Here is a 70,961-nt window from a genome sequence, read left to right on the forward strand (position 1 = left end):
AACTAAGATGGCGATGAGACTTGTGTTCTTGAAGAGCGAAGTTGGCCCAGTTGGGTGGGGCTCAGTGTAATGGCTCCGCTCTCCACTAGATGGCGCTGCTAGCCTACTGGCGTGCAGCGTTGTAGCGCTCGTAGGTGCGTATGTGCATGCACAGCAGTGGTGAAAATGGCACCACCCAGCCACCCAGTCTGTTCTCCCAGATCAGCAATCGCGCACCCATCCTCTGTCTTCAGCTTTTGTCCACTCCCCACTTTTTCACTGTCCGTGACCAGGCCCCAGGCAGTACCTCTCTCCTGAATTTTGTCTCAGATGCGGCTGTTTTCCCCAGCCCCTTACTTCTGAAGGACTGCAGCTTTGACCCGTTCCGCCCCTCTGCAGGAGGGTCTTACTGAGCAATGGCCAAATGAGCAATGGCCGAATGCCGGCTGCACCCAGGAATGCTTGCTGGACCCTGCTGCCTCTGGTGCCCCAAGACTGCGGCCAGGTGCCAGCTCGCCCCAGAAAAAGTTCGTGAGATAGTGTGGCAGCAGCTTTTCAGGGATTATGGAAAATCACAACACACATCTGGCACCAGGCTTCACACTTAACGACCTTGTTCCAGCACCAGCGAATGTGGCTGTTTTCTGGGGTCTGCTGGGACCAGGTGGCTTCAATTGTCTCTGCCAAATGTCCTTCCAGCAGTGGAACCACTTTTTCCCATGTGGCCAGAGACCCTCCCAGACCCCACTCTGTTCCTGGGGATTCGCCATTCCCACCAGGCACTGCCAGGTATCGAGCTGCGGAGTTGCAGACTTTGTGCTCCCCTTGTTTACAGTCTTAATGGAATTTAAACCCTCTCCTTTCTCCTTTCTCCCTTTTTAGTTTAGTCCCTGCGGCTGTTTCCAATTTTCCACTTTCTCTCCAGCTGCTTTTGGGGAGGGGTGCTTTTCCCATATCCTACCCCCCCTGCCTCCAGCCTCCATTCTCTCCCGCTTTCAAAAGCACCTCCCTTCCTGCGCCTTCTCGCTCCCCAAGTTCACCTCTCTGTACCACGTACCTACTGAATTCTGTGGTTCAGGTTGTGCAGATTGTTGTGTTAATCCTCCAATCAGTTTCCTAGGTGTGTAGGATGGTTTAGTGTTGGTCTGGCTGTATTTCATGGACGTGACACACACAAAAAACTTCCATGCTGTTCCGCCATCTTCAGTACACTGGAAGGCAGAGTTTATTGATTATTTTTGCTTGAAAGGGCCTTTGGACTTTTCTTCATGCCAGAGAGACAATAGCCTTCTATTCAGAGAACCCACAGACATGTATAACCCAGACTGTAATACAGGCAGCAAGGCCCAGCCTTCTGTGTCTCTTTCCATTGTGAAGTCAATCTGCTGGGTGTTCTCCCCTCTGTCTCTCTGAACCCGACCCCTCAATCTTCTTGGCCTTCTGATCTCAGAAAAGCTGCAGACCTTCAGTTAAGGAATCCCAGTAGTAAAGTCATTGTTTCATAGCAAAGGAATGGGTGATATTTGATCCCGTGGGTTCAGGGGAAATCTTTACCTGTCCACGTCCTCTGATCTCTTCCCACCCAGGACTGTAGCAAAATTTTATAAAAACAGTCCTCAAATTTCAGTTCTTTGGATGTCTCTAGATGAGGCCACAGTATCTCCATCTGTAAAACTATTCTACTGGGCTATATAATTTCCAAGTTCCCTTCAAGCTCTAATATTTAGCAATTGGGTTTAGTGAATTACCTCACGGTCAGATTTAGGAAATGTTTTCTATTACAAATGAGGAGGGATTTTTGTTACTAAAGCATAGGCTGCAAAAGTTCAGTGTTTGCATTTAAGAACTGGGTAGAGAGTACTGCTTATTGGATAGAGATTGTGGCAAATGGGAGGTCAGAATAGACACAATTAATCTGAGTTAGAGGTCCTCCTTAACTGGGCCCTAAGGGAAGACTTGTTCAGGGCAGCTGATGGAGGAAGAGGATGCTTGTTTGCACAGGAATTCTTCCAAGGCAATGTTTTCTGATCTGAGTTACAACTGATCAGTTCTAGTTGGCTTCTCTCGTTCCTACATGAAACTAGGAAAGAGAGAAGCCTAACTAGAGTTTGGTCAAGACAAAGCAAAGGATAGAAATGGGCTACTGGGAGCCCTTGGTCAAAATAGACAACCTCTTGGGCCTCCTGGGTGGCTCAGTGGTTGAGTGTCCAACTTTGGCTCACGTCCTGATCTCGCAGTTCGTGAGTTCAAGCCCTGCTTCGGGCTCTGTGCTGACAGCTCAGAGCCTGGAGCCTGCTTGGGATTCTGTGTCTCCCTCCCTCTGCCCCTTCCCCGCTCATGCTCCGTCTCTCTCTGTCTCTCAAAAATGAATAAACGTTAAAAAAAATTGAAAAAAATAGACAACCTCTTTGCGAGGCTGATTAAAGCAAAGAGAGAAGGAATCAAAATCTACAAGATTAGAAATGAGATAGGAGACACAATGGTGGTACAGAAAATATTAAAATAATTATAAGAGAATACCATATACTAGTCAATGGCAACACACTTGGAGATCTTTCTAGTATTTAGACAAATTATACTTTCCTGTGAGTGATCTCAGTGCCCATCAGACCAGTTCAGTCAAGGCTCATTCCAGGGGCAGGGACTGTGGCAGCCTCAGGCTGACAGCCTACCTGCATTGGCCCCGAGGCATGCTGGGGGAGAAAGGGCACAGGATTCACCCCAGGAAGGCAGGCTGTCTAGAAACCATGGCAGAGCTGTGGCCTGGAATGAAAAGGGCTCATGGAACAAGGCAAGTCTGAGTAGAGAGCTCACAACTCTGAGCCAGGCTTGGTAGGGTTGGTTGTGGGGTTAGGACCTAGGGGGACACCCAGTAGGGTTACCAGAGTGTGGAGGGAATCCACACAATGGGTTCATGGGAGCATAGGCTATGACAAAAGATCTTTCCAGGGAGGGAAGAAAGGGATGGGATTTATTTAGCTCTGATGTGGGAGCCATATTGAGTGAGGAGAAAGCCCTAGAAAGCAATTCTCTTTCTTCTCTGGTGTCTGTGCCCTGGAAGAAGACAGAGGAACTGGGCGTCCATAGAACTGTGGTTGAAGGGTACTGAGTAACCCCGTGTCTTTCCCACAGTGGTGTTCGACAGTGAGTCCAGGGTACAGAGCAGACATAAATATTTCTGAAAAGGGCTACAGGGTGATGTTTATGTACTAGCCAGTGACCTATTCATTGTGAGTGACTAAATGTTTCTAGAAGCACATTGACATGATTAGTCCTGGAGCCAAGGACCCAAACTATGGCCTATTTTCTTCTCTCCATGTATTCAGATTTTATTACCTTTCAAGACCTGCCTCTTCTAGAATGCTTTTCTGGCTCCACCTACCAACTTCTAATTTACCAGCTTCCCCACCTCCCCCCATGCTTCTTCTTTCTTTTGTTCTTACAGTTTCTACCACATTTATACCACTTAGCTATTTTTTTATTTTTCCTTAAAAATTAAAAAAAGGAGCCTATTCATTGCAAAAACACTTAAACATACAGATGGTTTTTCTTTGCATTTAAGATTTTAAAATTGTACAAGTGATACATGTTTATTTCATAAAAATTGGAAAGTGCATATAAACACAGAGCAGAAAATAAAAATCACTCATATTCTCACTACCCACAAGTAGCCACTTTTAACATTTTGATGTACGTTCTTTCAGATTTTTAATAAGCATGTATGTAATTCATGAATGATTATTTTCTTACAAAAGTAGATGATACTGTATTTATTGTATTGAAACTCTACTTTTCATTTCTCAAAAAATGACTGACACCTTTTCAGGCCAATACACCAACTCGAACATTCTTATTGGCTGCACAACTCTCCTTCAGTGGACCTTGATGGGTGTTTTGTGACAGTCTGTTGATGTTTTGTTGTGGGATATTTTATTATGTCTAATTTTTTTACTACGGTTAGACACTGCTGGGAGGAATGGGCATACAATATGAGTATTTAAGGATAAATTTCCAGGAATGAAACTGCAGGTTCTAAGAACATTTACTCTTTTCTTAAAGGTCTTTGATTCCTGTTGCTGAATTGTTCTCTTGATGGTTTTGCCAATTTACGCTCTATCCAGCAATCTGTTAGTGCCTTTTCCCTACATCCTTGCTGAAATGGGTATGATCATTAAACAAAAATGGTCCTGTTTTGATGTCTTTCTCTGAATACTAGAGATGTTGGGCATGGGGCACTTTTTAATGCTTGTTTGGCCATTCATATTGTATGAATTGCTTACGTGTATCATGTATCCATTTCTTATCATGATGGTTATCTTTTACTTATGGATCTGTTCATGAATTTAATGTACTGGAGACATCAGCCCTTGGACAGTCATATGTGACAAGGACAGTGAAAATTCCTGGTACCATGTGGTATTGCTGAAAATTTAGACGCAAAGTGATTGGCTGTTGACTCCCCTGCTGCATCCACCCTCCAAGAAGGTGGATGAAGTTCACATCTTCTGGGCTAAGATGGGGAGGTGTGGCAGGTAGACAGGCAGGGTTGAGGGGCTGTGGTTAGGGAAGGGGTGTTTGGGGAATAGAAGGCTGAGGATCAGTCAGGCAAGAAAAATGGGCTGTGGATTCCTGGAACTATTGCTTTCTTGGAAGCTGGCTGGTTCCAGAATCTTCTCTTGATTTTGGACAAGTAGACAGCTGCCAGTGGGTGGCGCCAAACTGTAGGTAAGACGAGATAGAAATTGGGTAGCCCAAATCTGGAGTCCTTTGGGCTGGCAAGCTGCACAGATTCCCCTTGGTGTTGGAATGGATTTTGACCATGCGTTATTAAGGTTTAAAATGTTTTCTTTCAATTTTGTTTTGCTTCTCACTGTATATTATTTTCTTGATACAGACCTGTCTTTCCTTTCATGCTTTTGTGAAAGCGGAATCCTCTTTGGAATTCTTTCAGTTAGCAAAGTCGGGTACAAACATGCGTCTTTCATAAAAGCGAAGTGGTATAACAATGAATTTTCTTTTTTTTTTTTTTTAAATTTTTTTTTTTTTCAACGTTTATTTATTTTTGGGACAGAGAGAGACAGAGCATGAACGGGGGAGGGGCAGAGAGAGAGGGAGACACAGAATCGGAAACAGGCTCCAGGCTCCGAGCCATCAGCCCAGAGCCTGACGCGGGGCTCGAACTCACGGACCGCGAGATCGTGACCTGGCTGAAGTCGGACGCTTAACCGACTGCGCCACCCAGGCGCCCCACAATGAATTTTCAAAAAGTGGGGGATATTTGTATTCACTTATGATTCTGTTGTTTATTATTCAATCTATTACTATATGCATTTATCAATTATTCAATTTATTCTAATATTTTCTGTTTTTATCATTCTATAATTTATCATCCTCTAATTTATCATTCTATTATTATCTTGTTAGTTTATATTTTACACATAGCAGTAATAAGTCAACTTGTATTGTGCTAGGGTCCCCTCCCTAAGGAGAGAGAAAAAAGGAAGAGAAAACTTCAAGGTAACCTGGCTATGCACCTACGTGACAACATCCCTCATGACCTTGTAAACTGAGACTACTTAACCAGACTGTATGTTTATGTTTGTTACCATATATGGGAGACAAAGAAATAGAAAAGGTATAAAAAAACTATGCCATGTGTTGTTCAGTGCTCAGTTCTTTGGGTATGAACCCAACTGAGCAGTGCTGGCACGAATAAAAGTTGCTTCCTGGATAAAAAGCCTCGGTGCCACAACTCTCTGTTGCGAGAATTCTGCTACCTTATCAGTTATTAACTGCTTCTTGCAAAGACCACCCTGCTAGGTCTTGGGAATGAAATTGACAAATCACAGTCCCTGATCTTAGAGAACTTGTGTATAATTTTTGTTGTATTTTATATGATCACAGCAAGTCTTCTCTTATGTAATTTTCACAAGGTTGAGAACATATCAGAAAAATAATTTACTTTTTTTTTTCCCCACTGAAAAACAATAGAGATTATTTGCTGTCCCAGTGTTTGACCTAGTTGTAGACTCTTGGTTGCTGGTGGCTGATGTATCATCGTTCATTGAATGCAAATAGCTGCCCTACTTAGAAACCCAGTCTCTATGTAGCTGAGTCCTACAAGCTCACTTGTCCCCTTACTATGCACTTCATACCATCTTCTGTCATAGACGTGTAACCATATTGTGCTACCCAGTGACAGTAACCGATTCTCTCGCAGTTTTGCTGCCGAAGTTCTTTGCTGTAGCCCCGCTGCCAAAATCAAGACCCCATCTGTCATTTGCTTCCAGAGACCTGTGCCACCTCCATAAGGCCCCATCTCCCAATTTCCTTTTCACCACTGACTGTTAGGACTGATGTAGGAGATGCTGGAGAGGAGAACATCCATGTTCCTCCTGTTGGGGCTTTATGCTGTCCTCCAGTGCTAATGTCATAGGTGGGTATCTGTTCTCTACTAAATTCAACAAACATTTATTGAGTGCTTATTCTTTGACAGATACTACAGAATTTCAGCTCAGCTACATGTGGTTAAAATGGGCTGTGGTGGAACTTTATAATTATTTATAACATTGTTTCTGAAGGAAGATGTATTCAAGTTTCAAAAGGTCGGAATGGCATGCCTAAAGAATCTTGGAGCCACAGTTTTGTACTTCCAGCTCCCCATTTATTACCTGGCTATTTACCAGCTGTGTGGCATTGAGGAAGTTACTTAACATCTTTGTACACTGGTTTTCCCATTTATAAAGTGAAGACAACAGTTCCTACCCCATAGAGTTACCATGAGGATTGAACAAGGTATCATTATAGAGAACTAAGAGTAAGTATACTCTTGGCATACAGCAAGTATGAAATGTGTTAGCTAAGTAGAAAGATTTATTTAAAAAACCCTCTTGGTATACAACCTCCCCCTTCTCTCTCTTTCTTTCTTTCTTTCTTTCTTTCTTTCTTTCTTTCTTTCTTTCTTTCTTTTTTCTTTTCTTTTCTTTTTTTAGAGAGAGAGAGCACATGTAAGTAGGAGAAGAGAGAGAGAGAGAGAGAGAGAGAGAGAAAATCCCAAGCATGCTTCACATGCAGCACAAAGCCCAACATGGAACTTGATCCCATGACCCTCAGATCATGACCTGAGCCAAAATCAAGAGTTCAACACTTAACTGACTGAGCCACCCAGGCGCCCCTACAACCCCCTTTGAACAGAAGATTGCTTTTGCTTTTAACGACAAATTGATGGATTCAATAACCATTATGTCTTTACTCATTTAAAAAAACTTCTGAGATTTTAATCCCTAGAACCAGTTACCTAAAAAAATCAGAAAGCAATATTATGTATATGTTGCAATGCACTATTTTTTAATTTTAAAAATCCTACAAAACTATTACCTAGAAGAAAGGTTGAGGAGTGGTAGGTTTCTTGCTTGACTCCTCCATTCTATAATTACTGGATAATATTTGCTCTTCTCTGGCTGGACCAAATCTCTATTTATTTCAGTTTTCAAATCAGTGGCTTGTTTATGCTCTATCCTGGGAACTGAGGTTCCAGATGGTATGCTTTTCACGTGGGAAAAGCCTACCATTGTAACCTCCAGTCTTTACTTCATGACACTGCCTTGACTGTAGGTGTGTTTATCACCATGGAAACCTATACTTACACCTACACCACTATCCTTAATCTGCATTAAGTCTATCATTTTTCACAAGTTTGTTCTCATGATTCATCAGATTCAAGGCTTATTGCTCCTTTAAATAAGACATCATTGTCTTGTCTGATCTCTTCTGCTATTCATACTTGCATTTCTACATCATTTTTGCTGTTTTCAACCACACTTGTACATATCAACGTAATCAAATAATTATTAGAGTTGTGACAGGCAGTCAGGACATTTCACAGAGAAGGAAACTGAAGATCTAAAATTATGTTTTCCCAAAACAAATGAGCAAAGGTAAAAGAGAGAGAGAGAGAGAGAGAGAGAGAGAGAGAGAGAGAGAGAGAGAGAAACCCAGAAACAGACTCCTAACTGTAGAGAACAAACTAGTGGTCACCAGATGGGAGGGAAGTGGGTGAAATAGGTGAAGGGGATTAAGGATGCACCTGTCGTGACGAGCACCAGGTGATCTATGGAAGTGTTGAACTGCTATATTGTACACCTGAAACTGATATAACACTATGTTAACTACACTGGAATTAAAATTAAAAACTTCATAAAACTAAAAAAAAAAGCTGTTTTCCTTTATATAATACAATTTGTTGGTGCAAAAACTAGGGTTGGAACCAGGGTCTCTGGAGTCCATGCAACACTCATTTCACTACATCAAATGCTGACTGCTGATGTGCTCTCTTCGTGGTGACCCTTCACTGAGAGTCTCTAAGTGGATGTCCCCAACTACCCATGTACCTTGAAGAGAGCCTAGCCTGAAAGGGATCAATTCTGAAACAAATGAAGTTTATGAGTAAAAACCATGGATCTCCTTGTTTCTAGGATCGCTTACACATGAAATTCAGTGTTCCCACCTTAAATTCTGTCCCTTTGCAGCAGTTTAAAAATGATCATTAGATATTTTATGTTTTGTAATATTTCCTTGCTTTGGGAAAGAAAGAACCTCTGTGTGTGTGTGTGTGTGTGTGTGTGTGTGTGTGTGTGTGTGTGTGAGAGAGAGAGAGAGAGAGAGAGAGAGAGAGAGAGAGAGATAGGTGTTAAAGCAGCTTTTTGAAATTAAAATTTTGATCTTTTTAGTGAGTGATACTTTCTTATTGTGAATTCTGATTCCGCTAGCTTTGCTTTGAGATGCTCACTATGAAACAAGCTTGGTGAAAGTTACAATTAAGCAAAAACTCCCATGAAATCTACCAATTTTCCTATGACTCTTGGACAGTGACACTTTACAAGCATTCAGTCTTTGCCTTAGTAAATTCTTCTTAATGAAATGAATATAATTTACTCTTTGGTCATTTCATGTTGATTGGTGGCATAAAACATTTTAGGTCCATGTTGAAGAAAAGAAGTGTATATCTATTTGTTTCTTTTATTACTTATTTTTATTTTATTTTAATTTTTAAATTTTTATTTATTTTTGAGAGAGAGAGAGAGAACACAAGCAGGAAGGGACAGAGAGAGAGGGAGACACAGAATCTGAAGCAGGCTCCAGGCTCTGAGCTGTCAGCACAGCACATGGGGCTCAAACCCACAAACTGTGAGATCATGATCTGAGCCGAAGTCGGTCACCCAACTGACCAAGCCACCCAGGTGCCCCATCTATCTATTAGTTTCTATGTCTTTCCACATGTTTTAAAACATTTTATGTAAAATAACCTTTCGTGGAATAAAGTTCAAGGCATTGAGGTTTTTGAAATCCTTGTCAAATTCCTAAGGTAGTGCGTTGGGTGGGGAAAGCATTGGATTGGCAGTTTGGAGACCTGAGTCCGAGTCCCATACTGTCGCTTAATTGCCGTGAGACCAAGGACAAGACAGGTACCATCTCTGAGTCTGACTCTTGATCTGTAAATGGTCATCACACTTATCTTCTAGGGTTTCGTGAAGATCGATGTTTTGTTATGTATCTGTATATTCAAATTCGAAAGTGATCTATAAACCTGATGTATAATCACCATTCAATTAATTGTGATGCCAGTGTGTGTTTCCTTGAGTTCTTATCTTCAGACTTTAAGAAAAATCGATATTGAAGGTGAGGAAGAAGGGAGGAATGAGTTTTATGTCTGGAAGATGAATTTTTATGTTAGATTTAAGTAAGTATCCAGTCGTATTTTCTCTCTCCTCGGGTTTTCAGGCCTGGAAAGTTAATTGTGGCAATAGGTTAGAAAATACTATTTTCTGATATGTCTGAAACATGTCTGTTTGTACTGATTGACCTTCCGTTTTTGGTTTAATTGCCTGGAAAATGGTTCCAAGGAATGTAAATTCTTAGTAAGCTTGACTTGATTCAAGTATTCTTCACACACGTGCGCACGCACACACACACACACACACACACACACACACACACACCTATCTCTCTTATACAGTAAAAGCTTCCAAACACTATTAAATCCCTCTGATCCTGAGTGGAGATTTAGGTACATTCAGTGGTAATTGTTTCCATCTTCTATTTTATGTGGGAACTGAGGGGCTTTCTGTGAAACAATCTCAATTTTCTTTGTGGCTGGGTTTTGAAAATATGCCAGTGCAGATCAGCAGGACCTGGCAGGTGCTAAATAATAAAAGAGGTCTCTAAGATAGAATTCACGTTAAGGAAAGATAGACTCTCCATGAATTACACTTGATTACAGAGCCTGGATATCCAAGGAGCGTTGAAGTCTTGAGTGTGGACTGTTCATCCATCCTGGCAGTTCAGGAGTGAGTTGTAGGGAATAATTGCTTCGATCTGGATTCTGTACTGTCGTGGGGCTCTGCCATGAGATCCCACATGCAGTGTAGGGTTAATTCAGCAGGCTTAGGATGCCCAAACCTTGCACATTCCAAAGAGAAGTCTGGCCCTTACCCAGCTCTTGAGAGATTACCTCTAAGCCTTGGAATATCTTGCCTGATTAGAGTGCCTTTGTAGATGCCAGATAGTTTATGTAACAATAGGATTTATGGTGGGGCCCTTGGGCTACCGTATATCAGTGTGGTCTCTGAAGGGGCTGGAGATTGAGTGAGTAACTAAGGTGTGTCAGATGGATCCCCCCTGGCAACATGACTGACCCCCAATAAAAACCCTGGATACCAAGGTTTTGTGAGCTTCTCTTGTTGGACACACTATAGATGTGTTGTCACATGTCAATTCTGGGAGAAATAAGTCCCATTTCTATGATTCCACTGTGTCTAGTCTCTTCTATACCTGGCCCTCTGTGCCTTTTGCCTGTCAAAAAGCACACAGCACGAAAAGAGGTAGAAATTATTTTGAATCGAGGCAGTTCAGGGCCTGACCCTTTAAGCATACTTTCAGTGCTGGCTTCTCTAATAAGTAAGTTAGAGAATATATTTCTCTTTAGTTTGATATGTTAGTTTGATTCATTAATGAGATGAATTAGAGGAGAAGGTCTAAGCCGTGCTGCCCTGACCTGCCAGCTGGGGCCAGGACCACTTGGATCCAGTCTGCATTATCACAGAGCTCTTGGTCTGGTTGCTGTTTTGTGCCCTGGAAACTGACCACAACAATTGTGAAATATGACTTTACATCATATACCAGACCATTCCTGAACCCATACAAATGGCTCCTTAAGGCTTTTCGAAGGATGTGTACAAGAAAACAAAGGAAAAGGGATAAAATCCCTTTTAAAATGTTTAGCAATCAAAGTGAAGTAAGTCAATCAGAGAAAGACAGATATCATGTTTTCACTCATATGTGGAACTTGAGAAACTTAACAGAAGACCATGGGGGAAGGGAAGGGGAAAAAATAGTTTCAAACAGAGAGGGAGGGGACAAACCATAAGAGACTCTTAAATACAGAGAACAAACTGAGGGTTGATGGGGGTAGGGGGAAGAGGGGAAAATGGGTCATGGGAATTGAGGAGGGCACTTGTTGGGATGAGCACTGGGTGCTTTATGTAAGTGATGAATCATGGGAATCTACCCCCAAAACCAAGAGCACACTGTATACACTGTATGTTAGCTAACTTGACACTAAATTATATTAAAAAATAAAACAATAAATAAATAAAATAGCAATCTTATGGCACAGGCACTGATGAATCAGAATGAACACTGGCAGCTGGCAAGTCTGGAGTGGGGTCCTAGAGTCCTCTGCTCTGCATCAGGTGTTTAGTTACTGGGTGGTGGGGAAGGACTCATGGAGAAAGGCCTGGGGCCATAGTTGGGGGCATTTACAGGGTCTCTGGGCAGTGGCTACTTAACAGTCCTGTGAAATATTCTGGTATTTTAACGACGTGTCCCAGTACTGCTATATTCCTTCCTGTAAGTTTGTACAGAAGGAAAAATGGTGCCTTCTTTCTTGGATACTCTGCCTGGGGAGAGGAACGTGGGTTGGGTACCCAAGTGCAGGGCATGACCTGCCAAAGCCCTACTGGCAACCTTTTGTGATAACAATCTCGGCTGAGAATGGGGGAGGAGAGTGAATATCAGAATTTCTGTGTGGCTGGCATGCTGTTTTCAGGTTTACCCCAAAGGGGAGTGAACATACACTGAGCGCAGTTAAGAATCACTGCTTTATTACATTACCTGGGCAATCACCACTCTGTGCAGTTTGGTTGCATTACTATAGTTACTATAGTGCTGCAACTTTCTTGTGTGTTTTTCTAAAGATATCCTTGTGGGGCGCCTGGATGGCTCAGTCAGTTAAGCAGCTGACTCTTGATTTCAGCTCAAGTCATGATCTCATGGTTCTTGGGATTGAGTCCTGCACTGGGCTCCATGCTAACAGCGTGGAGCCTGCTTGGGATTCTCTCTCTCTCCCTCTCTCTCTGCTCCTCCCACCCTCACGCTCTGTCTCTCTCTCCTCCAAAAATAAATAAAAACATTAAAAAAATTTTTTTAAACGTTCATGTCTGTGGTACACATGTATGAACTTGCACGTTCTCTCTCTCTTCAAAAAATAAACATTAAAGAAAATAAACAAGATAATTTTGTATGGTGATGAGTGTTCTAATATAGTAGCAACTTTTGCTAGAGTGGTCAGACACAGCTCTTCTGATGGGAATGATACAAAGGAACCAGCCATAAGGAGGTCCAGGGGAAGTGCACGTCAAAGGGAACAGTTAGCACAAAGGCTCGGAGGCAGGATGAACTTGTATTCAAGGAATAACACAAAGGGCGATACGGTTAGAACTGAGGGTGGGGTCAGAGAAGAAGTTATGAGTGGAAGGATAAGCAAGGCCAGGTCATGCAGGTCACATACTGAAACATTAAACATTGTGGGTTTTTTTAAGTCTTTTCTTGAGGCACCTGGATGGCTCAGTTGGCTGAGGTCCAACTTTGGCTCAGGTCGTGATCTCGTGGTTCATGAGTTTGAGCTCTGCATCAAACTTCAGATCCTCTGTCTTCCTTTCTCTGCCCTTCCCCCACTTGCACTCTCCCCAAAATAAAATAAATATTTCAAAAGAAATAAATGAAGTCATTTTTCTTGAGGTGCAATCAGTGATATACTGGTAAATGCTTAATAACCAACTCTCAGGGAGGAATGAGTCCTGATTTTCAGTGCTAGCCAATTTCTGTGGTGTAAATACCTTCTCTGTGGCTGATTTCAAGCTAGGTGACATCACTAAATGGAGAGGTGGGAAGAGATGTACAGAATTGGTTCTTGTGAGATAGAGAAACAGCTCCTGGACGCCACTAGGTATAATTGACAGAAATATTAATTTGCCCTTTTGATGTGTACAGGGCTATAAATTTTGACAAATAAGAATTTACATTTGGGGGCACCTGGGTGGCTCTGTCGGTTGAGTATCCGACTGTGGCTCAGGTCACGATCTCGTGGTTCATGAGTTCCAGCCCCGCATCAGACTCTGTGCTGACAGCTCAGAGCCTGGAGCCTGTTTTGGAAGCTGTGTCTCTGTCTCTTTCTGTTCCACCCCTGCTCATGCTCTGTCTCCTTCAAAAATAAATAAACATTTAAAAAAAATTGTTTTAAAGAATTTGCATTTGGCAGCATCACTATAATGAGGGAGGATTTGATGATAGGTGGGAAGGGTGGTGTAAGTTCCTTCCGCATTTAGATAATTGTGCAAGATCTTTCTTTTCTAAGTGGAGTTTTCTCTGAGATTATAATATTTTGTTTCATATAATCCGATGTAGGATCTTGTTAGGCATTTTGACTGTAGTGGCCTCTGGCTAAGATTCATTAGAAGAAGACAATAAAAGTAACTCAAGGATAATTCTAGTGTCCTTAAAGGATCCCAGCATCTTCTCTGCTTAACATTTTCAGATGAAGCCTGAAATCAAATTTTCATGGATGGGTTACAACATGGATAGCCCATCCATAGAAGACTGAGAGTCACCAAAGTATCTAGGGGTAATATTTGACCTGAGGAAATTATGTTTTCAGTTCATCTGATTTATTTCCCTTTACTGGAAATGGATCCATTGGTCAAGAGAGTTATAAGCATCAAGCATACTTTGTAATACAAGTGAATGACTCCATTAATAAATAGAACTTGGATTCTAAACCAGGATGTTTGCTTTAACCTCCCTATATTTGGGATATTGTTTAAATACATATTCAAAAAGAAAATGAGATTTGAAAATTCATCATTATAAATATCAAGTATTAAAAAATGAGTTAGCATTCATTGAGCACTCGCTCCATAAGTGCATGATCCCGTAGTTCATTTGTTTAATCTTTACAATAACCCCTTGAGAGAAGTAGTGTTATTATTTTATAGATGAACCTGAAATGTATGCATCATAGCTATTATGAAAGAGAAAAAGCTTGTTATTGTATCACCAGTATGGCAGATTGGGGATTTAAGTGGAAGTATTTTTATTCCTCCTGAATTTGTCTTATTTGAATTATTGGGAAAGCCTCATGAAAATCTAGGGGGAAACCTGTCAATTATTTTTAAAATTTTTCTTTTTTTAATAATTAAAAAAAATGTTTATTTAGTTTTGAGAGAGAGAAAGAGAGAGACAGAGTGTGAGCTGGAGAGTGTCAGAGAGAGATGGAGACACAGAATCCGAAGCAGACTCCAGGGTCTGATCTGTCAGCACAGAGCCTGACGCGGGGCTTGAACCCATGAGCCGCAAGATCATGACCTGAGCTGAAGCCAGATACCTGACTGAGCCACCCAGGTGTCCCTAAAATTTTCGTATATCCAAAGCTGTTAGGGGCGCCTGGGTGGCTCAGTCGGTTAAGCGTCCGACTTCAGCTCAGGTCATGATCTCGTGGTTTGTGAGTTTGAGCCCCATGTTGGGCTCTGTGGTGACAGCTCAGAGCCTAGAGCCTGCTTCGGATTCTGTGTCTTCCTCTCTCTACCCCTTCCCCGCTCATGCTCTGTGTCTCTCTGTCTCTCAAAAAAATAAATCAAATGTAAAAAAAATAATAAAAGCTGTTAGATGTTCATACATGTGTACCACAGACATGAACGTTTTAAAGATAAGACAATACCACCAGTGGTAACTTGCTGAAGGAAGAAGGTTTATTGAATACAAAGAACTGACATTTTCTGTAGGACAATCAAGTCATCATATTTGTATGTGACATTCTTCCAGATGAGTGGGGAGATACCACTATTGATTGCCCAGACGGTGCTCATATTTCAGTAACAGAAAGAAAACAGGACAGGCATTTTTCTTAGGCTTGCTCATTTTTCCAGACACAATGCTCTCTCTTCTTAGAGAGTATTTGGCAAATTCTCTCTCTTGTGTCTCGAATCAATTGCTTTGAGATTTCTCTTCCAGGGAGTGCAGCCTGGTGGTAAGTATTTTGCTTCGTTGGTCTACCTCCTCAAGAACTTTCTTAACCACTATGGCTTTGGCCAGATCTAAAAATTAAAATTTAAAAGGAGATTTTAGAGAGTTGATAAAAGATGAATAAGATCACGATAGCTAAAATGTGGAGGCAGCCCAAGTGTCCACCAATGGATGAATAAATAGGTAAATAAAATATGGTATATCCATACAATGGAGTGTTATTCAGCCTTCAAAAAGAAGGAAATTCTGACACATGCTACAACATAGATGAATCTTGAAGATACTATGCTAAGTGAAAGAAGTCAATCACAAAAAGACAAATATTGTATGATTTCCCTTGTATGAGGGACCTAGGGTAGTCAAATGTATACAGAAGGAAAGTAGCAGGCTGGTTGCCTGGGGCTGGAGGAGGGGGTAATGGGAAGCTATTGTTCAATAGTTGTAGAACAGGATGAAAAGAGTTCTACAGATGGATGGTGTTGATGGTTGTACCACAATATAAATTGTACTTAATGCCACTGCACTGTACCCTTTAAATCATTAAGATGGTAACGCTTATGTTCTGTGTATTTTACCACAATGAAAAAACTGAAAGAAAAGATGAATAAGAAATTATATCATTTAAAGGACTAATAGGCTTTTGAATAGCATGGACTATGTAGGAAGCACAAGTAGATAAACTTTTGGTGAATTTTGATTTCTTGGTTCACTAAAAACATGGTGACATATTCCACTGCTTAAAATTAGCACATACCACTAAAGTTAGACACCCAGCACATGTAAGCCCTGGGAATATAAAAACAACCAAGCTGGACATTGCAAGTGAAATACGACAGCATAAAAACACAATTCCATTTTGGGGTGCCTGGTGGCTCAATCGGCTGAGCATCTGACTCTTGATTCTGGCTTGGGTTGTGGTCTCACGGTTGGTGAGTTTGAGCCCTGCATGGGGCTCTGTGCTGGCAGTGCAAAGCCTGCTTGAGATTCTTGGTTTCCCTGTCCCTCTGTCCCTCCCCTCCCAATAAATAAACAAACTTAAAAAAAAAAACACAGAATTTCATTTTAATTACCTCTGACTTGATTTCCCATGTTTCCAGATCCATAATCTTTAGACTTGTAACCTCCAGACTTGCAAGCCCTGTGAACACATATCGTTGGAAACATCACCAAAGAGTGATTCAGAGGGAACCCCTTTAATTCTAGATTCACTCTTGCATTTTCTTTAGCTATTTGGTGAGAACAGTTGCCGTGGGTTACACAGTTGGAACGACTCTGCCTTAGTATCTAGAGGTGATATATTTGTCATACCTTTAATACAGGCTTGTCATCTTTTGGTTTTGTCAGATGTTGCTAATTTGTATGTTGGCAGGCCCGTATTCTGTTTAATCTTTAGCATTTGTGACAATAAATACAGTCATGTCAGTTTACATTCACTTTCCAGGGATCTAAGTTTCAAGTGGACTTCAGTACAGGACATGGTCCCTATAAATTTGTTTTACCCACCCATCATCTCCACCGATGAGGAGGCAGTAGGTCTCAATTTCCTTTTCCAGGTGGACCTTGATGTCGAGCAGCTGCTCATACTCCAGTTTCTGGCCCTCTGTTTCGGTTCGGACCTGGTGCAGCTGTTCCTCCAGGGCCCCGATCTGAGCCTGGATCTGGGCGAGCTGTGTGCAGTAGTTTCCTTCGGTCTCGGTCAGGGAGCACTCCAGGGAGTGTTTCTATCAGGGAACAAGAAAGAACCTGAGGCAGATACAGATAGGCAGAAATTTGCTCTGATAGATGATTTTCTTCTCTTGTGAACTTTGTCTACAATTGTGTTCAATTTCACACTGACACATGGTTAAGACTGTGAAATTCTTAAAAAGGAGCACATGTCTGGTTGAATAAACTGGAGACATGAATGTGGTTGTTTTGGCTGTTCTATGTCAAATCCTATTCTTTTCTAATGTTCTAAGTTAGTTACATAAATGTGTATGTGGATATGTTTCCACAAGGGTTAGGGGTCTTGAAACCAGTAAGTGCATATTTTAAAAACAAATTTTTTTTTAACATTTATTTATTTTTGAAAGAGAGAGAGCATGAGCAGGGGAGCAGGGGCAGGGAGAGAGGGAGACACAGAATCTGAAACAGGCTCCAGGCTCTGAGCTGTCAGCACAAGAAACACGCCTGGAATCCAGGAGCAACAAGCAAGGAGATCATGACCTGAGCCTAAGTCAGAACTTAACTCGGCTTAAGGAACTGATCCACTCAGGCGCCCCCCCAACTGGCGCATATTTACAAGGATACCCCAGGAGACGGTGGGAATTCATCCTTTGCCTACCGTGGCTAGGAGAGACTGAAGTTCAATTTCCAGTGTTTGGAGATTGCGTTTCATTTCAGTCAGTTCATTCCGGGCTGAGGTGGTGGCCCCGACGTCCTCGGAGATCTGCTGTTGCAGCGAAGCGCTCTGAAAAGGTATAAACCAGGGAGCAAATCTTAGTTTTGTGACTGTCACTAAGATGCGGAGGGATTGTTCTCTGGACAAGACTCACCTTCTCGTTGAACCAGGCCTCCGCGTCCCTGCGGTTCTGCTCGGCCAGGTCTTCGTACTCGGCCCGCATGTTGTTCAGCAGGACCGTGAGGTCCACACCGGGCGCCGCGTTCATCTCCACGTTCACGTTCCCGCCCGCCGCGCACTGCAGGGCCTGCATTTCCTGGAGGCCAAAAAGTGTGCTGCTCAGGTATGCAGGGATCTCACAGACAGTCCAGAGGCATAGCTTTGGAAGGATGCTTAGAGTACATTTGGCTGTACATCCCCACCCACCCCGCCCCTCGCCACCCCCCCCCCCCGCCCCCAGCTAAGCAACGACCCTTCTCTACTTTTTATATTCCCGTCGCACGAAGCAGCCTGTTTCCTTATGGGAGAATTTTTTAAATTGTTCCAGAGCTCTTCCATATGGTGAACCAAAGTCCTGCTTTTATAACTCCGTTGGTTTTAGTTCTGTTGCACAGAAAGTCTTAATTCCTTAAGATCTTTAAAATGAATTATCTGTCATCTCTTATTCTATTCATTTACAACTGAAATGTCTCCACATTGGTAGACTGGTCTTCCTTCCACTTAGAGAGCAGCTTCCGTGTGTTCTTGACTCAGCTACATCCTGAACACAGCATGGACAGGGTTGAGGGGCTGAGTCTGAATAATTCTGAACAATTGAAATAATTATAAGTATTTATGTTTATTTATATTTATTTATATTTATAAATGTTTGTCTATAATTAATAGGGGTGCCTGGGTGGCTCAGTCGGTTAAGCATCTGACTTTGGCTCAGGTCATGATCTCAGGTCTGTGAGTTCGGGCCCCTCATCGGGCTCTGTGCTGACAGCTTGGAGTCTAGAGCCTGCTTCGGATTCTGTGTCTCCCCCTCTCTCTGCCCTTCCTATACCTGTGCACTCTCTCTCTCTCTCTTAAAAATAAATAAACATTAAAAAAAAGATGCATGTGGGTTTGTCTGTGAGTGAAGCATTGTATTTAATTTATCAATTGTATTTAATTTATCAAAAATGTATTCAGTAACAACCATGGGCTATGCCCACAGTTGAACCCATATATCCATATAAATGTTGTTTTTTAAGTAGTTATTTTTATAAGACAGCCTCATGACTAATCAAGTAGCATTTTTAGCTTGATCTCCTGTGTTAAGTAGTAGGCTCGACTGTAGAAGCCTTTTGGCTGTTTAAAAATATCAAATTCATTTTCAAAGAATAAAGATTTTTTTTTCCCAGAAAACAGTGGTTCTGAAAGCAATCCCAAAGCTGTGTCTTAGGAACAGTGGCAGTATGATCTGATTTCGAAGTAGCTTCCAACAATGACCACTTTGAGGTATACTCTTCATTTGGAAGAAAAATTTTTGATATAACAATTTATTTTCAGTCTCACTATTTTTATAGATACACCTATTAAGAATATACATCAAGGGGTGCCTGGGTGGCTCAGTCAGTTAAGCAGCCGACTTCAGCTCAGGTCATGATCTCACAGTTAGTGAGTTTGAGCCCCGTGTCAGGCTCTGTGCTGACAGCTCAGAGCCTGGAGCCTGCTTTAGATTCTGTGTCTTCCTCTTTCTCTGCTCCTTCCCCGCTTGCACTCTGTCTCTCTATCTGTCTAAAAAATAAATAAACACTAAAAAAAAATTTTTTTTAAAGAATATACATCAATATTAAATGTATATATTTACTGCATGTATAAAGTAAATGCTTATGTGTTTTGAATCTTTCACTATTACATAGAAATTTAGATCTAGTTTTCTTAGGATATGCTTATAGTATATTTATGTAATTAGATGTAATCTCTTAACTGTATCATTTTAACTTAGCTATAATTACCTAGCCAAACACTACTCTTGTAACCCTGATTGATCTGGAAAACAGGATTCTTCCCCCCTCCCCACCCCTCCATGGGAAACTTGATGAGAGAGCAAGCAAGGGTGAATCTAGACAAATATCAGGCCATTCCTCAAGACAACTCAGGCCTCATGCTTGTCTGACAATGGGTCTTTAGTACCAATTTCTTATTTAAGAAGTCAAGCGCATTATTTTCTGTCAGATGGAAGGTATCTGCAGAGGGGCAGCAAAATGTGCGCAGACAGCTCTTACCTCTTTATGGTTCTTTTTCAGGTAAGTCATCTCCTCACTGAGAGTTTCATACTGAATCTCCAGATCTGTTCTGCACAAGGTGATTTCATCCAGAACTCTGCGTAGCCCATTGACATCACTCTCTACACTCTGATGAAGAGCCAGCTCATTTTCATACCTTAGAGAATATTAATGATTTTCCAGGATGTCATATGGTGGGAGAAATAGTCACCAATCAGTGATCAAACACTAGAAGTCTGGACTTTTGAAGTGGGAGGTTTGGCCACAGAGACATTTTCAAAGTATATTGTATATATAAGAGCTATTATTTTCTTTAATTTGAGGCATTTCTTTGGCAGAAAAGAAACTAGGGGATGGGATGCTGCTTTTATAGCAGTTCATACTTTATATTTCATAGCCAAGTATAAAGAAGTAATAACATTCTGTTTATTTTTTTTATATTCTGCTTCAATCCAAGTGTTTTACCAGTATTAGAATAAGAGTTGGTAATATTTAATGGAGGGATCAAAAAATAAATTAAATTTAATGCTTTGCATCAATCACCATGTATCCATTTCACTCTCTGAGCCTACTTACTTGAGTCTGAAATCATCCGCTGTCAGCCTGGCATTATCAATCTGCAGAACAGCATTAGCATTGCTGGTGGTGGAAGCAATGATCTGGAAAATGGGGGTTTGACTTTTAAAAGGCAATTTATTACAGCCAATAAGATACAAGCATTTTTTTTTAGAGTAGGGAATTGAAATAATAAAAATTAATATAGTTACTAGTCAGTGACATTTTTATCATGAGTTTCACCAACTGAATCTACTCAATGCTTATTTCCAATGCTAAATTGAAATTTCCTTTAAGAAATTACACATAAGGATGATAAGTGTTTTCAGTATTCAGTGAAGAAAGGAAAAGAACGTTTAGAAATAAACATGATTGTGAAGTGTAATTTCTTACCTGATTTTTAAGATCGTCGACTATTGGGAAGTATCTACTATAGTCGTGATCAAGACCACGGCAGGAACCAGGCCCAAATTTCTCATACCAGCCCTTGATCTTCTGCTCCAGGTCGGCGTTGGCCTCCTCCAGGGCGCGCACATTCTCCAGGTAGGAGGCCAGCCGGTCGTTGAGGTTCTGCATGGTCACCTTCTCGTTGCCCGACAGGAGGCCGCCCTCATTCAGCGTAAAGCCAGCACAGAGATTGCTTCCCACTGCGTTGCCTCCTGATGAACTGCCCCCAAAGGCACAGGAGAAACTGCTTCCAATTCCAGGCATGCTGCAAGCATTTCCAACTCCAAAGCCCGCTCCCCCGCCAGAGAGCCTGAGGGACCCTGCGGTAGGACGGGAGCAGGCCCTCCTGGACCCGCTGGAAAGTCGCAGAGACATGGTGTCAGGACAAGCGCGTTGCACAGCTGTCTCGGAGGAAGTCAGAATGGAGTGCCTCGTCTCCTCAACTCTTCTGTTTGCCTTTTTATAGACAATTCCCAAGTGTGCTCTGGACGAAATTCTGCCTACATAGAGTAAAACATGGCTTGCCAGCCTCAGCAAGTTAGCATAATTGGATGATTTTTCCTAATTAGTAACTAACTTAGCTGGGCTCCTTTCTGTAGGAGGGCAGTTGCCCTCAGGTTGGTGGTTATCTGAGAAATTGGTCTGGGTGGAGTAATGTCAGTTTCCTTATTACATCTTTAAATGGTGAGTGAGTCACTCTTCACTTCCATCCTTAGAAGATAAAACTCGTCCGTCCATCACACAGTAAAAATCTGGCGTCATGGTTTTGGGCTATTATGCTAATAGATATTGATGCTTCTGAGACCTTTCCTACTTTTATTTTCACAGTTCTTTCCACGTAAGTAGAGCACAGACTCGTGTTATTCCCCTCAAATGGTCCTTCCATTCTTAGTTTTCCCTCCCTCTTGGCACTGTTTCTAATGGGAACCTCCATTTTGGCTGATGTGCGTCATCTCCTGTTGACACTTATGTTTGGGGATAGTTGTCTTCTCTTATCCATTTTGGCAATTAGGAACACACCCCTAATTGCTGTTATGTGTTGCAGGAGTTTGGAAGGACATTAACGTATTTCCTGACCCTGCAAAAATCTAAAGCAAACCTAGAAGGAAATGTTTCGTCTGTTTTTATTTCACTGTGGTTTAGCTTAGGTGAAAGTCATCAGTAGACTAATTATTTACTGGGTGTGGATTCCCATATATTTATTGAAAACCCTGAATATTTTGGAAAATTTTGAAACATCTGGAAATTGACTTGTGGACACAATTTCTATGAATATTTATTATGTGAGGCTGTTACAGATTCATTCATTCGTTTATTTAATAAATATGTAGTAAACATCTGTTATGTGCCAGTCACTGTCTTGGGCACTTTGGATAAGTAGAATCATACATTATTTGTCTTTTGGTGATGGGCTTATTTCCTTTAGCATAATGTCCTCAAGTTTCAACCATATTGTAGCATGTATCAGAATTTCTTTTCTTTTTAAGGCTGAATAATATTCCATTGCATGTATATACTATATTTTGTTTATCCATTCATCAGTTGATGGACATTAGAGTTGCGTTTACCTTTTGGCTATTGTGATTAAAGCTATTATAAACATGGGTATACAAATATCTGTTCAGGTCCCTGCTTTTATTTCCCATGGGAATTCTACTTCTCGAAAGTAGAATTACTAGATCTTATGGTAATTCTATTTTTAATTTTTTGAGGAAATGCCATACTGCTTTCCATAGTAGCTGCATTATTTCACATTCCCATCCATAGTGCACAAGGGTTCCAATTTCTGCACATCATCGCCAACATTTGTTATTTTCTTTTTTTTCTTTTCTTTATTGGGGCCATCCTAATGCACATCAGGTGGTGTCTTCTTGTGGTTTTGATTTGCATTTCCTTAATGATTAGTGATGTTGAGCATCTTTTCATGTGCTTGTTGGCCATTTGAATATCTTCTCTGGAGAAATGTCTATTCAAGGTCTTTGCCCATTTTTAGAGTCATACTGTTTTTTTGTTGTTGAGTTGTAGGAGTGTGCTATATATTCTGGATATTAATCCATTATCATTTCATTGTTAAACAGGTTGAATTTATCACTCTTTATTTTTGGATTGTGATTCTATTATCTTATTTAAGAAATGATTAATTCTCCAAGCTCATACAAATATTTTCTTATTTTGTTTTCTAAACATTGAATCATTTTGCCTTTCACATTTAAGGCTTTGGTAGTTTGGAATAATTTTTTAGTATTCTTTTTTTTTTGAATCTTTGATACAGAATCAAATTTCATTTTTAAAAATGTGGATCATGGGGGCACCTGGGTGGCTCAGTCGGTAGGGCATTGGATTTGAGTTCAGGTCATGATCTCCCCATGAGTTTGAGACCCATGTCGGGCTCTGTGCTATCTGCTTTGGATCCTCTGTACCACCCTCCCCCCCCCGCCCCTCTGCCACTTGTTCTCTCCCTCTCTCTCTTTCTCTCAAAAATAAGTAAATATTTAAAAAATGTGGATAATGATACTTTGAGCATATTTACTGAATGGTGCCATCCTTTCCCTGTAGTGCCATATTGTCAATAAAGAAAGTGTTCACTGCCTCCTCTGTCCTTAAGAAAATCTTCATATAGGTGAGGGTTCATTTGGTACCAGTTTTCTGTCTGTGCCAGAACCATATCATTTTTGTCACAATTGCTCCATAATATAACATGATATTTGGTAAGGCAAGAACTCCACCAACTCCTTGCCATCAAGTCAATTTTTATTTCTCCATTCCTCTTTTTTTTTCATTCTTTTTAAAAATATAATTTATTGTTGGGGCGCCTGGGTGGCTCAGTCGGTTGAGCTTCCGACTTCGGCTCAGGTCATGATCTCACGGTCTGAGTTCGAGCCCCGCATCGGGCTCTGTGCTGACAGCTCAGAGCCTGGACCCTGCTTCAGATTCTGTGTCTCCCTCTCTCTCTGACCCTCCCCTGTTCATGCTCTGTCTCTCTCTGTCTCAAAAATAAATAAACATTAAAAAATAAATTTAAAATATAATTTATTGTCAAATTGGTTTCCATACAACACCCAGTGCTCATCCCAATTCCTCTTATATAAATTTTAAAATCAGCTTTTTAAATACAATAAGATCTTAAGATGTGCCTTAAATCTTTAAAACTATTTGAGAAAATTTGACATCCCTATGATATTGTGTATATCCAGAAAATTGAATATCCTTTCCATTCACTGAGGTCTTCCTCAATGTCCATTAGTAAAAAGTTATTTTTCCATATGTGCTTTCATATCATTTTTTAGAACAACTTCCAGATATTTATCTAATATTGTTGAGGATATCTTTTATTTTTATTTTTAAAATGTTTATTTATTTATTTTGAGAGACAGCATGGGAAGGGCAGGGAGGAGAGGGAGAGAAAGAATCCCAAGCAGACTCTGCACTGTCAGCACAGAGCCCAGTATGGGACTTGAACTCATGAACCTTGAGCTCATGACCTGAGCTGAAATTAAGAGCTGAACATTCAACTAACTGAGCCCCAAAGACATCTTTTAGAAATCACATTTTCTAGATAAATTTTACTATGTAAAGAAATGCAATTGATATTTGCCTAGTGATTTTGATCAACTTTGTACATTCTATTCTTTTCACCCCAGTTTTTATTTATTTTTTCCAGCTTTATTGAGATATAATTGACAAAGAAAATTGTAATATATTTAAACTGTACAATGTCATGATTTGATACATGGATACACCGTGAAATGATTCTCACAGTCAAGTTAATTACCATATCCACTGCTTCACAAGTTACCTTTGTGTGTGTGAGAGGGAAAACTCCTAAGATCTACTCTCAGCAAATTTCAAGTATGCAATACAATATAATTAACTGTAGTCACCATGCTACATGTTAAGTCCTCAGAACTTATTCATCTTCTAACTGGAAGTTTGGACCCTTTTACCAACCTATCCCATATTCCCCCCTCTCAAGGCCCCGGCAACCACCATTTTGTTCTGCATGAAAATGTTCTTGATGTAAACAAATGTAGCAGTGTGTAATGATATCGAGTAAAATATCAAAGTCCCTCCTCGTTTTTGTCCTCCCTACTCTCCCAGTGTACCCTTCCAGCTGTTTGTACCCTCCAACTGGTTTTCTATTCATTTGCACACATGCATAGTATGTAAATACACAAGTGCCACACGTGAATCATCTGTTCTCTAACTTGCTTTGTTCACTGTACATAATATGCCTTAGAGCATGAGTAGGTGCCTAATGTGGTAGAAACTGTCGGTTGACCCCCAAATTTTTAACTGGGCAATGTCTGCCCACAATAAAGACTGCTTTTTCAGGCATTCTCTGCAGCTAATTGTGACAACGTGATTAAGCTAGCCAATGTGACACAAGCAGGAGTATACGTGGCACGTTCTGGAAACTTTAAGAAGAAACTGAGGGGCGCCTGGGTAGCTCAGTCGGTTAAGCGTTCAACTTCTGCTCAGGTCATGATCTCATGGTCCGTGGGTTTGACACCCACATCGGGCTCTGTGCTGACACCTCAGAGTCTGGATCCTATTTCGGATTCTGTGTCTCCCTCTATCTCTGCCCCTCCCCCGTTTGCACTCTGTCTGTCTGTCTCTCTCTCTCTCAAAAATAAATAAACATTAAAAAAATTAAGAGGAAGCTGACAGAAGTCTTTGTCCCATCTTCTCGTTTTCCTTCATCCTGCTGGCATGGGTGTGATGGCTGGATCTGATGGTTGGTGCTTCCCCTTGGACCATGAGCCAAGGCCACATTCTGGCTCTGGTAGAGTGGAAAGCTGAAAACAACCTGGGTTTCTGTTGGTGTTCTGGTGCAAAGCTGTCATCATAGCCCTGAATGCTCTACTTCTGCAGTTTTATGCGTGAAAGAAAGAAACTTCTAATTGTGTAAAGTCCTGTTATTCTCTTACTGTTACTCGGAGCCAAACCTAATTTTAAGTAATTTGTTCAACCACTCTCTTACTAAGGGATCTTCAGATTGTTTCCAGCTTATTGCTATTATTGATAATGCTGAACATGTTCACATTTTTCTTTAGGATGGATTCCTTAAGATTTTTTTTTTTTTTGCCAGTTCTTCTTAATCAGATTTATTGAGGTTTCATATATCCATAATACAATTAGCCTTTTTCAGCCTACAGTTCTATAGATTTTGCCAAAAACATGGTCATGTAGCCACTACCATAACCAAGATATAGAACAGTCCCCTGACCCCCCCCACCCCCAATTCCTCTGTATCCCTTTGTACTCCGTCTTTGCCCACAGCCCCAGCTCCAGGCAAACACTGATCGCTTTTCTAGGTCTGTAGTTTTGCCCCACAATGTGATATACATGGAATTAGACAGTGAATTCTTTGAGTCTGACTTTTTCAGTTGGCATAATGCAGTTGACATGCATTCATGCTGTTGAGTGTATTTATTAAACATTTGTTAATTTTTTTTGGACTGTTTTCCACTTTTTTTGATGTACTGCAGTTTGTTTATCCACTCACTAGTTGCTTCCAGTTTTTGATAAATATGAATAAAGCCACTATAAATATTCACATACAGGTTTTTATGTGAATGTAAGTTTGATTTTATTTAATATGAAGGAGTGGGATTGCTGGGCCATATATATAGATGGATGTTTAATATTATAAGAAACTGATAGGGCGCCTGGCTAGCTCAATCCGTTAAGCTTCTGACTCTTGATCTCGGCTCAGGTCATGATCTCGCGCTTGGGGAGATCGAGCACCATGTCAGTCTCTGCACTGACAGTGCGGAGCCTGCTTGGGATTCTCTCTTTCCCACCTCCCCCCTCACCAAAATAAAAAATAAAACTTAAAAAAGTTGTTGTACTATTTTGCATTTTCATCAACAATGAATAAGAGTCCTAGTTGCTCCTTATCCTTTCCATCCCTTGCTATTGCCAGTTTTAAAAATATGTTTTATGTATTGTAATAGATGTGTGGTGGTATCTCATTGTGGCCTAAATTTTCATTTCCTTAATGACTCATAATGTTGAACATCTTTTCATGTGCTCACTTCCCATCCATATCTCTTCTTAAACAATTTTTTGTTGGGGCGCCTGGGTGGCGCAGTTGGTTAAGCGTCCGACTTCAGCCAGGTCATGATCTCACGGTCCGGGAGTTCGAGCCCCGCGTCGGGCTCTGGGCTGACGGCTCAGAGCCTGGAGCCTGTTTCCGACTCTGTGTCTCCCTCTCTCTCTGCCCCTCCCCCGTTCATGCTCTGTCTCTCTCTGTCTCAAAAATAAATAAACGTTGAAAAAAAAATTAAAAAAAAAAAACAAAACAATTTTTTGTTTTACATTTATTTAGTTTTGAGAGACAGAGATAGAGTGGGAGTGGGGGAGGGGAAGTGGGAAGGAGACAGAGAGTCCGAAGCAGGCTCCAGGCTCTGAGCAAGCATCAGCACAGAGCCTGATGTGGCTGGCACTCGAACCCACGAGCTGTGAGATCATGACCTGAGCCGAAGTCGGACGCTCAACCGACTGAGCCACCCAGGCACCCCCATATCTCTTCTTTGGTGAGACATCAGTTCAATTCTTTTGCCCATTTATGTATCGGATTATTTTGCATCCTTACTATTGAGTTATGCGGATTCTTTACGTATAAGAATCTGGATACAAGTACTTTATCAGATAAGTGATTTGCAGGCATTTTCTCATAATCCATGTCTTTAAATTTTTTTTAAGTTTTATTTACTTAAGTAATCTCTACATCCGATATGGGGCTCACATTCACGACCCCAAGATCAAGAGTTGCACACTCCTCGGACTGAGACAGACAGGCACCCCTTGTCTTTCCATTTTCTTAAATAGTACACATTTTTCACATTGATGAAGTCCAAATGAACATATATATATGTATTTTTTTTTTCAAATTATGCTTTGGGTGTCATATGTAGTGAATTTATGTCTAAACCAAAGTTATAAAGATTTTTCTCCTATGGTTTCTTCTAAAATTAAAAAAAAAGTTATTTTGAAATAATTATAGGTTTACAGAAAAGCGCAAAAAATGTGCAAAGAAATGTTCAGGGAGGTCCTGGGCAGCCTTCACCCAGGCCCCCAGTGCTAACACCTTATATAACTGTAGTACTTTTAAAACCAGGAAATTGACATTCATATAATCCATAGCATTTATTCAGATTCTGCCAGTTGTACACACATTTATTTGTGTGTGTGCATGAATGTGCACGCATGTGCAGCTCTATGCAATTTTATCACATGTGCAGCCTCATGAAATCACCACCGCAATCAAGATACCTAATTGTACCACGTTCACAAGACCCTTGCATGCTAACCCCTTTATAGTCACACCTACCCCCTCCCTCCCAATCTCTAACCCCTGGCAACCATGAATCTGTTCTCCATCTCTATAATTATTTTATGTCCCAAATGTGCTATAAACGCAATAATGCAAAATGTGTTCTTATGGATTTGTCTATTGCTTCTTTCTATTCTATTAGTTTTTCTTCATGTGTTTTGAAGTTTTCTTGTTTAATATATTTAGGATTGCTTTTTCTGATAGTAATACAACCACTCGTGATTTATTAAAAGTAAATTAAAATTTATTTTTAAAAATTAAGATATATAATTCATATATACCATTGTATTAAGTTTCAGATATATGACATAATGGTTCCATATATGTATATATTACAAAATGATCACCAGAGAGTAAGTCAAGAACATCCATCACCCCACATATTCACAAATTTGAAAACAACTTTTTGGATTAATGTTTATATGATGTGTCTTTTTCCATCCTTTCACTTTCAGTCTACCCGTATTTGTTATATTTGAAGTGAATCTTTTGTAGACAGTATATATGTGAGTTGCTCTGTAGAGAAACTCGTGCACACGTCATAGGTACCATGTACAGAATGTTTATAGTAGTATTGTTCATACTAATCCCCAACTGGAAACAATTCAACAGAAGATAGCACAAGTTGCGCCAAATATTTTAAAAGTTTTGCCAAGCGGGTGGTTGTGTAATGGCGTCTCATGTGGTTTCCGCTTCCATTTCTCTGATTGCTGGTGAGGTTGAACACTTTTCATACATTTACTGGCCATTTAGGATTTCTCCTGGCACACTGGAAGATATCATTCTACTCTCTTTTGGATTCCAACTGTTGAGAAGTTGGCATTCATTCTTGCTGCCACTCATTTGAAGGTAATCATTTCCCCCCATTTGCCTGACTTTAAAGATATTCTATTTGCAAGATGAACAATGGCGATTTCATCAGAGACGTGACCATAGCTTGTCAGCTAAGAGTGGCGGCCCTGGAATTGTAGCCCTGGGTGCAGATCACACCACCGGGTGAATTTGAACACATGGTTTAAACCCTTTAAATCCCAGTTTCCTTATTGGTAAGATTGTGGCTTTCTTTTTATCTTGTCTTTAGCTTTACTTTGATCTGATCCATGTGCATTTCATTTTATTTCGATGTGTAGGACTTTTAATCTGTGAACTGGTGTCTTTCATCAGTTCTGGAGAAATTTCAGCTCCTACCTCTTCAACTGTTGTCCTACCCCAGTTGTCTCTGTTTTATCCTTCAGGAAGCCAGAAAAGGTTTACTTTCTCTATTCTGACTTTAAACCAATTGCTAGAGGTAGATCTAGGGCCTGAAGCTTATCCAATTTTTGGTCTCCGACGGTAGTGCTGCAGAGGTACTATAGGAATTAAAAGGCAAACCTATATTTGAATGAAGTGTTACTTCCGTTAAGGAAAATTTGCTGTTCCCTCCAGGGTAAAGGAATCCAGTAGTATCCTAATAAGCATGTGGTTAGTTTTCTTTCTTAAAAAATGGTACCATCTCAAGGACTCCATTTTTATGTCTGCTGATGACAGGTCAGTAGCTTGACCAGCCTGAGAGAGAGGGATGTCATGCACATGTACTGAAGTACAGCCTCCATAATGGCCACTTTGACAGTGAGCTTATTGTGCAAGCTCATTGTGAAGAGGGAGCCTGGCTGACCTCCATGAATCAGCTTGTCCACGTAGTTATGGAGCTCTTTCTCTGGGGTGGATGTTCTGTAGAGGGCGTTAAAATGAGTCACAAAGAGCCATATGTCTTGTGCTCACTCCCAGAGGAATGCAATTTTCATAACTTATGGACCTGTCATATGCGAACATTTCTTATAGGAATTGTGCAAAAATAAAATTTATAAAAATTCTAGTGTATAAGGAGCATAAAGCAGTACTGAAAATAACAAATATGTTGCATTACCCATTATATTCCTGACAGGAGGAGATGTTTGTCTTTAGCAGGCATTGGTGAAAATGAATTCTCTACAGTTTTACACATCTGATGAGTTAAAAGATTTTCCATAGACTAGCTTCTGGCTCCATGCACTTCATACCTTGTATCTTCTTCTGTTATCTACATATTTCTGGTGCTATGTGCTATAAGATACGTTCATATTACAACTTGCAGCCCTGTGTCTTTATGAAATGACACTACATGGGCATGGTGGGCAGTGGGAATAGTCCTAGAAGCCTCCCATGGAAATGATGAGAACCTCATTAATATATTCCACGATGTTCAATTCAACTGTCTTTGGCTTAAGTTGACTTTATGTCCATATGCTTACAATAAGTCAGTTCATGTCTGCTAATATGCCTGGCTAATTGCATCCTTTACTTTCCCTCAAATGTTACATTTATATAATAAATTGTATGGTCACCCATCTTAGACATGATAGGTCACCCCCAGACATGAGGGAAAGTGATAGAGGAGAAATTGGAGTAGAGATAGCAGACTTAACCAATGGTGCTAAAATTATCTTAGTTTTGCACAAATTTTACAAAAATGGCTATACAGATATAATTCTAGGGCCCTTCCTGTGCTAATGAGGGACGCTGAGGCTTATGCATCATCACTGTCATGGTAAATTCACCTGTCAATATCCCTGCCCTCAGCCTGGTCCACCATCCTACTTGGTTCTTCCAAGTCCTGAATCTTTCCTGGATTCTATGGGGTCAGTTAGTTCCTTGAACATGTTTTTGTTGTTGTTGTTGTTGTTGAGGCTTCTTCTACCATTCTGAAACAATAGGCTTTCTCCACTGTGGTAGGAGCAGACAGATGAAGGTGCTGCAAAATGGAAAAACAGCTATCCAGATTCAGATTCAACAAACTAACATTAACTGATCGCCCATGCAGGCTAGCCATTAAAAGGTGAGCAAATCCCAGGGATCAATGGGGACACTCTTCTTCCCATCCATGGAAACCCAAGGACATCTACTCACTCACGTAGCGGATCAGGGACAGATTTGGGACCAGAGATTAGGGCTAGTGCTCTTTCCAACTTACCTTGTCATGAACTGAAGTAAATGTGACTGTGTGAGGCACTTTATTTTACCAGAGAATCCTTAGATCTGTCACATTAGGATCAACCGTAGAAATTCAAAAGCACCAGACTCATCAGAAAAAATTGCAACAGAAAACATTTTTAATGAATGGAAAAAAAAAAAAAAAAAAAAAAAAGTCCCCTGTGCTAGAAACAAAACATTGAGATGGAGCGAGATTTCTCCTACTTCTCAGAAAGATTACATGGAAAGAACATGAGAAAAAGAAGAGTAGAGAAGGAAACCAAATTCTAGCCCTTGCATTTTTTAAGAACAGAAATAAATTATTTCCTTGGGTTATTTAGTCAATGGGATTCTGCAGAGGCAGGCTTTTTTTTTTCTTTATAACTTGTTTTCTCACTTTGGTGCTTTAGAAGGTACTCTTTGCTCCATTGTAATGTTGCTTATTTTGGAGGATTTTTCTTCAACTGAGTGGACCCTCAGGGAAAGGACATTGCCAAGTTGATCTAGTTCCTCAACCACTGTTTTGACGACAATTTCTTCTTTTGAGTCTAAAATAAAATAAATGCAAATCTAGTACTCATTCTTAATGGGTTGAAAGATACTTAGTCATTAATGGTAGGCTTTTATCTTTTTTTTTTTTTCAACATTTATTTATTTTTGGGACAGAGAGAGACAGAGCATGAACGGGGGAGGGGCAAAGAGAGAGGGAGACACAGAATCGGAAACAGGCTCCAGGCTCTGAGCCATCAGCCCAGAGCCTGACGCGGGGCTCGAACTCACGGACCGCGAGATCATGACCTGGCTGAAGTCGGACGCTTAACCGACTGCGCCACCCAGGCGCCCCTATGGTAGGCTTTTAAAAGTTGTATTTGTTGGGCACCTGGGTGGCTCAGTTTGTTAAGCGTCCAACTTCGGTTCAGGCAATGATCTCATGGTTCGTGGGTTTGAGCCCCCCCATGGGGCTCTGTGCTGACAACTCAGAGCCTGGAGCCTTCTTTGGATTCTGTGTCTCCCTCCCTCTCTGCCCCTCCCCTGCTTGCACTCCATCGCCCGCTCTCTCTCTGTCAAATACAAACATTAAAAAATTTTAAAAATAAAAATAGTGTTTGTAAGTTTGCAGTAAATTGAGATATAATACTGTGTTTGAAGCCTATGCAAGGCCCAGAACTGCCTTATACTTGCCACTGTTTTTAGAACAATGAGTGTTTAAGAGTGTGAACAACCTAAGTGTCAGGCAGGTACTGGCCTGGAGCAAGTAATGTCTTCTTTTTAATACCAACCTGCCCTATTTTTTGTGGTTTAAAATAAAGTAGCTCTTCCACCAAAGCACTGAAACTGGGAAAATAATAGGTCCTAGGTAAGAAAAATGGAGATTGAGTCCCCATTTCAGTAAGTTTATAATTTGACCACATCTGTTCTACGAGAATATAAAATACAAACATTAAGAACTTCCATAACGACCCCTGATTCCTTCATTGGCTACAAGTAACCTTAGAAACAATTTTTTATATTTTTATTAAAATTTTGTTTAATGTTTATTTATTTTTGAGAGACAGAGCATGAGCAGGGGAGGGGCAGAGAGAAAGGAAGACCTAGAATCTGAAGCAGGCTCCAGGCTCTGAACTGTCAGCACAGAGCCTGACGCAGAGCTCGAACTCAGGAGCTGCAAGATTGTGACCTGAGCCAAAGTCGGAGGCTTAACCGACTGAGCCACCAAGGCACCCCAATTTAGAAACAATTTGATTTAGTGTACAAATAAGTGACTTATTAAAACTGCTGCTTTTGAAAAGATTTATACCAAGTAAAAAAAAAAACCTTCTGTACCTTTGACTTGATTTTCAGAGTGTATTGGCCCACGTCCTTTTGATTTGTAACATATGGACTTGCTTTTTCTGTGAAGAGAAGAGTAAATTGTTGCTTTTTTTTTTTCTTTCACAAGGAAGCTCATAAATACCTATGAATTGGGAATAAAAGTTTTGGTGTTCTAGTTTCCACAAAATTAAATTCCTCTTATGCTTAAGAGACATATAAGTAAGCCTCTCATGACCTCAATGTACTGAAGGAGGAAATTAAATGAATGTTTATGATAAGAAATTCCCTTGTGACCAGCTATTTTCTCTTTTGTCTCCCTATCCGGGGACTACAAGTTTTCAGTCTGACTTTTCAGTCAATCACCTGGCCAATGAACATGTTTGGGGTGCCACAATGCAGAAGGCGCTGGGCTAGCTGCTATAGAAAATGTAGAGTGATGACACAAGCAGTTTATACCATTGAAAATAAAGTACATGCATGTGAGTTGTCTGGAAAACAGCATGAAAGATGTAGTAAAAGAAGTGAATAATGAACAGTGTAATGAGCCCTTAGTTTGAAGGAGGGAGCATCACTGTTGAGTTCCTATGAGAATAAATTGTAGAGGACTGACACTGGCCTTGGAAGATGCATGAGATAGAACTGACTCCCGGTGTGACCACAGGCAAGCATTTAGCAATAGCCACTGATTACCAAGTCCCCTTCTGTGTGCAAGCCACTCTCGTGAGCACTTCACCTACATAGTGAAGCGCTATGGTCAAGAGTAAAGAGTGTGGTTTTGGTGTTCTCACAATCTTACCAATAAGGAAACTGGGATTTAAAGAGTTTAAGCTATGTGTTCAAATTCACCCAGTGGTGTGATGTGTGCCCAGGGCTACGATTCCAGGGCTATTGCTCTTGGCTAACAAGCTATGATCACTTCTCCAATGAAATCGTCATTGTTCCTCTTTCAAATGAAAATGTAATAACCCACTTAAGACAGGGTGCACGTGTGGTAACTAGTGAATTAACAATAAAATAGAGTGTGTTGTTATGGGACATGTGCTTCCCCAGTAAATCATAGAAGGCAATTTTCCACTTGGAGTATAGGAATTGTTTAACCTTCGGTATTTAGATGTCCTGTTATTATAGATACACACCCTTTATGTACTTAGATATTTGATTTGGCTTACACATGGCTGCTTGTTTTCATTTCACTTGGATGCAGTAATAAATTCCCAAGACCACAGTGAGTATGATCCTTAGGGTAGGAAATTCTAGAATATGATACTGGTACACATGTGATACCGAGCAAACCCAGTGGACGTGAGATTAATTTTTTTCACAAGTTAGTATTTACCTTTCTTCTCCATCTAGTAATTTGCAATACGTTTCTATTTCTTTTTCTAAAAATATTTTGATATCTAGAAGCTGTTGGTACTCCAGCTTCTGGCCTTCTGTTTCTGTGCGAATCTGTTGCAACTCTTCCTCCATTGCCCCAATCTGGTCCTGGATCTGCTGGAGCTGGAGGCAGTAATTACCTTCAGTTTCAGCCAGGGAGCATTCATACGAATGTTTCTGGAAGAAGAATAAAGCCAGGCTTGCATGGACAGTAGATAAACAGTGCATTCATATTTAAAACATTCTCAAGGTGGAAAGAAGCATTTATATGAGGTCTAAATCCTTTCAGTTGAAAATCTGCATTAGCCAGGGGTTTTTTGTTTGTTTGTTTGTTTTTCAAACAAACATTTTTCTCTCCATTGAGAAAGTTTAACTTTTAAACTTTGGGATTGGTGAGTCAGAAGTCTATGGGGGGCGCCTGGGTGGCTCAGTTGGTTAAGCGTCTGACTCTGCATTTTGGCTCAGGTCATGATCTCGTGGTTCGTGAGATGGAGCCCCACATTGGGCTCTGTGCTGACAGTGTGGAGCCTGCTCAGGATTCTCTGTCTCTCCATCTCACTCTGCCCCTCCCCTGCTTGTGCACATGTGCTCTCTCTCAAAATAAATAAATAAACTTAAAAAAGGAGTAATGTTTTATGGACAACATTCTTATTATTTACTACATTTACCACATTTTATACTTTTGGTTATATGTAATTAGTTATATATAGTTAGTTAGATGTGTGTTTGTTCATACATATACACACTCATTCAAATCAATGGTGACTCTTACGAACCATGGCCACGAGGGACTGAAGTTCTATTTCCAAGGTTTGCAGATTGCGTTTCAGCTCCATCAGCTCATTTCTGGCTGTGGTGGCTGCTCCTGAATCATCAGAAATCTGTTGTTGCAGTGAGGCACTCTGTAGCATAATCATCAGAAGGGTTAGTGAGCAGCTCGATGGTCTACTGACCAAGCCCTTGGTCTGTGATTGGCCACAGATGTACCTTTTCATTAAACCAGGCCTCCGTGTCTTTGCGGTTCTGCTCAGACAAGTCCTCATACTCGGCCCTCATGTTGTTCAACAGGACAGTTAGGTCCACGCCTGGCGCTGCGTTCACCTCCACGTTCACATCCCCCCCAGCCGCGTACTGTAGGACATTCATTTCCTGGAAAAAGGATCAGTCTTAACACTCAAGGAAGAATTTTGATTGATAGTCCAACTCTGCTCTGAAGTGGACAGAGGACTGAAATCAGGTCATATCTGAAGCTACCCTTGCAGGGTCCCTTACCTCCTCGTGATTTTTTTTAAGGTATGCCAATTCCTCACTGAGCGTTTCAAACTGTATCTCGAGGTCGGTTGTACAAAGGGTCAGCTCATCCATAACCCTGTGAAGACCATTGATGTCGGCCTCTACACTCTGGTGTAGAGCAAGTTCATTTTCATACCTGAAAGGTTATTAAAGCGCTTGAGAATTGTAACCGTAGGCAGGTACAAAGCATAACTGTTTCCAACATGTTGTATAATGAAGGATAGGATGTTCTATGCATGCTCCTGAGGCTTATTGCATAGGCAGATTGGAATCCCTACTGATTTATAATGAATATTTTGGAAGAGTTCTTTATTCAGAGTTTTTATCATCCAAAGTGCTTAATCATTGAATTAAAATGTTGTTTAAAATTTATGATCGCTCTTTTTATAAGGGTGCATTTAATTTCTTCAGGGATTTAGTCTGATGTCATAAAAACATGTTGGCTTTTAAAGCAAAAGGTCTGTTTTTTACTCCAACGGTTGTATTTGCCTTTATTACAATTAATTACGTTATTTCACCTACTTCAGCCTGAAGTCATCAGCAGTCAGTCTGGCATTGTCATTTTGCAGAATAATGCTGGCATTACAGGTGGCCATGGAAATAACCTGAATAGGGTAGATTGTGCAAAATGTTAAGTGCTGAAAGTCGAGGGAGAGTCCAGAATTTAAATGTGATTCTTAATCTTCTCAACCCATCAAGTATCTATTTTAGTATCATTTTTTCCATATTAAAAGAATCTGGCTTTATCTTCAGATAATGAATGTCTAGAGCTTAAGAGCCAAAGTGTAAGCTTTTACAATCACAGATACTTTTATTTCTCTTGATCAAAAAATATGAGCCAAATATAAGATCAATAAAGCAATCATACCCATTTTGAAACTATTTGTCTATGATTTTTTTTTAATACTACAATTTTTTTTTCCACTTACTGCTTTAAGCACTGGGAATGGAGAGTGAGCAAATTCTACATCATGCAAAAATTTTAAGCACATTTTATATATATATTTTTTTTTAGTGAATATACACCTAGAGTCTCATAAAAGTATGCACATCTATATTTCTTACCTGTCTCTTAAGATCTTCAATGACTGAGAAATATCTCGTGTGGTCATGATCTAGACCCCTGCAAGAACCGGGTCCGTATTTCTCGTACCAGGCCTTGATTTTCTGCTCCAGGTCTACGTTTGCCTCCTCGAGGGCTCGGACGTGGTCCAGGTAGCATGCCAGGCGGTCGTTGAGGTTTTGCATGGTCATCTTTTCATTCCCGGAAAGGAGGCCATGCTCATTTCCAAGAAAACCAGCAGAGAAGCCCCCACCACCATTACAGAAACCTCCACCAGAAGAAATGCTCCCAAGAGTAAAAGAAACGCTGCTTCCGGCTCCAGACCCACGGCATGCGTTCCCAGCCCCGAAACCTGGACCTCCACCAGACAGCCGCCCTGGGCCAGTTCGTGAGCAGACTCGCCTGGATCCACCAGAAAGTTGAAAAGACATGGCAATAATATAGCGTAGCGACCCTTTCTCAGCGAGGAGCGAAGCAAAAGTACACCATCCATAGCCGGGATCTCCATTGGCCTTTTATAGGAGTCTGTAGGTCATTTCAGTCTTGACTGTTTCAAGCTGTAATAAAATATTACTTGCTCCCTAATTGTTGTTTTTCATAATTGGGTGATTTTTAATAGGGTCCAGTCTGTAGGTAGAAAAGTGCCCCCAGGATATCTTGGTCTATGAAAAAGGTACCAGGTCGAGTAATACTAAATCATAGTTTCAAAGGTCAAAATTAAATATGAGTACCCATATCTCTTTTTTTTTTGACTTCTGGAAGAGAGTCTAGTGTTTTTTTTTCCCCCCTAGACAATAAAGAATTAATAATTCACATGAGAAATGTCTACGGCTTTTGTCCTGAGAATGTTTATGGAGTATTTCTATTATTCATGCTTTACTGGACATTTCCTTTCTTATTAATAGGAGGTACTCGCAGTATACAGTGATCTGTTGATAGTCGGGTTTTTTTAATTGATTTTTTAAGTTGAAAACTGAAATAATAGAAATCCTGCCATACTTTTTGAGCCTCCGACTTTGGTTCAGGTCATGATCTCACGGTCTGTGGGTTCGAGCTCCGTGTCGGGCTCTGTGCTGACAGCTCAGAGCCTGGAGCCTGCTTCAGATTCTGTATCTCCCTCTCTCTCTGACCCTCCCCCGTTCATGCTCTGTCTCTCTCTCTCTCTCAAAAATAAATAAACGTTAAAAAAAAAAGAATTATTTTGAGAACTGAACTTCCTATTGATGAATACAGAGTAAAATATTTGAAGGAGAGGTGTGTTTTCATCCCTACCTAGAAAACCAATGATTATCGTACTCGAGATGGAAAATTAGTTGTGATAGGTAAGGAGCCTCTTCATTCTCTTCCTTTGACGCCCATGGGAAGTTATCCCATGTGGTTGTGCTTCATTTCCCCGCAAGGCAAATGAAAATACTAACACTGAATGTTGAGCAGTTCTGATAATTAATGACTATAAAGCAGTCTGAAGGGCACAAACATTTTGTAGATGTTAATTATTTAAATTATTATAATAAAACGAACATGTCAGACAGGGTCAGGTGTCTATAACTTATAATGCTACAAATTGGCTACTGATTATGGGTTTAGATCGTTTAGAAACAGTAATTTTTTCTGAATGAGATTTTTTTTAATGTTTATTTTTGAGAGAGAGAGAGCATGCATACGAGCATGAGTGGGGGAGGGGCAGAGAGAAAGGGAGAGAGAGAATTCCAAGCAGGGTCCCTGCCAGCAACTAGAGCCCAACACAGGCTTTGGGTTCATGAACTGTGAGATCATTATGTGAGCCGAAATCAAGAGTTAGATGTTTGACCAACCCAGGAGCCCCCGGATGAGATTTTTCAATGCTGTGCATATCAGATACTTTGAAAAACACCCAAGGTTATTGCTCCTAAAAGATACAGAATATCTGGCAGGCCAGAACACATGGATTTTTTTGACCAAAATATTTTAAGATAATATAAAACTGTAACTCAGCCCATTGCTACAGGTTTAGAACAATGTGTGATAGGAGGTGCAGCTGGTATTCAGAGACTTGTTTTTAATTTTTTTGTGACCTGGTAACCATTTTAATCTTTTGCCCAAATGTCCCATGAATAAAACAAGAGAAACAGAGTATGGGGTCTGTGTAATAGTTTATAAGTCTTTAGTGTCTTGGATAAGAGGTATTGTGAGTCCACAAAGTATTATTAACATAATCTACTTATCTCTAGATATCTTATAAATATGAATTAACTTGTAATCTTTTGTAGAACAAGTTAGGCATATATTATTAGAACCATTTTGGGGATGAGTTGGCTGTGAAGCTAAGTGCCAACACAGATCACAAAGCAGGACTGGAATGTATGATGCTTAACTCCTGAAAACACTGTCATCTGTTTGCTCATCAGGGAAAATCTCTTGACTTACTTTTTTTTTTTTTAATGTTTATTCATTTTTGAGAGAGAGAGAGAGAGACAGAGCATGAGCAGGGAAGGGGAAGAAAGAGAGGAAGACACAGAATCCAAAGCAGGCTCCAGGCTCTGAGCTGTCAGCACAGAGCCCGACATGGGACTCGAACCCACAAACCGTGAGATCATGACCTGAGCCGAAGTTGGATGTTTAACCGACTGAGTACCCAGGTGCCCCTTGACTTTTCTTAATCATAGATTTCCTCTACACGAATACTTGCTACAAAAGTTTAGGTATGCTTTAGTCCTTTCCAGAAGTGGGGGGTAGACTTAACAAATTCTCTAGGCCATTTCTATCCATACATTTCTTCCTCAAGAGTGTTATTGTATTCATGGCAAGAAACACATACCATTACCCTTTCTTGAGATTCTGTTAGGCCTTAGAACGTTCATTATATAGTGTGCATATTCTAGGTACTCGAAAATAATTGCATTAAATTAAACTTTAAGTTATGCAGTATAGATGTCTGCTTACCTCAAGATAAAGACGTTCATCACATTATCTTACTCTAATGATCCTATGCTAATTTTGCCCCTGATAAATTTAGTGTTTAGTTTCAAACATGCTTCAATGTCTTTTGATGTGGTTCAAAATTTACATTCTACATTTCTGTTATCCAAGTTGGAACAGTATTTTTCTCGAACATGAATGACGTTTGTTTTATAGTGATAATAGTTTTTTGGAGAATCAGTTTCTTTTTAAAATTTTTTAAATTTTCTATTTTTTAGAGGGAGAGAAAGTGGGGGAGGGGCAGAGAGAGAGAGAGAGAGAGAGAGAGAGAGAACCACAAGCAGGCTCCATGCACAGCACAGAGTCCAGCTCCCAACGTGGGGCTTGATCCCACGATGACCCTGGGATCATCACCTGAGCCGAAATTAAGAGTCCGATGCTCAACCCTACTGTGCCACCCAGGTATCCCAAGAATCAGATTCTGGTGTGTTAATTCTTCCCACAGAATGGCTTCCCTGGTTTTGATAGTCCCACTCTGCTCTGAGGTGAACATTGGACCTGAGGAATGAGATCAGACACTATCTGAAGCCACTCTGCAGGGTCCCTTACCTCCTTGTAAAGGACTCTGATGACGGCTTAGTCTTTGTTTGGAGTTAGAATGCATTTAGATTTTTCCTCCCTTCCCTCAGTAGAAGGAAGGATTCCTTGTGGAATCCTGAGGTTCTCAATACTATGGTATTATGTTAGAGTGAAGCACACAGACTCTGAGCCAGACTGCTTGGATTAGCATTCCAGCAATTCCAGTTATTAGCTGTGTGACCTTGAGAAAGCCAGTCACTCTCTGCCTTAGTTTCCTTATGTATAAAAAGAGCATAATTAACAGTACCTATCTTATAGGGTTGTTTTGAGAATAAAATGAGGCTTAGAATAGAGTTTAAAGTGCTGGGTATCACTATTACTGATTCTTTCCTGGAAGTTATGTAAAAAAGTCCTGCTTATACTTTGGTTTTGTTACCTTTTATTTTGGTATCACTTTTAAGAAATCATTTCCAAGACCAATGTCAAGGAACTTTCTCCTATGTCTATGGCCATATCACCGTGAACACGCCCAATCTCGTCTCCTATGTTTTGTTTGAGGACTTTGATGGTTTTAGGTCTTAAGTTTAGGTCTTTAATCCATTCCGAGTTGATTTTTGTGTATAGTATGGGATAGGGGCCACTTTCACATGGGCCTCTTTTTACATGTGATATTCAGTTTTCCCAACACCATTTTTTTAACATGTTTTTAAAGCTTTATTTTATTTTTGAGAGAGACAGAAACAGCATGAGTAGGGGAGGAGCAGAGAGAGAGGGAGACAGAGAATCCTAAGCAGGCTCCGCACTGCCAGCATGGAGCCTGATGCGGGGCTTAAACTCACAAACTGTGAGATCATGACCTGAACCGAAACAAAGAGTTGGACACTTAAGCGACTGAGCCACCCAGGCGCCCCCCAACACCATTTGTTGAAGAGTCTACCCTTTCCCCATTATGTATCCTTGTCCCCTTTGTCAAAGATAAGTTGACCATATATATGTGGATATATTTCTGGGATCTCTACTCTCTTTATTGTGGTAAAATACACAGAACATAAAATTATCACCTTACCCATTTTTAAGCATACAATTCAGTGGTATTGAATACATTCATAATATTGTGCAACTGCCATCCATCTTTATAACTGTTTTCATTTTGTAAAACTTAAATATACCCATTAAACAATAACTCCCCATTCCCTTCTCCCCCAGCCCCTAGCAATCACCATTCTATTTTTTTCTCCCTATGAATTCCACTACTCTAGTACCTTATATAAGTGGAATCATACAGTATTTGTCTTTTTGTGACTGAATTATTTTACTTAACATAAAGACTTCCAAATTTCATCCATATAGAAGCATGTGTCAGGACTGCCTTCCTTTCAAAGGCTGAATATATTCCATTGTATGTTTATACCACATTTTGCTTATTCATTCATCATTGATGATTACTTGGGTTGCTTCTACATTTTTAGTTATTATGAATGATGCTGCTCTTAACATGGATGTACAAATATCTCTTCAAGATCCTGCAATCAATTCTTTTGGGTATTTACCCAGAAGTGGAATTGTTGGATCGTATAGTAATTCTATTTTTAACTTTTTGAGAAAATGTCATACTGTTTTCCATAGTGGCTATACCAGTTTGCATTCCTATGAATAGTGCTCAAGGATTCTAATTTCTCCACATTTTTATGTCTGCCATACTGTTTTATTTATTGTAGCTTTGTAATATGTTTTGAAATCAGGAAGTGTGATTGTCTTCTCTCAAAATTGCTTTAGCTATTAAGGTTCTTTTGTGTATCTATATGAATTTTAGGATTGCTTTTTCTGTTTATGATAAAAAATGCCATTGGGATTTTGATAGGGATTGCATTAAATCTGTAGATTGCTTTGGTAGTATGGCCATTTAAACATTATTAATTCTTCCAGTTCATGAGCATGGGATGTCTTTCAATTATTTGTGGGTGCTTTAATTTCTTTAATCAATGTTTTGTAGTTTTCTGTGTATAAGTCTCTCATCTCCAGAGTTAAGTTTTTTTCTAAGTATTTTATTCTTTTTGATGCTACTATAAATGGAATTATCTTCTTAATTTTCTTTTTTTTTTTTAAGTTTTATTCATTTTTGAGAGGCAGAGAGAGACAGAGCATGAGCAGGGAAGGGGCAGAGAGAGGGAGACACAGAATCTGAAATGGGCTCCAGGCTCTGAGCTGTCAGCACAGAGCCCGATGCGGGGCTCGAACTCATGAACTGTGAGATCATGACCTGAGCTGAAGTTGGACACTCAACCGACTGAGCCACCCAGGAGCCCCTTAATTTTCTTTTTTGAAAAATTTATTATTAAGTGTATAAAAATGTAACTGATTTTTTATGTTGATTTTGTATCCTGCCACTTTGCTGAATTTATTCGTTAGTTATAACAGTTTTTTGGTGAAGTCTTTAGGGTTTTCTATATATAAGAGCATGTCATCTGCAAACAGAGACAATTTTACTTCTTCTCTTCCAATTTAGGTACCTTTTATTTCTTTTTCTTGCCTAATTGCTCTGGCTAGGAATTCCAGTATTGAATAAAAGTGGCAAGAATGAATATTATTGTTTTATTCCTGACATGGAGGAGAAGCTTTCAGTTTATTTTTACCATTGACTATGTTATTACCTGTGGTATTGTCAAATATGGCCTTTTTATTATGTTGACTTACATTCCTTCTGTACCTAATTTGTTGAGCATTTTTATCACGAAAAGGTGTTGAGTTTTGTCAAATTCTTTTTCTGTATCTTTTGAGATGATCACATGATTTTTACCCTTCCTTCTGTTAATGTGGTGTATCACATTCATTAATTTGTTTATGCTGAACCATTCTTGCATCCCAGGGATAAATCCCATTTGATCATGGTGTATGATTCTTTTAATGTGCTGTTGAATTTGTTTTGCTAGAATTTTGTTGAAGATTTTTGCATCTAAGTTCATCAGGGATATTGGCCTATAATTTTCTTTTCTTGTAGCATCTTTGTCTGGTTTTGGTATAAGAGTAATGCTGGCCTTTTGTAAAGTGAGTTTGGAAGTGTTTTCTCCTTCTCAGTTTCTCTCTCTCTCTCTCTCTCTCTCTCTCTCTCTCCGGTTGGTCTAGTAAAGATTTGTCCATTTTAGGGGCGCCTGGGTGGCGCAGTCGGTTAAGCGTCCGACTTCAGCCAGGTCACGATCTCGCGGTCCGTGAGTTCGAGCCCCGCGTCAGGCTCTGGGCTGATGGCTCAGAGCCTGGAGCCTGTTTCCGATTCTGAGTCTCCCTCTCTCTCTGCCCCTCCCCCGTTCATGCTCTGTCTCTCTCTGTCCCAAAAATAAATAAACGTTGAAAAAAAATTAAAAAAAAAAAAAAAAGATTTGTCCATTTTATTTTTTCAGAAAACCAACTCTCAGTCTTCTTGATCTTATCCGTTTCTTTTCTAGTCTCCATTTCATTTATTTCTGTTCTAATTTTTATTATTTCCTTCCTTCTGCTAACTTTAGGCTTAATTTCTCCTTCTTTTTCTAGTTCTTTGATGTGTAAAGTTAGATTGTTTATTTGTGAACTTTCTTCTTTCTTGATATGGGTGGTTATCCCAGAAAGTTCCCTCTAAGTACTGCTTCTGCTGCATCCCATAGGTTTTGGTATATTATATTTTCATGTCCATTTGTCTCAAGATTTTTTTTTTAATTTTCCTTTCAATTTCTTCTTTAACCCATTGGTTGTTCAGAAATGTCTTAGTTAGTTTCTAAATATTTCTGAATTTTCCAATTGTCCTTCTGTTATTGATTTCTAGTTTCATACTCTGTGTCCAGAAAAGACACCTGATACAGTTTCAGTCTTCTTCAGTTTGTTAAGACGTGTTTTGTGGCCAAACATTGTGTTGCAGAATTCCACTCTTGCCCTGTCTAGTTCCTGCATCTCTCTCTTTTCCATTCTACCTTCAAATATCACCATTTACAGTTTGTTGTTGTTGTTGTTATTTTAAGGATGTATTTGGCTCTTCAATTTCTTATTTCCACTCTATGAGCAAGTTGCACTCAGGGATTAGATTTTATACACTTTTATTCTCATTGCCAGCACTTAGCAAGTGTGCATAACAAGTGTTTATAGATGGAAGGGGAAAGATTTAAAATTTTACAGAGATGTGAAAAAGACTCCAACCAGTTTGCCTGTTAAACTTACTCCTAACTTGTGAAGGCCACTGAATTAAACAGAAGAAATTAAAAATAAGATTCAGCTCCCATCTGGGGTATGCTTAAAATGCAAAGATTGGCCACAACCAGTGGAGATGTCTTGCAACAAGAAGAGTTTTTATTGAAACACCACCAGAGAGAAATCCAAAGAAATGCTACAATTCTAAAAATAGGTTCATAAGTCACTGGAAGAAAAGCAGAAAAATAAGAGGGCTTTCACTTAGGAACCTAGCTTCAGGTTGGTATTTTAATTTAGGGGCTCTTCTTTGGGGGTTCAGGAAGGCACCCTCTGTTCACTCTTTATGTTGTTGGCTTTGGTGGATTTCTCTTCCACAGTGTGAACTCTGGATGAGAGAACTTTGCCACGAGGATCTATTTCTTCAACAATCGTTTTAACCATGGTGGTTTTAGATGAGTCTAAAATGACACATAAGAATTGTTAGAATTTATCAAATTCATAAAGGGGAAATAATTAACTCACAATTTGAAACATACAAGTAAATACCGGATGCTTAACACAGCTTTTGTTTACCTTTTGTTTGATTTCCTGGTCCTCCATAGCCTTTTGATTTAACACAAGAGCTGTAAAAATAAGAGAGCTTGTATTAATTATTTCACTCTGTTTTGCTGAGGAAATTGTAAAACAAGGATTTAAGATGGGAGATCTCTGGGGACGCCTGGGGGGCTCAGTCTGTTAAGTGTGATTCTTGATTTCAGCTCAGGTCATGATTTCAGTGTTCATGAGTTTGAGCCCTTCATGGGGCGCCACACTGGCAGTGTAGAGTGTGCTTGAATTCTCTCTCTGACCCTTCCCTGCTTGTGCTCTCTCTCTGCCTTCCTCTCTCTAAAATAAATAAACTTTAAAAAAAAAAGATGGGAGATATCTGGATTCTAAATAACACTAGAAGGAGTTTATGTACACATGATATGGGTCATAAATACTTTATCCCTGATTTCAAAAAAAATTCAATAACCTTAAGATAAAATGTTTTCTCAATGGAAGTGGTACTTACCCATCCTCTCCATCTATCAGGCGGCAGTAGGTCTCAATTTCCTTTTCTAGGTGGACCTTGATGTCGAGCAGCTGCTCGTACTCCAGTTTCTGGCCCTCCGTCTCCGTTCGGACCTGGTGCAGCTGTTCCTCCAGGGCCCCGATCTGAGCCTGGATCTGGGCGAGCTGCGTGCAGTAGTTCCCTTCGGTCTCGGTCAGGGAGCACTCCAGGGAGTGTTTCTGAGGATCAGTAAGACACAGTGCAGTAGAAAATGTCACAATGTTGTTTTAGAATCAGGCAGAGCACTTAAGAGACATTTAAAAGAGTTATCCTTACATAATGCAAATGACCATATTTACCCCAAAGAGTCCCCCTTGTTCAATATTAATCGTCATACTGTTGTTGTGTTTGAGAATGACACAGTTGGTGGTGAATGTCACTCATGTCCAGGAGTGTTAGCAAAGATGAACTTGTTTCTTCATAGGGCACAGTGTAAAGATCCCTCTACCCCATCAATATAGCCTATGCTTGTGGAGTCTGGCACAATTTGCCACATTCCCCAGGAAAAAAGTTCTCAGACAATTAGCTGCCTTGTTTCTAATCATGTAACAGCTTCCTCTCAGGGAGATTGTAGCTCTTCTATTAAAAGACAATCCCCTAGTGAAATGCATAAACTTTCCAGAAGTAAAATGACCCAAAGGAAAGAACGACCTTTTAAATCTTTGAATGGTTTGACTCATCGGCTTGTGAATCCAAATGGGTTTATATAGGGTCTCTCCTAAAGAGGGATGCCTGCTATAGTTCTACATGGGATGAAGATAAGAGTGTCTTACTCTTGCATCTGCAAGAATTTTTTGCAAAGTCCCAATTTCATATACATTCATACCCTCCTTTGTGGATCAACTCTAAAGGTTTGTTTACTCGCCATAGTGGAAAAAGTATAGAGGTGGGAGCTAGGAAATCTGGAGAGAAAGTTCTGGTTCCTTCATATTCAACCGTGGGACTCTGGGAAGACTCTTTGAATCTTAGATTGTTCTTTTGGAAATAATGACATGAATTATAAAGTCTGCCCTGCCCAAGCCCTAGGGTTATGGTGGATTCATATGGGGGAAAGTGCTGGGCCTTAATGAAAAGGTTACTATTATTATCATGACTGTTGAGCTTTATAGGCAACCTTCCCGCCTCTGCTTTGTTTCTTGTTTATGCCACCTAAGATGGAACTTGTAAGTACTCTTAATTAAGTGGCCCAAAGGAATGCTAGATGAGGAAGCTAGGAGAGGTGAAAAGGTATTTTTGCACTCCATGGAGAATGCTTTTTGATCTTTTGCCTTAGGAGGGAAGACTCAGGGTAAAAACGCTTTTCTTTTACAGGCACCTCAAAAGAATTGTACTTGCTAATTTCTAATGTTTCATAATTATGAGCATCTAGGTATACTTTCCAGGCAAAGAGGGGTTCTGCTGGGCAAAATGCAAAGGTGTCTTATTTCAAAGCACGGTCATTAACGGATAAAAACAAAACTAAGTAATATCACGTGGAAGAAGCACTCTTCTGATTTTTACCTCAATTTCTGAAACAAATCTTTTTTGTACTTTTTACTGACCATTGCTAAGAGGGACTGAAGTTCAATCTCCAGAGTCTGAAGAGTACGTTTCATTTCCGTAAGCTCATTCCGAGCTGAGGTGGTGGCACCAGCATCGTCGGAAATCTGCTGCTGCAGCGAAGCGCTCTGCAAGGTTGGAGAGCATGTTAGGGTACAGCTTGCCTTGCATCAGCGCTCAGGGCCCGGCAAGCGCGCCCCCACGGGGTTTCACCTTCTCATTGAACCAGGCCTCCGCGTCCCTGCGGTTCTGCTCGGCCAGGTCTTCGTACTCGGCCCGCATGTTGTTCAGCAGGACCGTGAGGTCCACCCCGGGCGCCGCGTTCATCTCCACGTTCACGTTCCCGCCCGCAGCGCACTGCAGGGCCTTCATTTCCTAAAAGAAAGGTAACCATGTTAGGAGCTGAGTATTTTCAAAGGAACTAGACAAGCCAGGATGCAGAAGATTGGAAGTGTTTTGTTTTGCTTTGTTTAAAAAAGTTTGTTTCTTTGGGGGCGGATGAATAGGAACATTTCAAACAGTCTAAACCATAGGGAGAAATTGACAAATTCCTTTTGGAATATTGACGTCAGACATCAGACTCGTCATCTGAAATATATTTTTCAATTTTGGGAGCGAGGAGGATTGTGGAATCGGGGGAGACAGAGCACCTACCTCCTCGTGATTCTTCTTGAGGTAAGCCAGCTCCTCGCTCAGAGTTTCCAGCTGGATCTCTAGGTCCGTTCTGCACAGAGTCAGCTCATCCAGGACCCTGCGCAAACCGCTGACGTCCGCGTCAACGCTCTGGTGAAGGGCCTGTTCGTTTTCAAACCTTAGGAAATAGTAGACACCTGCATTACCTTAGTCCCATCACTTTTTAGGTCATCATAAAACTCCAACCGTGCTTTGAGGTCGAACTGTTAAAATCTACTCAAAACTTCCGTTAGACCGCCCATAATGCAATGAACAAATCTTTGAAGCAAGAGAATAGGAACACTCGAAAATCTTTCATATGATCTTAACATTCATTTGTGTCAGTTCCTAAATTTCCCATTCAGCTGGCCATTCTTACACGCATTTGGTTTAAAACAAAGAAGCAAAATCAAACAAGTTAGGTGACCTCCAATAGCCTAAATTAAAGGGGTGGGGGGAATGTTGAGCTAACCTTCTTTGGTTTCTCTTCAGCTCTACTTACTTTAGCCTGAAGTCATCAGCCGTTAGTCTTGCGTTATCGTTTTGCAGGATAATATTGGCATTACTGGTAGTTACAGAAATTATCTGATAAATGGAGAGTTAGTTAAGAGTGAGGAAATAATCTAAAAATGTCACATTCCCTTGAAATAAAGTCACCTATGAAATTATGGTAATCTTTCTGGCATTCTGTCTCTAATAATAAGATGATTCTTTTGGAAACGGGAAATTAAGTCTGGCCTCTTTTACCACTTCACCCCACCCGTTAAAAAAAATCCTTTCTATGAAAAAACTTATAAATAAATAGCAGGAAACATTGGGCAGTTTTTGATATTTTCATATCACAAAAAGCATAAACGTGCATACCTCATACCAGGTATGGGTGAGCCATGTTCGAAGATTAGAATTTTAATATAAATTATTTTTAATATTGGGGTGCCTAGGTGGCTCAGTCGGTTGGACTTCCAACTTCAGTTCAGGTCATGATCTCATGGCTCGTGAGTCAAGCCCCGTGTTGGGCTCTGTGCTGACAGCTCAGAGCCTGGAGCCTGGTTCAGATTCTGTGTCACCCTCTCTTTCTGCCCCTCTCCTGCTCACACTGTGACTCTCTCTCTCTCTCAAAAATAAACATTAACAAATTTTTTAATAAATTATTTTTAATATTAATAATGAACTTCTGAAAATTAGAAGCTGAGAGCAAAGCCCTGCTGTGTGTAACAGCATACACGTTTGTGGGTGCTTGTGTGGCTAAATACTCTCTGGGTATTAACTAACCCTCACAACATTGTGTTTCTTACCTGGTTCCTGAGGTCATCAATTATTGGGAAGTATCTGCTGTAATCATGATCAAGACCACGGCAGGAACCAGGCCCAAATTTCTCATACCAGCCCTTGATCTTCTGCTCCAGGTCGGCGTTGGCCTCCTCCAGGGCGCGCACATTCTCCAGGTAGGAGGCCAGCCGGTCGTTGAGGTTCTGCATGGTCACCTTCTCGTTGCCCGACAGGAGGCCGTGTTCGTTCCCCATGAAGGCAGTACAAGAGGCCGTCCCCGCTCCGAGCCCTCCGCCATAGCCTCCTGCAGGTGAGCTGCCCCCAAAAGCGCAAGAGAAGCCACTTCCAATGCCTGGCACACCACACGCATTTCCAGCCCCAAAGCCCACTCCCCCGCTAGAGCCAAGCCGTCTGGATGTAGAAGAAAAGCGCACAGACATGATGTCCAGGCTGGAGCGCTTGTTCCTGGGGTGAAGCTTCGATGGCAAATGTTCTGCTCAAACAGTTGAGCTTGTCTTTATATACACATTATCAGGGTGTTTCTTGATGAACTTTGCTACTCATAGCAAAATGGTGTTTGCCAGCTCATCCTGAATTATTCATAATTGGACGATTTTTTTTTTTTTTAATGAACGCCTTTACCCTACTGTGTCCATTTCTGTAGGTGGATAGTTACCTTGGGGTTATTTGTTATCTCCAAAATGGGACAGGGAGGAGTATTATCAAGATTATTATAGTGATGCATTTCAAATTTAGTATGAGCAATCCTTCCTGTCTGCCAGGTTTCAGGACTATACAACTCCTTTAAGAATAAAAAAGTGTGATAGACAAATTTCTCTTTCCCCTGCTCAAACCAACAACATCATATATTTTTCCAGCATGCGAGGCATCACAGTCATGGTTTTCAGTGGATAAGATGATCTTTCTTTCAGATGTATTGAAAATAATTTCAAGATCATGAGCTCATGGTACTAGAGGAAGGAGGCCAGGTCTTAAATGAAAACTGGGGAATTAAATGGACTCTTATTTGGCAACAGAAAGTCTTCCTTGATCCTTATCCCTCCTGAGTTACCATTTCATTTTTACTCGTTTTCTGTCTAAGCTCTTTTGCCACCCAAGTTAAATAAAGGTGTTAGCTAACGTCTCTGGGCCTAGTTTCCTTATCTTTAAAATGAAAAGACTAAAACTATGGTCTGTATGTGGCCTTTCTATTTCTAGATTTCTTGCATTTTTACATTTCTTCATTTCATTCATTCTTTTTTTTTTTTTAATGTTATTTATTTTTGAGAGAGAGAGAAACAGAGTGTGAGCAGGGGAGGGGCAAAGAGAGAAGGAGACAGAATCTGAAGCAGGCTCCAGGCTCTGAGCTGTCAGCACAGAGCCCAACACAGGGCTCAAACCCATGAACCGTGAGATCATGACCAGAACCAAAGTTGGACACTTAACTGACTGAGCCACCCAGGCACCCATCTTCCTTTCATTATTTCTAGAAAATTTTTCTGCATTCACTTCCTCCACTCTTCTCCTCCTACTCACTCCTGAATTTTGGTCCCAGCACTTTATTGAAATTAACTCTTAAAGATTGCTAATTATCCCACATCTCCAATTCAGTCAGTGTTTCTTGTGTTTATTCTCCTACACTATCTTAGGCACATTTGATACTGACCACCCCAGGTTTACTGAGCTCTGAACAATTGCCTTCTGGGAATACTTCTATTAGAATATTTCTGTTTGCTCCTATTCTTTCTTCCATTCAGTGTGTCTGTGCCCTAAATTTTGTCATTCCTTACAGTTTTGTGCTTGGGCTTCTTGTTTCCTACACATTCTCCTTTGGTGCTGTTATCCCTTCTTGTTGCTTTGGCTCTAGGTGAATGGTTTCTAAATATACATCTTTAGCGCTGGCCTCTGCCCCGTTCTAGACCCACCGGGCCTCACTATGCCCAGCAGACATTTCTACTGAGAGGAGGCTCTGTCATGACTTCTAGTTCAACACTCACACTTTGTCATATCAAAGTTTGTCATCAGACTTTGTCTTTTGTACCTTTTTTCATTACTTATTAGTGGAATTACTCTGACTCATGCTCAAGATTGCTAAGAAATCTTTAATTTTTGTCATCTTCTAACAGTTCACAACCAACAAATTACTAGGTCCAACTGAACGTACTTCTGCAGTGTCTCTTGAAGCATTTATCTCTTCTATTTTCTTTTCACTATCATTTTTTTTTCAGTTCAATTATTGGATTTTGGTTCAAGTCTTTTTCCTCTCTGTCCTGGTCAGTAGGCAGATCAGTAAGTCAAGGCACCATTCCTAAAGCACACCACCATTCATGTAATTGAAAGAATGTGGGCTCTTGGATTCAGATATATCAGCATCCATATCCCAGTTCTGCGACTTCCTGGCTGTGTGATCAATGCAAAGTTCATTCTCGCTGAGCTGCCATTTCTAAGATGGAGACATGACTTGTGCTTCTGTGAGTTTAAAAACGTGGTTTAAAATCCATGGACTATAAACTAGATAAAGCTCCTTTGCCTGACATGTGTTTCTTCTTGAGGTAGGTTGTACTTACCTGACCTGTTAATTCTTTTATTTTACTGCTCTTCTCCTTTCCTTCCTTTTGGTATTTGCTCCTATTGTTGTCTCCATTTGAGATTATTTGAGATCTTGCATTTGCCAAGGACAATGGACATCACTTTGAATTATAGAGGTTGAAAATGAAGTTGGTAAAAATATAAATTTTCATGACCTAATAAGTGAATTTGCAGAAAAGCAAGCCAGAAAAATCTGCTGATTGATCAAGAAATCATATTAATAAAGCAGCATAGCCTATTGTATTACATAAAATTATGACATCAAATATGTTATTTCTTTGTAATTTGTAAGATTATATGACATCTGTATTACTAAACCTCTATTATATAAGTAATACAATGTTTTTAAAGAAAAATATTCATGTTTTAGTATCTCTCACTGAACTTTTTCCTGACTTTTGAACAAGGGACCTGGCATTTTCATTTTGCATTAGCCCCTGCAAATTAGGGAGACATTTCTAGTTGTCAGATTCTTCCCCAGGATACCTGAAGAGTTCTAGAGAAAAGACCTGCAGATAGTTGAATATACCAAAGAATGCTTACTGCACAACCACTCTGGAGTGATGATACACACACACACACACACACACAGCCTCCAAATATTTAGGGCTTTACTCTTAAAGATGAGCAGAATTTCAGAAATCACCATACAATGGAAAACACTTCAACATGAAAGACAAAGATTTAAAGAAAGAAACAGAAAAATGGCACTTGGGGAAACATAATAAAGGAAGCTGAAAGAAAACTTAAAAAACAAAATAAAACTACCTATCATTAATGTCCTTAGGAGTAACAAAAATATTGCATATTTGAAACATGAATACAGTACCATTAAAATTGAACAGCACAAGAAAAAGGCTTTCAGAATTAAAAAATAACTTCCAAAACAACCTCAATGGAAGAGTTGGAAGATAAGCTTAAAAAAAATCTCCCTAACTGTTGACAAAAGACAAAAAGATGGATAAAAGAAAAGATTAGAAAATTAGAGGCTTAGTCCAAGAAGAACAACCTTAAATAAATCTTTTAGAAAGAGAGAAAGAAGACATGATGAAGAAATTATATTATAAACATATTCTATAATACTACTCATATCTAAAGGACCTAGCTGCTGAGTTGAAAGAGGCCACCAAGAACTATGAGTAATAAGTGAAAAAGAACTGCCTCACAGCATGTGCTCAGTTTATTTCAGAGAACCATGGAGAGAAAGAGAACACTTAAAATACCAGAAGAAAAGAGAACACAACCAATGATGTGGAAATCAGCATGGCTCTGAAATTGTCAACAGCCCTGGAAGTCATGACTCCAAGGAAGAATGCCTTCAAAATTCTACTTGAAAATGATATCCGGGGTGTCTGGGTAGCTCAGTTGGTTAAGCGTCCCACCTCGGCTCAGGTCACGATCTCATGGTTCATGAGTTCTAACTCCATGTCAGGCTCTGTGCTGACAGCTCAGAGCCTAGAACCTGCTTCAGATTCTGTGTCTCTCTGTCTCTCTGCCTCTCCCCTACTTGTGCTCTGTTTCTCCCTCTCTCAAAAATAAATAAACATTAAAAAAAAAGAGAAAGTGATATCCAACCTAAAATCCTCTACGTTGACAATTAATCATGAATGAGGGTGGAATAAAAATATTTTCAGACATGAAATTTCTCAAAAAATTTACCTCCCTTGCACACTTTGTCAGAAAACCACTAGAAGGGAAAATGAACAAGATAAGGGAAAGCTTAGAATCCAAGAAATGGGGTCCCAGTACAAGGTGCACTGAGTGCACATCCCTGATGATGGCTGGGTACTAGGTTGAAAGAACAAATACAAGATGGGAAGACTCTGAGTGTGAGATCTGCCGGGGATACATGAAAATGATGGGTGGTTTTGTTTATGTAAGAAAGAGTATGAGAGATTAAGATGTATAGGAAACTTGGCTAGTAAAAATGTTAGAAAAATATTGCTTGCATGAAGAGCAAAAAGTTGTCCAAGAAAACATGGTGTATACTGTTCAACACAATAACGAACAGTATTTACTTAGTCATAATGATGAAGATACTGAACATTGATTTAACCAAAATATTATGGTATAACTATATTAGGAGAAGAAGAAAGGTAGTAAAGGCAAAACTCTCAACCTTCCTTTAAGAGCACAATATATAATATCTACAACCGATAAATCAAGAAATATTGAATAATGCATATTATTTTAAAATATAGAGATAAAGATGACAAGGAGCAGCTAAACGAGTTTTAAGTGGTTGCCTGTGGAAATCAGGGCTTGAGGTAAAAGAAGGGAGAGAAAGACACTACTGTCTTTTGTTTTTACTTTTAGCATGATTTGACTGTTAAAACAAAGTACACTCATTACTTTGGTAAAAAGTAAAAATTCATTTAAAACTAACCAAGAAAAAAAGAATCCCAAGTTTCATTGTAAGGTACAAAGGTTTTATTGTAAAATTTACAAACAAAGTTGATACAGAATCTAGTTTAAAATATAGACACTGTGGGGAGCACCTGGGTGGCTCAGTTGGTTAAGTGTCCAATTCTTCATGTTGGTTCATGTCATGATCTCATGGTTTGTGAGATCCAGCCCCATGTTGGGCTCTGTGCTGACAGCTCGGAGCCTGCTTGAGATTCTCTGTCCCTCTCTTTCTGCCCCTCTCCCTGGCTCATGTTCTCTCTCTCTCAAGATAAATAAATAAACTTAAAAAAAAATAGACACCATAGTATCTCCATGTCTAGCAGTTAAATAAGACTAGATGAAATATCCTAATGCTGAATAAATTATTGTAAAATGTCTTTTAAATTCATATCTAAGCTCAAAAGAAAAGAAAAGAAGTCATTTAAAAAAAGAAAACACATATAGCTGAAATATGAGTGGTGAGCAAACACAAAAGCTCGAGTCATCCTAGAAATATACCCAGAGCAGAAACAGATTTTCTGCTTAAGAGTTCCATTGAGGAATACTATTTGGACCTGACCAAGTGTCATAGCTGAACTTGAGACCGCCACTTAAAGCTATATATCCTGAAAGCCTATGTCTTCAGTAGAAAAGATGATGTTACAAAAATCTCCTTGCTGGCCAAATGGAGAAACCAGTAAATCATTCTGTCACTGATGGTACTGAGTAAAAATTCAATAATATTAATGTTATTGATATTTGATGATGACTTGTAATCATGGCATTACTCTGATACAGTCTTACAGCTTGAATTCATGCCCACTTACTCTGAGAACCCCAATCCAAGAAATTCATTTAAGATGTTTTCAGGTTGGTACTGCTCCATAGTACCCTGGGGAAATCATCTCTGTCCTGACCCTGCAGGACTCCCAAAGTCAAATTCCAACCATATACACACTCATAATGAAATAAACGTGTGAGGAAACAAACACATATGACTAAGAGCCAACCCTAACTATAGTCTACAGAATAGGACATCAAAGACCAACGATAATAAGATTATAAGAAAGTGTATGCAAAAAAAAGTGTGGTTTTGTGGTTAGGGAAGTGAAAGAGAGAACCGCAGGTGTTACAAATGAATGAGTGACTATCAAAAATGACTAGGTAAATTTGAAAAAGAAAAGAGAAGAGAAAATAAATGGATAAAGAGCATTAGGAGGACACTTATCATGATGGGCACTGAGCAACATATAGAATTGTTGGATCACTATATTGTACACCTGAAACTAATAGAACACTGTGTGTTAATTATACTTCAATAAAAATAAGAAATGGGAAATATAATAACTAAAATTGAAAATTTTAACTGAGCATTAGGCAACAGATAAGACATAACTGAGAAGAAAATAAGTAAATTGTAGGGAAAATGATAGGGTATTCTAAACGAAAGAGAACGAGACAGAGGGAGAGCAAGAGAGAGAGAGACTGGAGAGAAATTTTGGCACGCTTTTCATTTGAGTCACCCTAAAGACAACACTAACAGAATGGGACAGTGGGTAAGAATTTTCTAGAATAGACTAGAAATAGTCCTCCAATAGAAGAGGCAAAGTGAATTTTTTTTTTTTTCAACGTTTATTTTTATTTTTGGGACAGAGAGAGACAGAGCATGAACGGGGGAGGGGCAGAGAGAGAGGGAGACACAGAATCGGAAACAGGCTCCAGGCTCTGAGCCATCAGCCCAGAGCCCGACGCGGGGCTCGAACTCACGGACCGCGAGATCGTGACCTGGCTGAAGTCGGACCGCGAGATCGTGACCTGGCTGAAGTCGGACGCCCAACCGACTGCGCCACCCAGGCGCCCCAAGGCAAAGTGAATTTAAGAATCTACTTCTAGTCACATTATAGTGATGCCGAAGAACACCAAAGACAAGGAAAAGACCATAAAGCAGCCAGAGAAAATAGAGATCATCTACAAAGGAACCATAATCAGACTGTCAGCAGCTTCCATGAGCAACAATAGAAATTCAAAGACACTGGAATGATGTCTACAAAATATTAAGAAAAGATAATTCTCACATTAAAACTCAGCACCAAACAGAAGTGTCTTTCAAGAATAAGGTGTGGATTCTGGGAACTCATGGCAATAATGGCAGAATTCTTGAATTCTCACATAGAGATCACACAGAACAATTATATCACAAAACCAGAGACCCATGTACAACTTTTATTATTTTTTATTTACTTTATTATTATTTTATTTATTTTGAGAGAGAGGGAGAGGGAGAGAGAGACTCCCAAGCAGGCTCTGTGCTTCCAGTGCAGAGCTTGATTCAGGGCTTGATCTCATGAAAGGTGAGATCATGAGCTGAACTGAAATCAAGAGTCAGATGTTGAACCAACTGAGCCACCCAAGCACCCTCCCTCCATGTACAACTTTTCTAACAAATCTAGGGGGCAAGGTATTATCAAGAAACCCAAAATATAAGCTGATAGAACAAACTACCATTAGCCTTAAGACCTGCATGTTGGAAGCATTTCTGTGGGAAAAAGAGGGAATCCAGAGGCACCTGAAGGGTCTGATTACAGGAGAATAATGGAAGGCCAACTGAAAATGACAGCAGGTGAATTTGAGGAGGAAGGTGAAACTGTAACTTGAAACTGGGTTTGCCACTTGGTGGGTATTGAGCCAAAAGACACAACCAAGCCAAATAATAGCAAAATCAAGGGTTTTACTTACAACAGGTAAGGAGAACATATGGATATTTGCCACAGCAGTGTCTCCCCAAACAACAAAATTAGAGAAGTTTTAAGCTAAGGATGCATGTGTATTCACAGAGGGACTTAGTGAGGGAGAATTTAGTAGAGAATTGGGCAAAAATCATCCTAAGTGGACAGAGTCTAGGTCCTAGTTGATTGAAGTCATGGGGGCCAGCACGGGTCAGCATCATCCATTCTCTGCTCTAGTTAGTCTGGTATTGGAGTGCTCAAAGGGGTTTAAATCCTGTGAAAAAACAACTCAAGGATGTGTGTTAGGTCAATCTTTACTTTTGAAACAGCACTGGAAGGCTTATTATTGATTTGTTGCCTCAGATGTGGTTACACTATTCCCTTGCCTGGTGGAGATTTAGTTGTTGCATTCCCTTTATTCCCTTAAAATCTTGAACTACCAAGATTTTTGCATTTCTTTGTAATTCCAGCACTTCCTAGGAAGTTCTTCTAGAAGTGTGCTTGGGCAAGTTGTGCTGGTCAGGCATAGACCACAACATGGCTGGGGGCCTAAAATGACTTCTCTTATGTTGAGAAAGCTATAACTCATCTTTCTTTTTCTGGGGACCCCTAACCCTATCTGCCTACAAAACTGGGAGAATTTTGCCCATCCAGAAGTAGGTGAGTGAAAAGAGTCTTGCCATTAGGTGAGAGGGAAATAGTCTAGATTCTGTGAGTTCTCAAAATTCACAAAAAGCTGTGGTTCCCTTCCAAGAGAGCATCCCACCATGAGAAGAAACCCCAGAAAGAAGAGTCAAAACTGATCAGAATAGGGTCAGTAGAAATGAAGGAAAGTGAAGGTCCAGACAGGAAATTGAAATCAAGCCAATATATTTTTGAACACTTGATGAAAACCGAGAAAAGGGAGCTCTGTGCACTTAGAAAAGCTTTGTGGAACTATATTCATTCTAGAAGTTCAGGAACATGAGTTGCCTAAAAAATGAAAAAAAGAAAAGGATTGAAGTAAAATCCTACAAAATGCTAGCACACAAAAACAAAAAAATTTAGGAGCTAAATTACATCTCTATAGAAAATGGGAGTATGCCAGAAAGACACATTTGCAAAACAGATTAAGATATAACCTACCATTTCAAAGTTATCTAAAGTGCGTTAAGAATGATGGAATGAAAGAGAAAAAAACCTACATAAACCATAGTTGGGACACTTAGAAATGAGGAGACAGAACTTAGGAAAGGGTAAGAAATAAAAGCAAGAAATCATTACACTGAATAAGTTACAAACACAATGAGAAGTTTAAAGAAAATCAGTTCCCAGAGAAAATACATATTCTGGAAATGCACAATCTCAAATAAAATATTAGCAAATACAACTGAATAGTGTATTAAATAGCATGCACTATTCCAAGTGAGCTACTTATAGAAAAGGAGGATGGCTAATATTACATGGATAAAAATGTCATATGACAAAAATCCTATTACCATCTCAAAAGTACTAAAAGGAAAACATGGGTGGGGCACCTGGGTGGCTCTGTTGGTTGAAGAGTCCAACTCTCGATTTCAGCTCAGGTCATGATCCCAGGGTCGTGAGATCATGCCCAGCATCAGGCTCTGTGCCCAGTGTGGAGCCTGCCCAAGATTCTCTCTCTCTCCCTCTGCCCTTCCCCTCTGCTCCTGTTCTCTCTCTCTCAAGTTAAAAAAAAAAAAAAAGAAAGAAAGAAAGAAAAAAAAAGAAAAGAAAAACATGGGCAATTTTACTTATAATATTGTAATGACAAAGACCTTTCTCAGCAGATGTAAAACTCAGAATCTATGATATATACACCTATATCTATCTATATATAGACATACAATATATCTATATGACAATGTATTATAAAATTCTTTGTGATGGCAAAAAAAATTAAAAATCACAACAGCAACACATTTGCATCACCCAATAACAAATGGTAATTCACTTCCCTTGTAATGAGCTCTCACAAATCTCGGGTATTTGTTAAAAGAAGAGATATTGGGGTGCCTGGGTGGCTCAGTCGGTTAAGTGCCATCTCTTGATTTTGGCTCAGGTCATGGTCTCATGGTTTGTGGGTTCGAGCCCTGCATCGGGCTTTGTGATGACAGCGTGCTGAGCCTGCTTGGAATTTTCTCTCTGCCCCTCCCCCACTCATGCTCTCTTTGAAAAACGGGGGTGGATATCAGTTTGTGATTTGTGCTTTAACAACCACCCAAGCATAGTATCTGAAGTCCTCCTTCAGATGGCAACTGATTCCTTGTAAGTACACTCAGTATAGAAAGTCACCACAGCAAAAAGCAACCTGCAAGGATTGGAGAAGAACATGTGATTATTGATGAGGGACCATAAGGCAAGCTGAAGACCAAGCACAAGCTAACATTACCCCCTTCCTCACTGTCCCCTGCCCCCAAGGTGGGATATGTGTGACATTCCTCAGGCACTCCTGGCTGCCTAAGGACAAAGGAAAGGACAGAAAATAAATGGTTAAATTGATAGACTCTCCACCAGTTTACAAATATCTTAGTCAATTACAAGAAAAAGGCAATCTATCATTAGCCTAATATACAGAAACCTATAGACTCAGTTTCCTGGAGCCCCAACATCACCCTCCCTCCATAGTGATGTGGGGAACAAAGGCAAGAAGGAAATGGCAGATACTGCTTCGGATTCTGTGTCTCTCTCTCTCTCTCTGTTCTTCCCCCGTTTGTACTGTCCCTCTCTGTCTCTCAAAAAACGAATAAATGTTAAAAAAAAAAAAAAAAAGGAAATGGCAGAGAAAATTGAATTTCCTTGTAACCTGCAGCCCATTGACAGATACTTGAGGCAGGCAGAGTAGTTTCTTTCTCCAGGAACTCCCCACTGTCTTAATATTAATGCTTTGCTAGAGGGAAAAAGAACCTTAGCTTGACAATAGCTAGGCCTCCTGTAATCTGTGAGTTTTTAGCATATGGGAAATCCCTTTAAGAAACTTCCTCTTGGGGCACCTGGGTGGCTTAGTCATTAAGTGCCAGACTTCCCCTCATGTCATGATCTCAGGGTTCATGGGTTCAAGCCCCGTGTCAGGCTCTGTGCTGACAGCTCAGAGCCTGGAGCCTGCTTCAGATTCCGTGTCTCCCTTTCTCTCTCTGCCCCTCCCCTGCTCACCCTCTGTCTGTCTCTCTCTCTCTCAAAAATAAATAAACATTAAAAAAAAAAAAAAACAAAGAAAAGAAACTTCCTCTTGACTTTACCTCCCCCAGCCCCATAGATATAATGAGTCATTCTTCACAACCCGAGTGCAGCTCTTCCTGCCCACGGGTCCTGTCCCCGTGCTTTAATAAAATCACCTTTTACACCAAAGACGTCTTCAAGAATTGTTTCTTGGCCGTCAGCTCCGAACCCCACCATTACCCCAAAACTTCATCAATTATTAGCAGAACTCCTGAAGAACTCAGGAGCCCCAGACTTCTGCAGAGTGAAGGAAAATCAGACCTAAACACCATGGGGAATTCTCACCCTCCTCAAAAGGAAGGACAGATTTAAGTCTAAATTCTGAAGATGCAATATTTGCTTGGATCTATGAATTCAACGGAACATAAAGGAAACACACCCAGAATTTCATTTTACGTCTGTTCCTTTGCTAAAAAGATACACAGGGAATTCTGGTTTGTTCCCTTGGCAAGAAATTGTTAAAAAACAAAATTCAGCTGAGTAAATTTGAAGATCTAATTGGCTTCATTAAACAATGCATGAATTGGGCAGCATTCCACCTAGCAAGTCGAGTGGTGCTCCAAGGAGCTGTACAAAATGGAAGGCTTTTTATAGGAAGGAGGGTAAGGCAAGACGGTATTGGCAACAGAAAAAAACAAAAGGATTTTTACTTCTTCTTTTTTGCGGGAAGAGAAGGGCAGGATTTTTGCTTTTTGTTTTATCATGCAGATGACCTCATCATTTCCTATCAGGAAATTTCAGATGGACCGTTGAAAGGTCACATTGCTGGAATAGGTTGAAACTGTAATTAAGTTTTGGTTTGCTGCTATGTGGGGGGGGGGGGTGGCATATGACTTCATTTTAGACTTGTAATTTCTTCTTCTTTTTAAAAAATGTTTGTTTATTTTGAGACAGAGAGAGAGTGTGAGTGAGGGAGAGGCAGAGAGAGAAGCCCAACTCTGGCCTGATATTGTGGAGCCCGATAAGGGGCTGTATCTCAAGAACTGTGAGACCATGACCTGAGCTGAAATCAAGAGTTGGATGCTTAACCATCTGAACCATGCAGACACCCCTTTTCTTTTTCTTTCTTTCTTTCTTTCTTTCTTTCTTTCTTTCTTCTTCCTTCCTTCCTTTCTCTTTCTTTTTTTCCTGCCTTGTTTCCTTCCTTCCTTCCTCTCTCTTTCTCTCTTTCTTTCAACAAAATGATGACTTAGAGTTATTTGCTTTTCTTTTGAATCTTGTCACATCAACAGCACCCTTACCACAAAGTGCAATGTGTGCTCACTGTACCACGGCAGGAGTATGACCCTGATTCCAATCCAGGGTGTGGGTTTTTTCCCCACACCAAGGAATCCTCTGGCACAATTGTCAGTAGCAATTATCCCACCGTCTACCTGGAGAGAGGTGAAGGGTTCAGTCCTGTAAGACTGCTCACTCTACCTCCAACTAGTTCAGACCTCAACCTCAAGTCTGGGCTGTCACTTGTGTCTCTAAACCACTGGCTGCAGATCACAGGTTTTCCCAGGATCCCCTCCTTGGGTTGATTATTTTGTTAGGGTGGTTCACAGAACTCAGAGAAACATTTTACTCATTAAATCACCGGTTTATTATAAGAGGATAGAAGTCAGAAACAGTTACATGGAAGAGATGTATATGGCGTGGTATGGGGAAGAGCACAGAGCTTCTGTGCCTTCTCTGGATGTACCACTCCCCCCAGGTCTCCACATGTTCATCCACCTGGAAGCCCTGCAAACCCTGTCCTTGGGGGTTTTTATGGAGGCTTCATTTCATAGGTGTGGTTGATTAAATCATTGGCCTTTAGTGATTGAACTTAAGCTCCTCCCTCCTCTCCCCTCCCGGGAGGTGGGGTTGGGGGTGGGACTGAAAAGTTCTAACCCCCTCATCCCAAGGTTGGCTCATCTGGCAACCACCTTCCATGTTTAGTTTCCAAAAGTCACCTCGTTAACATCACAAAAGAATCTCGAAACCTCTCCACACCTTGGAACTTCCAAGGATTTTGGGAGCTCTGTGCCAGGAATGGGATGAAAATATGTTTCTTATTATAAATCGCTGTATCACATGAGGAAAAGCCGGTCACCATGGAGACAGTGTTTTTAAAATCAATGTGTTATGAGCACACCTGTTAAGCCGGGCTGGCTTCATCACTGGGAAATCTGTGCAGCACACAAGGTTTCATGTTCCAAATGACCTCACGCTTGGTTTCATGCTTTTCTGTTACCATCTTGATAGTCTTAATAATTTTATCCCTGAACTTGAGTCTTGTAAGCGAAGGCCGCTGGGGCAATGGGACAAGTGTCTGAGCAGAGGAGTATGGAAATATGTCTGTATGTCCATGACCGAGTAAGTAGAGTTTCTGACAACCCCGAGAGGCCAGGCTTTCCTTCAAGTAGAATTTGTTTCAGATGCAGAAAGAAGGCAGCGGTGTTCTAAGAAACATGAACTTCCAAGGAAACTTATCGCATATTGTTATATCCCTGTATGCTGAAAACAATGCTATAGAAAAATAGGGCAACTCCCTGCTTCTTTTCCTGTCTCTTTGTTAATCATCAGTATGCCAATGGCATGCATTGGTAGAATGTGAGCATACAGTAAAAACTTGGTTTGCGAGCATAATTTGTTCTGGAGACACACTTGTAATCCAAAGCACTTGTATATCTGAGGGGATTTCAAGAACCGTTGGCTCGGTTGTGATCACGTGACATTTGGCGTCATGCAGGACTCATGTTGCAAGACATCGCTCAGCTTATCAAGTTAAAATTTATTAGACATGTTGCCTTGTCTTTCGGAACACTCGCAGAACAAGTTACTCACAATCCAAGGTTTTACTGTTTAAAGAAGTGAAAGAAAACGAGTTGAGTTGGTTTGGTGCAGTGTTTCCACTGTTTTGGTAAGAACAAAATACACACATATTTGTAGGGGCTAACAAAAGGCAGCCTGCCCCAAAATATGCTACTTTGGCATACTATTTTAAATAAAAGCTACTTAAGAAAGCCTGTACAAAAAGGACATTCGAACCCTCCTCTCTGTCCCTCTGAAAGCAGGAAATAAATCTCCTATGTGAAACGTACCCTCTCTATACCAAGAGGTAAAGAGACATCCTTATTACCAGAGATGGGAAATTTAGAGCCAAGAAAGTCGCGTAAACAACTCTTGTTACTTTTTACTGATTTACTACCTTAGCCCTAATTCTGCTTAGAATTCCTTACTAATTGAAGCTCCCAAAGTTAAGTTTCCTTTGTCCTGTCTACTGCTCACAGATTTATTTTCTCTTTGTCTAAGAAGTATAAAAACTGCCTGCCTTGGTCATTTCTTTGGGTCTCACTTTAATTATTGGGTCTCTGTGAGCACGTAGTAAGACTTTGTTGGGTTTTTTCCTCCTGTTAATCTGACTCACGTAAATTAATTCTTAGTCTAGTTGGAAGACCTTGAAAAGTCAAGGAAGAATTTTTTTCTTTCTTTCACATGTATCAGCTATGAAATATAAATTGTGTTATTTTGGAGATTCTGTACACAAGTTAAATGTTCTTATATTCGAGTTTAAAATGGGTATTTCCCAACATAAAAAATGAATAGCAAAATTTATGCCAATAACTTAAAATTTTAATTTTTATTTACTGTGAATGACATTAAACAACAAATAAGAAAAACATGACAAGTAGAGTGTATGACTGCAGAAGAAAGGAAAAAAACTTTATATTTTAGTGCCTTGAATGACACTTTTCCCCCCTGATTTTTGAACAAGAAGACTCCACATTTTCATCCTGCACTTACACCTGCAAATTATGCATCTGGCACTGTATGCTGTATATTTGGAAGAGTATTTGAACTCCCATGTGACTGCTGTGTTGTTGGGGAGAAGTCCTGCCTTCACTGGAACTTCTCATCAGAATCAGACCACATATTACAGAAATAGGAGAGCCACTGTCCTTTTAGGGAATGTAACATCTATTAAGACTGCTTAGGGGCGCCTGGGTGGCGCAGTCGGTTAAGCGTCCGACTTCAGCCAGGTCACGATCTCGCGGTCCGTGAGTTCGAGCCCCGCGTCGGGCTCTGGGCTGATGGCTCAGAGCCTGGAGCCTGTTTCCGATTCTGTGTCTCCCTCTCTCTCTGCCCCTCCCCCGTTCATGCTCTGTCTCTCTCTGTCCCAAAAATAAATAAAAAAAAAAAAAACGTTGAAAAAAAAAATTAAAAAAAAAAAAAAAAAAAAAAAAAAAAAAAAAAAAAAAAGACTGCTTACCATACATTTTGATCCAGAAACATAGAAAGACACAGTAACTATAATGAAGTTTTGCAGTGATGGTGGAATTCAGAGCTGATGGCCAAGAAAGAATTCTTGAAGACATCTTAGGTGCAAAAAGGTGATTTTATTAAAGCACAGGGACAGGACCTGTGGACAGAAAGAGCTGCACTGGGGTTGTGAAGAGTGACTGGTTATATATACTATGGAGCTGGGGGACATAAAGTCAAGTTTCTTAAAGGGATTTCCATATGCTAAAGAAGACTCACAGAGTCCTGGAGGCCTAGCTATTGTCAGGCTAAGATTGTTTTTCCCTGTAGCAAAGCATTATCATTAAGACAGTAGAAAGTTCCTGGAGATTAGGCTATTGATAAGATTACCTTTTTCTTATAATTTACTAAGATATTTGTAAACTGATGGAGACTCTACCAGTTTAGCCATTTGTTTTCTGTCCTTTCCTTTGTTCTCAGGCAGCCAGAAGTACCCGAGGAATGTCACACATATCCCAGCTGGGGGTGGGGGGTGTGGTAGTTTATACTTTGCCCTCAGCCTGCCTTATGCTCCCTCATCAATGTTCATCAACCTCGTGAGATTTTAAATTCTAGACCAGGTCTTGGTGTGTTGAATCTGGTCTGTCTCATGGTTTTGTATAGCTCACAAGCTAAGAATGTTTTCATATTTTTAAATTGTTGAAAAAAAATAAAAAGAAGAGTAGTATTTCATAATACGTCAAACTTATTTGCAATTTGGGTTTTAGTGTCCATAAATAAAGTTTTTTGGAACACAGTGATGCTCATTCATTTATCTATTGTCTGTGGCCTTTTTCTGCTACAATGGCTTAGCCAAGTAGTTGAAATACAGACCTTATGCCTGCAAAGCCTGAACTGTTTGCTATCTGGGGCTTGACAGAAAAAGTTTGCTTTAGAAAAAAAGTTATTCACACAAAGTTCATTGCTATGGATCTTTCCAGATATAATCCTGATTGTATGGGGAACAGTACCCTGGGAAGTATCCAGATCTCCAGAGTTTGATAGGTTTGCCAGTAGAATACCAGGAATGCGCCATCTAGTGATGGGATTTTTCAATCACAGGAGAATTTCTAATTTTTTTCCAGATTATTTGCCCATGTAAAAATGGTGAGATACTTAAAGATTACACCTAGGGGCGCCTGGGTGGCTCAGTCGGTTAAACGTCCGACTTCGACTCAGGTCACGATCTTGTGGTCCATGAGTTCGAGCCGCGCATCGGGCTCTGGGCTGATGGATCGGAGCCTGGAGCCTGCTTCCGATTCTGTGTCTCCCCCTCTCTCTGCCCCTCCCCTGTTCATGCTCTGTCTCTCTCTGTCTCAAAAATAAATAAACATTAAAAAAAAAAAAAGATTACACCTAGTGAATGTTAATAATGCCATGTGGTATTGACTATAATTTAAAACTAGAGTGAAAGTCAATGAAAACAGATTCCATAAATATATCCCTATGCATGTAGAAAAAACATAAATCTTGAACAATTATTTATTAGTCATGAGTGAATGGAAATGAGTGCACAATCACTTTTTTATTTATTTGAAAACAAACACCCAACACCCTGTAAAAGTGAACTAAGAAACCAGGTTATTTTTGTTAAGTGATTTATCATTAAAGGTAGAAAATAATAATTTTCTTGATATTTAGAATAATGCAGTTGTGAAGAATCCTCTCCCAAATTGTTCTTTTCTCAATGGTGGCTAGAAAGGAACCCTTTGTTCTGTTTTGTTACTGGTCATTTTAGATGTCTTTTCTTCAATGGAGTGGACTCTCGATGAAAGAACTTTACCACGTTGATCTATCTCTTCAACCACTGTCTTTACCAATGTGGTTTTGGATAACTCTAGAAATAAAACACCTGTGAATACACATATTCCAGCTAAAAGATTACATGATGAAGAATTCCAGTGGTGGTTGTAATATAATATACTATGTACATTTTTGTGAGAGAGCATGTGTAGATTTACAATAATAGTTTGCGTGGGCAGGGGGGGGGTGGGGATGCGCCTGGGTGGCTCAGTTGGTTAAACATCTGACTTTGGCTCAGGTCATGATCTCACGTTTCATGAGTTCAAGCCCCGGGTCAGACTCTGAGCACACAGCTCAGAGCCGGGAGCCTGCTTTGGATTCTGTATCTCCCTCTCTCTCTGTCCCTCCCCTGCTTGTTCTCTAAAATAAATACATAAATAAATAAAACATTCAAAAAAGATTTATAGTAATAGTTTGGGGTAATTTCATCCACTTAAAAATAATATTTCAAGTTCAGAGCACTTTAGTTAAAAGTACTTAAATGTAGACTGTTGCCATGGTAGATGATTGCCATTAACGCAAAAGTACTTGCTACAGTAGAAAAAGAATTAGATTTAATTACCTTTGGGTGAACTCCCTGAGCCTCCTGATCCAAAGTGCTTTGATTTGGAGCATGAGCTACAAACAAAACAAAAACACCCCAGTTTATTCTTTAATATTTCTGGTTATCATTTAAGAGATATTCATTGAGTCAAGTGGTGAACATGAACTCAGGTGAACTCTGTATGCCAAAAACAGATGTTAATTTTCCATAAAGGAAAATATTAAAATTTTTGTGTAGAGGAAGTGGAAATAGTTGTCTTCTAAGAAAAGGATATAAAATAAGTTTGTTTCCATTTGATTTTTTTAAACTCAAGAATTCAAAACCCAAGAATATATATATTCATATACATACATAATATATTTTATATGCACAAGTACAAATATGTAGTTTTTAAAAACATGTAGATCCCTGGGGTTTGTATAGAGTAGTTTATTTCAGGGCAGCAGTGATATTAGGAACGGAGTGAAAGATGGGTAAAGCCTGGTGGGGAGTCATCTTGAAACCTATAATGATTAACATGGATACGAAATGGGGTTTTCTGAAGGGCTGACTGGGGTCCTCCAAGGCAAATAAGGAACGGGCTGTGCCTTACAGAATGTGGAAGAGATAACCGCAGAGGCAAGAGGTGGGCACACTTCTCTGCAGTGGGAATGAAGAAGGAATGACTTGGAGGCATGAAACATGGATGGCCAGTCCATGGTTGTGGTTTAAAATAGGTAAAAACCAGGGGCGCCTGGGTGGCTCAGTTGGTTTAAGTGTCCAACTCTTGATTTCGGCTCAGATCATGATCTCGGGGTTCGTGAGTTCAAGGCTCACATCAGGCTCTGCACTGACAGCGCAGAGCCCGCTTGGGATTCTCTCTCTCTCCCTCTCTCTCTGCCCCCCCACCCCGCTCATGTGCATGCGTGCTCTCTCTTGCACTCTCTCTCAAAATAAATAAGTCAAAAAAAAATTAAAAATAAGTAAAAACTGGATTTTCAAATGGTGTTACTTACTTCCCGTCTCCATCTATCAGGCGGCAGTAGGTCTCAATTTCCTTTTCTAGGTGGACCTTGATGTCGAGCAGCTGCTCGTACTCCAGTTTCTGGCCCTCCGTCTCGGTTCGGACCTGGTGCAGCTGTTCCTCCAGGGCCCCGATCTGAGCCTGGATCTGGGCGAGCTGCGTGCAGTAGTTCCCTTCGGTCTCGGTCAGGGAGCACTCCAGGGAGTGTTTCTGAGGGCAGAAGATGTCAGAGCAAGGATGAAGCCACTTTGAGGACTATGCAGATCAGAGCTGCTCAGCATACGGCAGCACAGAGTGAGGTTTGGAAATCTTGGGGCTCGTCACAACCAGACGGGAGGCACAGAGGCAGGGGAAGTCTCAGGCATTTACGGGGTGGGGGCCCGGGCATGCTGGATGACCTGATATAAATGGCCCTGTCCCACGAGACTTTGGACTGTTCCTGTGGACTTTTGTGCTATTTAGGCAATATTTGCTATCACGACCAACCTATATATTAATACTTTTTGGGGGAGATAGCACAAAAAGAAATCATATTGGAAATTTTATATTTTGAAATCACTTATTTATTTTGGGGTTGGTATTTGTTTTTCAATCTTATTCTGCTACTGTCTCCGGAGAGCTACTCTACCGCTGCCCCAAGGCCTTGTGTGCTGCTGTTTCTTTTTCTTCTCTGTCCCGGATTTGCTGTTGTTATTCAAAGGCCTTTTATGAAGCACTTGAGATTGAACGAATGCCTTAACAGGGGTGGGCTTCCAACACAAGGGATATATTTCATAACCCAGTACAGGTCATTATTTCCACACTACTCTTATGAACATTATACCTCCTCCTTTCCACTTGAATACCCTGTCATTTGTCTGGTCACATGATTTCTACTTCAATTAAAGTAATTTTCCTCTCTCCCTTATCGTAGGTAAGGACATCTGGGTGGTCATTACTTCTCCTGATATTAGTTATTATCTGAGTGTCCACCCCCATTTCCACTCTTTCATTTTCCTTTTCTTCTCCTGATCTTACATTGTTTAAAACAAAATGTAGTTATCAAGGGAAGGTGCAAGCCTCTGTCTCTTTCATTACATGTTCTGGGATAGTTGGGCCCAAGTATTTACATATTATATATATATTTAATTAAAAATACTTTTATTTTTCCTTTTTTTTTTTGCTGTCATGGCATTATGGTAGTTTAAAAATTTTTTTGTATTGCTAAATATATCATCTATTCATTCTAAGGTAAAGAGGGAGTTATGAAATACTCGTCATCACAGGCAGACACAGATGGGGTTTGATGGGGCTAAGAACCACTGACTTAATGAATAGGCCAACTGGGGCATTACCTGGGTGGTGCTGGGCTCTCCGGGGCAAAGGAGTGGAGGGTGAACAGGATGGTATTGGGGAGGAGGAGGCACCGAGAGGCAAGACGTCAGTGAGGTGTGTGCTCTGTTGTTCGAAACTTTAATTTCCCTGAGGATGTGTCCTCAGGTGGTATTCCTTTTTAAGGGTGCTAATTCTCTTCTTAGTCAGAGGGGACAGCATCCCTATCTTTACAGGCTTCCACCGTAAAGGTTAGCTCGTAGATGACGAAGGAGGAACGGATGAACTTGCAGGTATGCATACTACAGGAAGCGTATGAAAAGTTTCTGTATTTACACAACTCCCAACTTACATGTGATTTGTGTACTAAACTATAGACCATGCTTAGAATTCATCTTATGACAAAAGAATCTCAAGTATTGAAGTTATGTTCTATGCCACTATTATTCTATAATTCAGTTATGTTGTCTGTTAACATGGGCTTTTTTTTTTTTTTTTTTTTTGGATTATCTCCTGAACCCAAACCGTGTCACTACTGGTTGCACAGAATTAACTACTTTCTAACATCATCTCCTACGTGAAAATGCTTCCATTTTGACCTGGGAACTCAGGACTTTATTTCTTTCAACATAGCTCAGAAACGAGAGGGAAGATTGTGCCCAGGGATACAGCAGCAAGAACACGTTGCCAAGAATGGGGATACAGGGTTCCAGTGGCAGGAAAGAAGGGAATAGGGAAGAGAAGAGGGCTCCAGGAGAGGCAGGGAGAGTGTCGGGAACCAGCCAGCAGTGGTGACCGGGGTCAGGAGAAGAGGGGCGCCCTGGTTAAGTTAGTCTCCAATCTAAACAGCATATAGTAAGAGAGCACGGCACCTTTCTAGGGTGGCTAAGTCAAAACAGTCTTCCTAGGGGCACCTGGGTGGCTCAGTTGGTTAAGTGTCTGACTTCGGCTCAGATCACGATCTTATGGTTTGTGAGTTTGAGCCCTGCATTGGGCTCTCTGCTGCCAGTGCAGAGCCCGCTTTGGATTCTCTGTCCCCCTCTTTCTCTGTCCCTCCCCCTGCTTACCACTCTCTCTCTCAAAAATAAATAACCATAAAAAAAATAATAGTCTTCCTATAGTTTTGAGTCATCTTTACCTTCTCTGCTCACTGCCCTCATTCGTATTAACAGGGGTTCTTTCCTTTGGGTTACAGCCTGGTGTCCTCAGGGAGCGTGAACCCCTGATGAGGACAGGGGCGCTTGGGCCACATGTATGTGGTAATTCTCAAAATCAAGCTTTTCGGGTGCTGCCAGCTCACACCCCAGAAGGGAAGCCCGTTTTAGCCCTGGCTCGTCTCCATGGTAACCTGGGAACTAACTGGCAGGAGGTGCCAGGGTGGCTGAAAGCCCAGCTCTGTGAGGTGGGTGGGGAGGAAGAGGCTGATGGGGCTCATCGGGATTCAGATGTGTACCTTTTCCTCTGCGGGGTGAAAAGCACCACGTGGCTTTCACTAGCTCCCTCAGTACCAGGAGATGGCGGTGACGCTAGGTCGGCCTTGTGTGGCCCCCTGACATTGGCCTGACAGTTTTCAGGTGGGGCAATACTGCTGCCGCTGGCTCTGCGGGGCTTGAGGACGGGGCCGCGGGAAATGTGGGCTATTTTCACGAACCGGGCGCTGAGCCCCGGCCGGGAAGGAAACCCTCAGTGATCTCGGGGAGGAAGAAACGCTCTGTCTCTTTCTGCGGGTCTCAGTGTCTGTCTTCCCTGTTCTCGTCCGCTCTAAGTATTTGTAGGTAAAGCAAAGCTCTAACAGGGAAGGAGGGCTTCGGTTAGAGTCGCGACCTGCAGGCCGACCCGCGCCCTCACCTACCATTGCCAGGAGCGACTGCAGCTCGATCTCCAGGGTCTGCAGGCTGCGTTTCATGTCGGTCAGCTCGCTCCTGGCCGAAGTGGCCGCGCCCGCGTGGTCGGAGATCTGCTGCTGCAGGGTGGCGCTCTGGAAGGCGGGGTGCAGAGGGGTGAGCGCGCCCGCGCCCACCGGGCAGGGCTGGGGCGTGGGGGTGGGGGGCGGCCTCACCTTCTCGTTGAA

General features: G+C 40.6%; 4 protein-coding genes across 5 annotated transcripts in view; all 4 read right to left on the minus strand.

The window, feature by feature from the left end:
• Positions 1–15,290: 15,290 nt before the first annotated feature.
• Positions 15,291–21,345, minus strand: KRT25 (keratin 25). Of its 2 annotated transcripts, XM_030295905.1 has the most exons (9): positions 20,917–21,345; positions 20,545–20,627; positions 19,969–20,125; positions 17,871–18,032; positions 17,660–17,785; positions 16,840–17,057; positions 16,596–16,612; positions 16,407–16,457; positions 15,291–15,407 (listed from the first exon to the last, which is right to left on the minus strand). In XM_030295905.1, the coding sequence occupies exons 1-9, from the start codon at positions 21,343–21,345 to the stop codon at positions 15,298–15,300; spliced, it is 1,353 nt and encodes a 450-aa protein (XP_030151765.1). In that variant the 3' UTR covers positions 15,291–15,297. The 2 variants fall into 2 exon arrangements, with proteins under 2 accessions (XP_030151765.1, XP_030151764.1); XM_030295904.1 differs by lacking the exon at positions 16,596–16,612 and having other exon boundaries at positions 16,407–16,474.
• A 10,076-nt stretch (positions 21,346–31,421) lies between these two features.
• Positions 31,422–37,327, minus strand: KRT26 (keratin 26). Its single transcript, XM_030296059.2, has 8 exons — positions 36,845–37,327; positions 36,302–36,384; positions 35,759–35,915; positions 35,474–35,635; positions 35,263–35,388; positions 34,446–34,663; positions 33,122–33,189; positions 31,422–31,845 (listed from the first exon to the last, which is right to left on the minus strand). Exons 1-8 carry the CDS (start codon positions 37,271–37,273, stop codon positions 31,691–31,693), a joined length of 1,398 nt encoding a protein of 465 aa, XP_030151919.1. The 5' UTR covers positions 37,274–37,327; the 3' UTR covers positions 31,422–31,690.
• A 7,394-nt stretch (positions 37,328–44,721) lies between these two features.
• On the minus strand, positions 44,722–49,484 carry LOC115501086 (keratin, type I cytoskeletal 27). Its single transcript, XM_030295955.1, has 8 exons — positions 49,071–49,484; positions 48,278–48,360; positions 47,758–47,914; positions 47,317–47,478; positions 47,106–47,231; positions 45,526–45,743; positions 45,045–45,094; positions 44,722–44,929 (listed from the first exon to the last, which is right to left on the minus strand). The coding sequence occupies exons 1-8, from the start codon at positions 49,482–49,484 to the stop codon at positions 44,787–44,789; spliced, it is 1,353 nt and encodes a 450-aa protein (XP_030151815.1). The 3' UTR covers positions 44,722–44,786.
• Positions 49,485–65,665: 16,181 nt separating this feature from the next.
• Positions 65,666–70,961, minus strand: part of KRT28 (keratin 28) — an 8,912-nt gene continuing 3,616 nt past the window's right edge. Inside the window, exons 4-8 of the mRNA XM_030295780.1 lie at positions 70,950–70,961; positions 70,743–70,868; positions 67,572–67,789; positions 66,595–66,650; positions 65,666–66,066 (exon numbers count right to left, since the gene is read on the minus strand). The exon at positions 70,950–70,961 is cut by the window's right edge and continues 150 nt beyond it. Of these exons, the coding sequence (XP_030151640.1) occupies positions 65,924–66,066; positions 66,595–66,650; positions 67,572–67,789; positions 70,743–70,868; positions 70,950–70,961 (555 nt within the window). The 3' untranslated portion in view covers positions 65,666–65,923. The remainder of the gene's footprint in view (positions 66,067–66,594; positions 66,651–67,571; positions 67,790–70,742; positions 70,869–70,949) is intronic.

This window comes from Lynx canadensis, chromosome E1, assembly GCF_007474595.2.
Source record: "Lynx canadensis isolate LIC74 chromosome E1, mLynCan4.pri.v2, whole genome shotgun sequence".
In the NCBI taxonomy this organism is placed as follows: domain Eukaryota; kingdom Metazoa; phylum Chordata; class Mammalia; order Carnivora; family Felidae; genus Lynx; species Lynx canadensis.

Excerpts from the sequence above, each read along its gene's own strand:
- KRT25 (XM_030295904.1), bottom strand. The coding sequence starts at position 21,345 with ATGTCTCTGCGACTTTCCAGCGGGTCCAGGAGGGCCTGCTCCCGTCCT. Across the intron at positions 20,628-20,916 it reads TCGACGATCTTAAAAATCAG|ATCATTGCTTCCACCACCAG; the intron begins GTAAGAAATTAC and ends CCCATTTTCCAG. Across the intron at positions 18,033-19,968 it reads TGAAAAAGAACCATAAAGAG|GAAATGCAGGCCCTGCAGTG; the intron begins GTAAGAGCTGTC and ends TTTGGCCTCCAG.
- KRT26 (XM_030296059.2), bottom strand. The coding sequence starts at position 37,273 with ATGTCTTTTCAACTTTCTGGTGGATCCAGGCGAGTCTGCTCACGAACT. Across the intron at positions 36,385-36,844 it reads TTGAAGATCTTAAGAGACAG|GTTATTTCCATGGCCACCTG; the intron begins GTAAGAAATATA and ends TACCCTATTCAG. Across the intron at positions 35,389-35,473 it reads AGGCCTGGTTTAATGAAAAG|AGTGCCTCACTGCAACAACA; the intron begins GTACATCTGTGG and ends ATTATGCTACAG.
- LOC115501086 (XM_030295955.1), bottom strand. The coding sequence starts at position 49,484 with ATGTCTGTGCGCTTTTCTTCTACATCCAGACGGCTTGGCTCTAGCGGG. Across the intron at positions 48,361-49,070 it reads TTGATGACCTCAGGAACCAG|ATAATTTCTGTAACTACCAG; the intron begins GTAAGAAACACA and ends TCCATTTATCAG. Across the intron at positions 47,915-48,277 it reads GCTGATGACTTCAGGCTAAA|GTTTGAAAACGAACAGGCCC; the intron begins GTAAGTAGAGCT and ends CTATTTCCTAAG.